The 60,948-nt window shown below is 35.7% G+C and overlaps 5 protein-coding genes, 2 non-coding genes and 2 pseudogenes across 8 annotated transcripts; 4 read left to right on the plus strand and 5 right to left on the minus strand.

Annotated features, from left to right (window-relative positions):
- Nucleotides 1-8,449: 8,449 nt before the first annotated feature.
- LOC145605988 (ABC transporter G family member 23 pseudogene) lies at nt 8,450-10,414 on the plus strand (annotated as a pseudogene).
- Nucleotides 10,415-10,548: 134 nt separating this feature from the next.
- Nucleotides 10,549-10,620, plus strand: TRNAW-CCA (transfer RNA tryptophan (anticodon CCA)). The gene has a single exon. It is a non-coding gene; the product is annotated as a tRNA-Trp (tRNA).
- A 1,706-nt stretch (nt 10,621-12,326) lies between these two features.
- On the plus strand, nt 12,327-15,421 carry LOC145605537 (hydroxyproline O-arabinosyltransferase NOD3-like). Its single transcript, XM_081661608.1, has 7 exons — nt 12,327-12,767; nt 13,693-13,760; nt 14,050-14,245; nt 14,346-14,443; nt 14,554-14,695; nt 14,770-14,883; nt 15,093-15,421. Exons 1-7 carry the CDS (start codon nt 12,357-12,359, stop codon nt 15,144-15,146), a joined length of 1,083 nt encoding a protein of 360 aa, XP_081517734.1. The 5' UTR covers nt 12,327-12,356; the 3' UTR covers nt 15,147-15,421.
- Nucleotides 15,422-28,700: 13,279 nt separating this feature from the next.
- Nucleotides 28,701-30,967, plus strand: LOC145606206 (hydroxyproline O-arabinosyltransferase NOD3-like; annotated as a pseudogene).
- A 99-nt stretch (nt 30,968-31,066) lies between these two features.
- On the minus strand, nt 31,067-34,460 carry LOC145603443 (non-specific phospholipase C2-like). Its single transcript, XM_081659352.1, has 4 exons — nt 33,702-34,460; nt 32,815-33,318; nt 31,754-31,930; nt 31,067-31,641 (listed from the first exon to the last, which is right to left on the minus strand). Exons 1-4 carry the CDS (start codon nt 34,306-34,308, stop codon nt 31,328-31,330), a joined length of 1,602 nt encoding a protein of 533 aa, XP_081515478.1. The 5' UTR covers nt 34,309-34,460; the 3' UTR covers nt 31,067-31,327.
- On the minus strand, nt 32,033-32,119 carry TRNAY-GUA (transfer RNA tyrosine (anticodon GUA)). Its single transcript is given in 2 exon segments — nt 32,033-32,068; nt 32,083-32,119. It is a non-coding gene; the product is annotated as a tRNA-Tyr (tRNA).
- Nucleotides 34,461-35,492: 1,032 nt separating the features above from the next.
- Nucleotides 35,493-41,511, minus strand: LOC145603441 (nonsense-mediated mRNA decay factor SMG7-like). The gene is made up of 8 exons (XM_081659351.1): nt 41,349-41,511; nt 40,209-40,313; nt 39,392-39,997; nt 39,134-39,256; nt 38,506-38,639; nt 36,514-38,430; nt 36,282-36,421; nt 35,493-36,036 (listed from the first exon to the last, which is right to left on the minus strand). Exons 2-6 carry the CDS (start codon nt 40,275-40,277, stop codon nt 36,546-36,548), a joined length of 2,817 nt encoding a protein of 938 aa, XP_081515477.1. The 5' UTR covers nt 40,278-40,313; nt 41,349-41,511; the 3' UTR covers nt 35,493-36,036; nt 36,282-36,421; nt 36,514-36,545.
- Nucleotides 41,512-42,926: 1,415 nt separating this feature from the next.
- On the minus strand, nt 42,927-45,165 carry LOC145604901 (uncharacterized). 2 transcript variants are annotated; one of them, XM_081660890.1, is made up of 3 exons: nt 44,896-45,165; nt 43,436-44,026; nt 42,927-43,344 (listed from the first exon to the last, which is right to left on the minus strand). In XM_081660890.1, the coding sequence occupies exons 2-3, from the start codon at nt 44,022-44,024 to the stop codon at nt 43,208-43,210; spliced, it is 726 nt and encodes a 241-aa protein (XP_081517016.1). In that variant the 5' UTR covers nt 44,025-44,026; nt 44,896-45,165; the 3' UTR covers nt 42,927-43,207. The 2 variants fall into 2 exon arrangements, with proteins under 2 accessions (XP_081517016.1, XP_081517015.1); XM_081660889.1 differs by having other exon boundaries at nt 43,436-44,091; nt 44,896-45,163.
- A 763-nt stretch (nt 45,166-45,928) lies between these two features.
- Nucleotides 45,929-60,102, minus strand: LOC145603455 (rho GTPase-activating protein 7-like). The gene is made up of 23 exons (XM_081659368.1): nt 59,941-60,102; nt 59,780-59,850; nt 57,745-57,781; nt 57,365-57,441; nt 55,944-56,014; nt 55,778-55,856; nt 55,486-55,630; nt 55,207-55,326; nt 54,642-54,719; nt 54,482-54,537; nt 54,320-54,389; nt 53,350-53,437; nt 51,980-52,223; nt 50,967-51,188; nt 50,182-50,523; nt 49,464-49,513; nt 49,187-49,247; nt 49,015-49,098; nt 48,590-48,703; nt 48,339-48,475; nt 47,551-47,620; nt 46,855-47,058; nt 45,929-46,606 (listed from the first exon to the last, which is right to left on the minus strand). Exons 2-23 carry the CDS (start codon nt 59,831-59,833, stop codon nt 46,421-46,423), a joined length of 2,589 nt encoding a protein of 862 aa, XP_081515494.1. The 5' UTR covers nt 59,834-59,850; nt 59,941-60,102; the 3' UTR covers nt 45,929-46,420.
- Nucleotides 60,103-60,948: the final 846 nt, after the last annotated feature.

Here is a 60,948-nt window from a genome sequence, read left to right on the forward strand (position 1 = left end):
GAATGTATATAACAAGATGAGAAAGCCTTATTTACTTTTGAAATGTTGCCATCATAATAATTAATCAAGTTGATATAGTGTCTAGTCAAGTTTTAACACAAAATTTAGACATAAAAGTTGTAGTCAAACTTAGCTTGTCTTGAATCTCTCTGATCTTGTAATGATTCCAAGGCGCAAAATTTGATGCTTTTAAAAAGTGGTAATAAGAAAATATCAAGTACAAGCAAATCATATTAACATTATGATTTTGTTTGCTACATGCTAGACCTCATAAGAGTCATAACTATATCGTCCATATGTCATGAACTTTAAATTGTTTGAGTATAATTTTTAAGGTTAAAGCTAATGAGCGTCCCTGAGGCGTTAGATAAGAGTATTAAAAGTGGAAATATTAGGGTAAAATTAACATTAATTACACTGAACGACGCATGATTTGTCATGCATTTCTAACTTAATACTCTTTCAACCAATAAAATTATTCCTTAACTAACGCCCCGGGGTGCTCGTTAGCAAGATCTTTTTTTTTTTTAATGATGCTTTAATTGTGACCTTAAATACCTATTAAAAGTACATTAATTCTTTTTACTTTGACTTTTGTAGTCAAATTCTAAAATAATTTAATTTTGTATGTATTTAATGCTATGAAGTGTTGTCCTTGTTTCTTATAACTTATCTGCTTGCAATTATGCAAGTTTAAATGTGTATATTTGATCATTAATATTTCTCCATCAATATCTTTTCTATTATTATTACATTTTGACCGCAGTTATCAATGTTTAAAAACTTTGACTATGATTAAAAAAAAAAAAATTTAAATATCAATACTATAGTCATGTGAGATGATGTTGATAAAATATTCGTCTTAAAATGAATATGTTTATAAAATGTCAATTTTCTTAGAATTATTACTCAAATTATATTGAATATATACATGGTTACAAATGTGTATAGAGACCGTGAAAATAAAAATGTAAACATGAAGAAAATTAGAAGGAATATTGGTCAAGTGGTCACTATTAATCAATAAATTACTTCAATTCATAAGTTTCAGAGTGTAGAAAAATTCACCAAATGAATCTAAAAAGATGGACTTCACATAAAAATGTTTTACTCTATTATCATTATTGTTCAATTGCCTTGAAAAAATACTTCAATTCATAAATGTAATTTTTACAAAATTTATGCTAATAAGTGGCCGATCGACCTTGAAATTGAGTTTTTGATAAAATAGTGGTCAATCACAAAATGAGAAGTTAATGTAGCTCTTATCATAAAATTTTGGCCAAGAAATTAATTTTCTTTTTAAATAAATGGATGAACAATTATAATTTATTAAATCATCCCACTTCAACAAAAAAAACCAAATTAATCTTCTTCAAAAAAAAAAAAAAACCAAATTAATCATCTTAAATTAAAAAAAAAAATTGATATTAAAAACTAACAACAATGAAAAATAAATGAATATAATAACAAAATTAAAAGGAAGCAACAAAATCAAAATTATTTTCAAAGGATAAAATTCATCAACTTTCTATTTCATCATCCTCCCTCATATACTACATAAGATTGAGCATTACAACCAAACCACTAAAATTGAACCCAAAAAAAAAAAAAAAAAAAAAAAAAAAAAAAAGGAGAGAGAAATTATTATTATTATTGGGCCAATTTTAATTCTAAATTTTAAGCCGTTGATTTAGCAGGAGTCTTCCCATCGGACGGTGGAGCACCACCAACATTCTGTGGTCCCACATTTTGCTGATGATCAGTAGTAGCAGCAACAGCAGTAGCAGTTGATTGACGGTTAGGATTCTTCTGATTATTACCATCAACGGCTGTGATCTGATCAATCAGAAAGCAAGGATCAGACGGTGGAGAATCAAATGACATGATTTCCGGCAGAATTACTCTCGACGCTTGACGACGGTGTCGAGACATTTTCCGACGGTTTTTGCGGTGGAGAGAGAAAATGAAGAGAGAGAAATTAAGTGTGTGTGTGTGTGTTTTTTTTTTTTTTTTTTTTTTTTTTTTTATAACACTAGTATAGTGTGAGTAGTTTGTACGAAAGAGTTGGTTTAAATAAGAGGTGGAAAATCAATGTGGATGCTTTTTACGCGCTTATAAAATCCGTTGGATTACAGTTTTACATTTTTTGATATGGATATATAGTATCATGTTTGGTACTTTCTCTATGACTCTATAGGAGTGTTACCTTATTCGCTCACAATCTCGTTCTATTTACCTGATTTTTACTTAATACTCGACTGAAATAGGTTTACTGTGAGTGGTGTTGGTTATCGACGCGTAGTAGTGAAAGATTGATGGGGTTAGTTTGCTATTTTGTCACGTGCGTAGTTGTTGAATAGAGTTGGTTTTATTTACTGATTCATTGTTATTTTCATACACGTTTAAATATTAATTAATGCAGCGCAGTTGATTGAATTGTTAATGTGAGATATTTTCATTTTTTGGGTTTCTAGAAGGTGAACAAGTAGATGTGAAGGTTTTTAATGGTTAGAAACAAATAGCAAGGAATTTTCTTTGATATCTTTCTATCTCTATTGTAAATCGTTTCAGATTTTAGGCTTAAGTTAACTTTAGAGAAAAAGGCATGTAATCTCATACTTTCAATATTTAGACTTAACTGCGACATTGATAAGAGAGTAAAACTTCAATTACAAGATTACGCGCTATTGGATGATAATTAATCAATTAAAGACATCCAATTTTAGCATGTGTCAAGAACAATTTTGTTAGCATAACTTATAAGAGCATGAGCTATTGGATGACACTTTTGAAAGAGGAGAATTAACACGCAATGGTTGCATGCATTCGTGAGAGCGAGTGAAATGACAGTTGTAAGATCCTTTATAGTGTTATATTAATTGAACTGATATTTCTATTAAAGAAAAAGTTATAGTATATAGAGTCTGAGAGCGAGTGAAATGACAGTTGTAAGATCCTGTACAGTGTTATAATTAATTAAACTGATATTTCCATTAAAGAAAAAGTCATAGTATATATCATTCGTCAGCTGAAAGCCTGAGAGCGAGTGAAATGACAGTTGTAAGATCCTGTATAGTGTTATAATTAATTGAACTGATATTTCCATTTAAGAAAAATTCATGGTATATATCATTCGACAGCTGAGAGCGAGTGAAATGACAGTTGTAAGATCTTGTATAGTGTTATAATTAATTGAAATGATATTTCCTTCACGTGTTTGCATTAAGAGATCCTACGTGGTTTTTTGAGCTCGATTCTTTTAATCCTTATTATCCCATAGGCATCAAAACTAAAAATAATTAATACTCTTTGAGATTTAAATAGATTTGTAGATAGAAACACAATCGGGATCATGTAACTTTTTTTTGACGAGAATAACTATGATTAAGATGAAATGGACTATTTTGATGTTTAGCTTATTCTAGGAAATAATTCCTTTATTTATTCCCTTTTTGATATTACAGGTTCTATTATACCATACGCTCTAATAATATCGAAATATCATTGATCATATTGATATTAATAATTAGTGTGGCCCCTTCTTCCAATCATATTTGATGTAGCCATTTATCTAACCCTAGCTCTATGTTGCAAGACTTGCAACTTAATTATACCATGGACATGCATCGTACGTATGTCCTACATCATGATAAGTAGTTAAGTACGAGTATTATATTAATAGTACTCCCCTTAGTTCACTTATTAAAGGTCAACAAAGATCATTTTATTTATAAAATTGACTTCGATTCTAACGATGCATAAAAGTCGGGAATTTGTAAGCAAAATTAGTAGTATAATCTTGGTTACTGTCAAGAACATAACATTGGAGATCTTAATCAAATTATAATAATTAGTACTTTATTCTAATTGAACTTATCAAGGTTTATTGCACACCCCTCTATGTTTACGTAGAATCTTATCTTTTTGATATGTATCTCATATTCTTGGCACTACCATCGCAATTACTTTGGAATAGATTTTAGAATCAAGATGTGAAAGGGTGCTAAACCCTATAATATTTCATTTTTCTCTCACAACGACCATAAAAAACAAGTTTGCAGTGAAATACGTTAGTTTAATTAGTTGATACTCGTCAAATTATACCTACACGTCAAAATAAGAGTCAATTGATGAAAACCACATTTCTGTCATCATTAAAATAAAATTGTATAATATATACGAGTATTTCGTATCCAATAAACTTTCGATTTTCACCCTTAATTTCCGACAAATTCATTCAATTTAAACAATATTTATATTTCTATTCAAAAAAAAAATATTTATATTTATCTCGTACTTTGTATAAATATAAATATAAATATTGTATTTTTAATAAAGGAAAACTTGAATCAACTATTTTTCGAATTAACTATTACAACGACTCTAATTATATTTATCTCGTACTTTAATTTATATACATATAAATATTGTATTTTTAATAAAGGAAAAGTTGAATCATCTATTTTTCGAATTAATTATTACAATGACTCTAAGACAGTATTCACGGTGAAACCAAACACTACTCTGTATAAATAAAATCAGTTCATAGTTTCACAGTAAACTCTCAATTCTAATTCCAAGTAAACTCATGATAAAACTTTATGAAAAAAGACGATTATACGATGCATCGATGTCATGTTGAAAACAAACCCAAATCCCAACCCATGAAAACCTAATCCAAAACTGAAACAAAAATAAAGATCACCAATATATCTCTTGAAAACAAACAAAAAAGTTACTAGAACTTGTTCAACAAATGATTTAGCTTCTATAAATAGGTTTGACCATGGTAGATAAAACTTAATTAAATTAGTGGTAATGAAATTGTACATAGACATTGAACATTGATCATCAAATCGTCCTAGTCTTGAATCAACGCATATAATGGCCTTGTTTGACAATTGGCTGTTGGCTGTTGGCTGTCGGCTGGTTTGATTGGCTGTTTGTATTGACTTTTTTGTTGGCTGTTTGACTTTTTATTAGTCTAAAAACATGTTTGGTAAAATTAGTTGTTTGATGTTATTAGTAACTTAGGTAGCCAAAAGCCAAAAGCTACTCCAAATAGCTTTTTCATTTTGGCTTAAAAGCCAGCTTTTCAGCTGGCTGAAAAAACCATTTACCAAACACAAATTTTGGATGTTTGACCAAATGAAAAAGCCAAAAGCCAAAAGCCAACCAAAAAGCCAATGAAAAGCCATTTACCAAACAAGCCTAATGTCAGAAGTACCCTTGGCTTTATATGTGAAGTGTCGTATTCAACTGTATCTTTTTAAGCTATCACATGCCACTAGGTTGGAGATATGTCTATGACAACTCTGAGTTTTTTGCTCCCTATTTTTTTTTATTTGTTAAAAATAATTATAATTAATTTCAGTTGAATTATTTGGATAAACCATTGCTTTCCAATTTTGAGATTTCCTCCTTGACGACTACATTTAATTTTAGCAAACGTGTAAAGGAGGGAACATATCAAAAAAAAAAAAAAAAAAGGCTTTGGTAAGGTTTAGTTGCTATTTTCAACTTAAAACAAAATTTTTGGCAAGTGAATTATGGAAAAATATAGTCCATAAATAGTATGTTTAATTTATATGAAGTATGTGTAAAAAATATATATATATTATATGAAATATATATGGTTCTACCGAAATTTAGTTGAATATACTACCTCCGTTACATATTAGTTGCAACTTTTGCCATTTAGGGGTGCTACACATTAGTTGCAACTTTCCATTTTTTTCCTTTTGTAGTAAGTTTTTTTCAATGAAAGTACAACAATACCCTTACTAAAGAGTTCATAAACACAATTAGCTACCTAAATCAGATTTCATTATATTCCTAATCTAACTTATTTAACATAATAATATCACCCAATTAATTCAACCATCATCAAAAATCATCATCTCCCACGAAAAATCAGACCCATCTTTGCCGTCGCCGTCTCTAGATCAACCACCTTCAACGTCGTCGTTTCCAAAACAACCACTACCTTCAACGTCGTTGATGCTCATCACCACCATCAAAGTCGCCTCCTTCCTCCTCTTGTGTTCCTTTTTCTCTCTTCTTTTTTTTTAGGAAAAAAAAATTCGTTTAGATCTGAAGGTTTAAGGGGTGGGTGGGCTAGTTTGGGGTGGCTCGAGGCGGTTTCTGGGCGAATTAGGGTGAGTGAGGGTGGTTTAGGGCTAGTTCAGGGTGAGTTTTGGGGCGATTTAGGTTGAATGTGGGTGGTTTTGGGGGTGATTGAGGGTGGTTGTTTTGTGGTGGTTTGCTCTAAGAGAGTACGGTTTCGAGATGGTTGAGGGTAGTTATTAGAGTTGGAGCTAAAATTGGAGTGGTTTCGGGGTGATTTCGGGGTTGTTCAGGTGGAGAGGGAGTGGTTTTACGGCGGTTCGGGTTGAGATTGGGTGGTTTCAGGGTGTGAGGTGGGTGGTTTCGGTGTGGTTGCTGGTCACGGTGGTGGGATGGCTGCTGTGGCCGACGGTGGTGGGATGGCTGCTGTGGCCGACGGTGATGGGGTGGGTGTTGTTGATTGTAGTGGGTAATTTATTAATTACTTTCACTTTCTCTCTCCTACCTTGCTTAATTACTTAGTCTTTAATTCATTAATCCACTATTATGAAATTTTGTCTTAGAATCCGTGTCAAGCTGAAAGTTGCAACTAATATGTAACGGAGGTAGTAATAAGTATTGATTATGGACTAATATGTTGAGCAACAAGTTTTGTGTGTAACCAATCATATTATTATGGACCACATTTGTTTATAAGAGTATCCGTTATTCAATTCATTAAGATAAATCCACTTACCCCGTGTCCTCATTAGAGAAAACCCCTATATGAACATTGCCGTAACCCTCATTACTTAATTTATTCCTTACATACATGCGAATTTGCCACACCAACAACTAGTGGTGTGGTTGACCACAATAGGAATTTGTGCATGTATGTTGATGAAATAGTTTTAGTTTAGAGATTAAAAAGTTATTTGAAATTCTTAATGATTTTAAACATTGTTTATAACAAATCTACATATATATGTTCTGTTTGAGCTAATTGATGATTTACTTTGGGACTAAAAGATAGTGACAATTAAGGAATATTATGTAAACTAATTAACTTGCATCGGTATGATTTATGAATATCTATTGACACGGATGTGTAAAATCTATTTGAGCTTGATGTACTCCATCCCACGGTCATTCCGATTAAAGTTCTATCCACATTTCATTTTGGTCGAAACTGAATTATTTTGTACTAGTTGTTTAAAGTTTTAATCCTCTTTTTTTTTTTTTAAAAAAAAAAATAAAAAAAAAATCATATATATTATTGTAATTATTTATGGCAATTTAGCATAAATTAATGCAGAAACAAGACATTCAATAAATTTTTTTCAGACATTATTAGCTAACATGTAATAATGTTCTAGATGAGGAAGTTTCCTAGCTTATCCGGTTCGGTCACCTATTCTTGAAATAAAAAATTATGGTCTTCGGTCCTATCTGGTAAACAACCCTAATTTAGAAAGTGATTTGTCATAACCAAAAAAAAAAAAAAAAAAAAAGAGTAAAAGAAGTAAGGAAATGAATTGAGGAATGTGATCATTTCAAATAAGGAATATAACAAATGAATTAATGAAAGTGATCCAATAAAGAAAAAAAAAACCAATTAAGAAGAGTGATGATTTCAATAAATGAAAATATTAACGTAATAAGGAAAGTAATTATTTCAAAAAAAAAAAAAGAAGTGATCATTTAAAAAAAAAAAATGTAAAGAATAAACGAACTGAAAAAAAATGATCATTTCAAAGAAAGAAAATAGAACAAAAGAGGACGAAAACGTAATAAGGAAAGTGATCATTAGAAAGACAAGGAAAAATGAAAACCTAAGTGATCATTGCAAGAAATAAAAAATGATGAAAAAGATCATTTAATTTTTTTTGGAGAGTAACAATTAAAAAATAAAAAAAAAAAAAAACAAAGAAGATTTTTTTTTTTTTAATTCTTAAAATTGATAGTTAAAAAACAAAAACAAATCAATTAAGAGGTGATTAATGAAAAAGGTTGTATTAAATCAAGGAAAGTAATCAAATGTCCATACGTTACCATTACCATAAGAAATACAGGGGAAAGTAATCTCCAAAATAGGGAAACTACATTACTTTCAAACCTAATTTAACCTAAGTTTATGTTGGAATAAGTTGGATTGTTGGTTAACCAAAATAAACTAAAAGAACCATTATCCCATTTTTTCCATTCATACCCAAGTCATTAGTTTAGAGTCAACTTTCGTACATAACATTTCTTAGATAACCAAACACAAGAAATTCCACACCATCAAGCAAACTTTGGTAGTTACAACTTCCAACCTCCAAAATACATTAATTCCCTTACTATAAAATACTTTGCCATATATTAGTTCCAAACCAAAGCATATAACCCCCAAACAAAAACCATGGCAAAATGCTTTAAACAACCCGCCACGGAAGATGACGCGATAATTCTTTTTTCGACCTCAGACTCGAACGAAGAATTATCCGGTTGCTCCTCCTCTTCGTCCTCCTCGCGCCACCACTCGCCACCACCATCCACAACCACTTCCACCACACCTTACAAGTTAAGTGTCCAAAACCTTTCCTACACCCTCAAACAAAATGGGGGCCCATTTCAGAAGCCCAAGCCCAACATTGAGATCCTCAAATCAGTTTCTTTCACAGCCCAAAGTTCACAAATGCTAGCTATTGTGGGCCCAAGTGGGACAGGAAAGTCCACCCTTTTAAGGGTCATTTCAGGGAGAGTAAAAGAGAAAGAATTTGACCCGAATTCAATCTCCTTAAATGGATACCCAATAAAAAGCCCGGCCCAATTAAGAACTTTATGTGGGTTTGTGGCCCAAGAAGATGATTTACTTCCTTTGTTAACTGTTAAAGAAACTTTAATGTTTCGCGCCAAATTTCGGTTAAGGCAGTTAACCTCAGAGGAGAGAAAAAACAGAGTTGAGAGTTTGTTGCAAGAACTTGGACTCCTCCAAGTTGCAAATAGCTTTGTGGGTGATGAAGAAAACAGGGGAATTTCCGGGGGAGAGCGAAAACGTGTATCTATTGGTGTCGAATTGATCCATGACCCTCCAATCTTGCTCCTAGATGAGCCAACTTCAGGGCTAGATAGCTCCTCAGCACTGCAAGTGATTGAATTGCTTTCATCGTTGATGTCGAAATCCACACAAAAGAGTGTTATTTTCTCGATACACCAACCGAGTTATCGAATGTTTAAGCATATTTCTCACTTCTTGATCTTATCCCATGGGTGGGTGGCTCACAATGGAAGCCTCGAATCGCTTGAGGGAAGGATCTCCCATCTTGGTTACCAAATTCCCTTACAATTAAATGCCTTAGAGTTTGCTATGGAGATTATTTCCAAACTCGAAGATAAAAAATCGACAATTTCACAAATCGAACAACCTAATACCTCTCCTAGCATAACAATTTGGAACAAGGATGAGAAATTCGACTTCCACGAATCAAGCTCATCAACAATTGATGAAGGAATTAAAGGGTATTTCTACAATTGGGGTCTTGAAATAATGATCCTTTGTTCAAGATTTTGGAAAGTGATTTATAGAACAAAGCAACTATTTCTTGCAAGAACAATGCAAGCTCTTGTAGGAGGATTAGGCCTAGGAAGTGTGTATGTGAAACTAGGAAAAAACGAAACCGGTGTTGGAGAAAGATTAGGCCTATTTGCATTCAGTCTAAGCTTCCTCCTTTCGTCGACAGTTGAAGCATTACCTATATACCTCCAAGAAAGAAAGGTAATCATGAAAGAATCCTCAAGAAAAGCATATAGAATGTCTTCTTATATGATAGCCAATACCCTAATTTTCCTCCCATTTTTACTTGTAATAGCCCTTCTTTTCTCTGTTCCTGTGTATTGGATTGTAGGGTTAAACCCTTCAATCCAAGCATTCTCCTTCTTTGTGTTCGCGGTGTGGCTAATTATTTCCATGGCTAGCTCATTAGTCATGTTCCTAAGCTCAATATCCCCGGATTTTATAGCCGGAAACTCGCTCATTTGCACCGTTCTTGGAGCATTCTTCTTGTTCTCTGGCTATTTCATACCAAAAGAAATCATCCCAAAGTATTGGATTTTTATGTACTATGTTTCATTATATAGGTACCCTTTGGACTCATTGATTGTTAATGAATATTGGGGTATGAGAAATGATTGTTTTGCTTGGGCAAATAATAATAACCATACTACTAGTAATTGTTTGATGAATGGAGGTGATGTTTTGAGAAATAGAGGGCTTGATAGAGATATTAGGTGGGAAAATGTAGGGATTATGATCGGGTTTTTCATCATGTATCGCGTTGTTTGTTGGATTATATTGGCCCGAAGAGCTGCAACAACAATCTTGTAGTTCAATTTCATGTTGAGTAAAAGAAGATTTCTTGTAAAACTTATTGATTTCATATTTTCATGTAATGTATTTGCTTAATTGCCTACTTTGTTGATTTATAACTAATATAATTTTGCACAAAAATGTTCAACAATGGATCCGTGGCGCAATGGTAGCGCGTCTGACTCCAGATCAGAAGGTTGCTTGTTCGATTCACGTCGGGTTCAAAACCCCCGATCCAATATCACGGATATATTTTTTGGCTATTTACAATTCACTTTAAATTTTTGATTAACTTATAATCCATGGTTTTATTTACAATGAATTCTTAAACAAAGATTTTTCTACAGAAATAAAGACAGCACACTCTAAAGTCTAAACAAAGTATTCATATTACGTAGTATTTAAGTTATGCATAATCAATTTATCTGAACTTCTAATCATTTATTACAAAATGTTACTTACATTTGAGTTTATCTCAAAGAAGGTATGATACGTCAAAAACGCAAAGTTTGTATAATTTTTTTGGCTAAATTTTGTTTTTGGAATGAGCAAAGTGTATCAGAAGTCAGAACTTTGTTTGAGGTTGGGAAGTCTATAAATGGGGAGCCATTGTAGTATTTTTATTTCATGCTTTGATTACAAAAATGTGATCATTGATTACGCTTATATAAAGATAAATGACCTCACAAAACTTTCTATTGTTTGATAAAACATTAAAAAATTGTGATTGCGTTATTTGGAAAAAAAAAAAAAAAACCTTCTTGGCGGTAATAGTTGAAAGTATAATGTTTTGTACTATAGAGTATGGAATTATTGAGATGTGATGAAGGTTATTAGAAATCTAGTAAAGTAGTTCGCCAACACAAACATTAATTTTCTATTTGCAACAAACCCTATAAGTGTATAAGACTAATCTGATTAGAGATAAGCATAGGTTGATAAGGCATAACACGAAAAAGGCTCGACTCAAAACAAGTCCGCCACGGTAAAAGAGATACATCGGTGGGTCAATAATTTTCAAAATGTCATGAACTCAAGCGCTCAGCAAGTTAATCCACGTGTCAGCCCACTTATTAATTTTTTATTTATTACAATGAAATATTAGAATTATTTAGATAATTCGCTGACACAACACGAGTTAGCACAACATGACGCTAGGGCCTGTTCACATTTATAGAATTGAGTTGAACTGAATTAAACTAATTGGTGCTAAACTGAATTGAATAAAGTTGAAATGAATATTTTATGAGAGAAGGAAATTAGAAGCTGAACTGAACTGAACTGAAGTGAACTGATTAGAGCTAAGTGAACTGATTTAAAATTAAGCTAAAGTGAACAAGCCCTTAGGCTAAATTATACATAAGCTCTTATATACAGAGTAATAAAATCATCACAAGTCCAGCATAGCAAAAGTTTTTATTACTCCATTAGTTTAAGTACGATACACGCTGACATGACACTTAAGCTTAAACGACCCGGCCTAGACCCATAGACCGTGGCCGAGTGTAATTCCTAGCATATGCGTGACAAAACAAAGTCAACTGTTTATTTCTGCAACCTTAATGAATAGCGAGTCAGTCAGTCCGTCAAATAAAACCCCAGTTGTCAAGTTGTGTAACGTTTTGAGACGGCCAGAATTTTCTTCTTCCCTCTCACATTCTTCTTCCATCAATAGTGTCCCACTTCTCACTTTCCATGTGATTTTTACTCCCCTTCTTTTATTTCCTCCTCTGTTTTCTCTCTCCTCCAATTTCCCAAATTTCATCATCATTTTCAGAATTCCAGGTAATACCCTCTTTTACTCTACCATTATTACACACATTTATTTCATTTCAATTTCACTAAAAATTGAGTATTTCATCTGGGGTTTCAATTTTTTTTCAAAATTTATTCATACCCATTTGATTAAAATCATTTTTATGTGCAGAATTTGTTGAATAATCGAGGGGAAATTACAGAAATGAAAAATATTTTGAATGGGAGGAAAAGCATAGTAAACAGGGGAACTCTGTTTTTATGGGTGGCATTAACAATTGGGGTTTGTTTTGTCACTTTAATGTTATTAAAAAATCAACCTAAAAGATTGGGTTATAATGATCCGGGCCGGGTTGACCCGGTTATTGGGATGCCCAAGGAACTGAAACAAGCCGAAGGCCCGAACCCGAGGTTTCATGTAGCAGTCACGGCTACAGACACACCTTATAGCAAATGGCAATGTAGGATCATGTACTATTGGTATAAGAGGGTTAAGGATTTGCCCGGGTCGGATATGGGCGGGTTTACTCGGGTTTTGCATTCGGGCCGGCCCGATAATTTGATGGGGGAGATCCCTTCTTTTGTTGTGGATCCTCTCCCTCATGGCCTTGACCAGGTGAGTTTTAGTTTTTTGTTTGAATGATTGTGCTTTTAGATTAGTTTAGTTTGCTTTGCTTTGGTTTTAAGTTTGTCTTTTGGTTTATTTTTTTGTTTGGATTGGTGTTTTGTGTCATTTCACTTTATGTACATGAAAACATGTAGCAACCAACCAAACTAAACTTTTGGTATTTATAAAAAAAAAAAAAAGCTTTTAGTATAGGGTGATTGTGGTGTGAGGATCCTCTCGAGTTACTAGAACGACAAAGAAATAATTTCAAGATGTAAGAGGATTGGTACTTTCAAAAACTTCAATGTAATTCTTGTTAAACTAGATAGTTCAATAGAAAATTCCGTTCTTTAGCAGATTACGTGGTTGTTTGGTTGACATCTAAATTTATGAAATGTGTAAATTCATATGAAACAAAAATCCGAAAAGTGGTTTAGTTGGCATATGCAAAAAAGCATAGAAAGTGGAACTTTCTAATTTTACTTAAGTACCACAAAATAGGGGAAGTTGCTTACATAACTCACTTGGGTAAGTAGAACTTTTGGTTATTATATGCGTACATACAAGTAATTATATTGGTACTTATTTATTTATTATTGTATGGTGATGTGGTTATCTAGTCTAGCAGAATATTGTATAGTTTACTTTGCTTTTAGTTCATGTTTGATGAAATCAAGGTCAAATAATTATATGATTAGGTGCATAATTGCTTCTCTGGTACCTGTTACTGGTCAAGGTTTCAAAATCAGATATACATGATACATCTTTCATCATTGATAATATTCATTGCAGATAATTGGTCTAAAAAATAGGTTACTTGTTTGATTTGAGAACTACTTTCTACTATTCTATTAACATATTTAAATGTATGTAATCTGACTCAAAATTTTCTAATATTTGCTTGTTCTAAAGTGGATATTTTTATATTATTTAGGGATATGTTGTGCTGAATAGACCTTGGGCATTTGTGCAATGGTTGGAAAAGGCAACAATTGAAGAAGAGTGAGTGATTGCATACTTAGACTTCTCCAAATCTTTGATACTTGCTCCGTCTGTAAAAGTTGTCGCCTTTATGAATAATTAGTTGTGGTTTGTGATTGAATTTCTTACGTGCCCTTACATTTACAAACACTCCGTACAAAAAGTAATCTGCTTTTTGTACTAGCATCACGTATCCTTAATAATGAGGAGTTGATATAGACAACTGATTCGAGATTCAGTAAGTATGGAGTGTAAATTTCCTTCATTCATATATGTTGTGATAAGTGACATTTTACCAATGTTAATGTAGATATGTCTTGATGGCTGAACCAGACCATATATTTCTTAAACCCTTGCCTAACCTAGCACACGATAAATACCCGGCAGCATACCCATTTTTCTACATCAGACCATCTGAAAACGAGAAGCTTATCCGGAAGTTCTATCCGAAAGGCTCCATATCAAATGTGGATCCTATCGGAAATTCTCCTGTCATAATAACCAAGGTATATCAGCAATGAAAATTTCTAAGTTAGCCATGAATTGTCTCGCTTTCTCAAAGCTTACTAATTTCCTAAATTTGGTATAAATTTTTTCCTGTCATAGTCCTTGCTGAAGAAAATCGCGCCTACTTGGTTGAATGTATCATTGCAAATTAAGTACAACCCTGAAGCAGACCGCACTTTTGGTTGGGTGCAAGAAATGTGAGTTAGCTGATACAACTGTTTTTTATCATCTTGATCAACTAGACAACTATATTCAGCTCGAGCTTGCTTGAGACTAATGTTAAGATTGTTAATGTGGTTGTGTGAAGGTACGCGTATGCCATAGCTTCTGCATTGCACGGCGTGAAGCATATACTTCACAAGAATTTCATGGTACAGCCTCCATGGGACGCGAATCTTGGGAAAAGTTGCATCATCCATTTTACTTACGGCTGTGATTATACCATGAAGGTACTAATAATCATGCCTACATTAGTACATTATTTCCAGTCACTCTGCCCTGAATTTCAAATTTATATATGCAGGGAATCCTAACTTATGGAAAAATTGGTGAATGGCGCTTTGACAAGAGATTGTATTTAAACAGTCCTCCACCGAAAAATCTTACACTGCCTCCTCCTGGCGTTCCTGAGACCGTGGTATGTCTCTGACTTTGATAGCCACTAACATGGTTACGACATCTACATCTATATGGCCCGATGCTTCTAAAGATACAAACAATATGACGAGTTGTTCTAATGTTCATTATAATTGAAAACTACCACATGACACAACCATTTTTTGTTCACTAAAATTGCAGCACTTTAAATCATTTTTGTAATGATGTGTATGCTGATTTTTGGTGCAGGTAAGACTAGTAAAGATGGTAAATGAAGCTACAGCCAATATTCCTGGTTGGTAAACCCTGTAATCGAACGCCTGTGTTATGAACATAGCATACATAGAAATCCTTATACAAAGCACAGGTCTTTTTGGTTTTTGTTGGGATGAAATAGATGTACTTCTTGAAAACCAATACAGAAAATGTAACGAAATACTCCATATTTTGACAAACAGAGAAGAAAACTACAGTATATTTTGTAGAGAGGGTAGTCTCCTTCCTAATGACATACAAATTATGTTATACTTTTTAACAGTTTTACCTCAACAAAGATGTAGATGCTTGAATACAATTACAGAAGGTTATAAAAAGATTTACGCCGCTCCCCTTGGTTTCAATGTGAGCATTAGGTACTGCACGTATGATCACGGTACATGAAAGTCTTATCGTTGCATTGGCTGGTTTTCAATTTCAGGTTGATACTACCACCGCCATTTTAGTTTCGAATCAATTATTATTTTGAATCTTGGTTGGTTGGTTTATCATTTCAGGTAATAGCCTTCAATTTTGGGATTTTTTGACCTTTTTTCGTCCGGAAATAAAAATTGCCGATATGTTAACCATGGTCCCTTATACAATCGGGGAGTGCAATTGGGTGGGTGGAACCATCCAATTTGCCTTAAAACGCTCAATTTACCCGTTTTCGTACTTGCACCGATTTTGTGAAATCAACCCTACCACCGACATTTTTGACAACATATAATGGTCATATATGGTTCCAAACGTCATTATATGACCCTAAGATGTATCCCCAAAGATCTCAAGACTTTTCGTCACCGAGCCCCGTAACATTAAAAATTTCTCAAAAAGCGTGGATAAACCTTCAATTTTAGAATTTTTTGACCTTTTTTCGCCCGAAAATAAAAATTTCCGAGATGTTAACCATGGTCTCGAATACCTTCCGGGAGTCCAATTGGGTGGGCGGAACCATCCAATTTGCCTTATAATGATCAATTTACCCGTTTTCGCGATTTCGTGAACTCAAGCATACCACATATATTTTAGACAACATATAATGGTCATATATGGTTCCAAACATCATTATATGATCCCAAGATGTATCCCCTAGGATCTCAAGACTTTTCGCCACCGAGTCCCATGACATAAAAAAATTCTCAAAAAGTGTTGATAATTGCCTTCAATTTTGGAATTTTCTGACCATATTTTGCCCGGAAATAAAAATTGCCGATATGTTAACCATGATCCTTAATACCCTCCGGGAGTTCAATTGGGTGGGTGGAACCATCCAATTTGCCTTTAAACAGTCAATTTACCCATTTTTTTACTTGCACCGATTTCGTGAAATCAAGCTTACCACGGACATTTTTGACAACATACAATGGTCACATATGGTTCCAAACGTCATTATATGACCCTAAGATGTATCCCGTAGGATCTCAAGACTTTTCGCTACCGAGACCCGTAACATCAAAAATTCCTCAAAAAACGTGGATAATGCCTTCAATTTTGAGTTTTTTTGACATTTTTTCGCCTGGAAATAAAAATTGCCAAGATTTTAACCATGGTCCCTAATACCCTCCAGGAGTCCACTTGGGTGGGTGGAACCATCCAATTTGCCTTAAAACGGTCAATTTACCGGTTTTCGTATTTGAACCGATTTCGTGATATCAAGCCTACCGCGAATATTTTAGACAACATATAATGGTCATATATGGTTCCAAACGTCATTATATGGCCCTAAGATGTATCCCCAAGGATCTCAAGACTTTTTGCCACCGAGCCCCGTAACATAAAAAATTTCTCAAAAAGCGTTGATAATAGCCTTCAATTTTGGAATTTCTTGACCTTTTTTCGCCTGAAAATAAAAATTGGCGTGATGTTAACCATGGTCCTTAATATCCTCTGGGAGTCCAATTGGGTGGGTGTAACCATCCAAATTGCCTTAAAATGGTCAGTTTACCCGTTTTCGTACTTTCACCAATTTCGTGAACTCAAGCCTACCACGAACATTTTTGACAACTTATAATGGTCATATATGGTTCCACATAGGGGTGTATATTCGGTTTTCGGTTTGGATTTAGCCCAAATCCAATCCGATCCGAAATGGATTTTGGTTTTTAATTTTCAAATCCAATCCGATCCGAATTACCTACCAAATACAATCCGATCCAATCCAAATTATAATTCAGTTATTTGAATCAAATCCGAAAATCCGAATTAAAATATGTTGCTAATTATTTTGGGTCTAATATGATTATAAAAATAAAATTGCAATAATAAAATTTCAATTCTTGAAAGTGTACTAGTACATGATTTATACAAGTGTTGAAAACATAGGTTCACATGATTAATATTATTATAATAATAAACAAAGTTTAACATGATTAAAATTAACAATAATTTTTTTTTTTAATATAACAATTTCATAATTCGGTTATTTCGGTTTTTTGGATCCGAACAAGGGGTCAATCTGATCCATTAAGAAAATCCGAATTTTAAAAAAAATTCAATCCGATCCGATCCGATCCGATTTAAAGCTTGGATCCGATCCGAATTGATAATTCGGTTTGGATTGGATTGGATTTCGGTTTCTATCCGATTAATGGACACAACTAGTTCCAAACGAAATTATATTAATATGACCCTAATATGTATCCCCTTGGATCTTTAGACTTTTCAACACCGAGCCCCGTAACATAAAAAATTCCTCAAAAAGCGCGGGTAAAAGCCTTCAATTTCGGAATTTTTAAACCTTATTTCGCCCGGTAAAAAATTTGCCGAGATGTTAACCATGGTCCTTAATATCCTCTGGGAGTCAATTGCGTGGGTTAAACCATCCAATTTGCCTTAAAACGGTCAATTTACGCATTTTTTGTACTTGCAACGATTTCGTGAACTCAAGCCTACCACGGACATTTTTGACAACTTATAATGGTCATATATGGTTCTAAACGAAATTATATGACCCCAAGATGTATCCCCTTGGATCTCTAGGCTTTTCACCACCGAGCCCCGTAACATCAAAAATTCCTCAAAAAGCGTGGATAATAACCTTCAATTTTGGAATTTTTTGACCATTTTTCGCCCAGAAATAAAAATTGCCGAGATGTTAACCATGGTCCCTAATACCCTCCGGGAGTCCAATTGGATGGGTGGAACCATCCAATTTGCCTTATAATGGTCAATTTACCCATTTTCGCGATTTCGTGAACTCAAGCCTACCACGGATATTTTAGAACACATATAATGGTCATATATGGTTCCAAATGTCATTATATGACCCTAAGATGTGTCCCCAAAGATCTCAAGACTTTTCATCACCGAACCCCGTAACATAAAAAATTCCTTAAAAAGCTTGGATACTACCTTCAATTTTGGAATTTTTTGACCTTTTTTCGTCCAGAAAAAAAAATTACCGAGGTGTTAAACATGGTCTCTTATGTTCTCTGGGAGTCCAATTGGGTGGGTGGAACCATCCAATTTTCCTTGAAACGGTCAATTTACCCGTTTTTTGTACTTGCACCGATTTCGTGAACTAAAGCCTACCACGGACATTTTTCACAACATATAATGGTCATATATGGTTCCAAACATTATTAAATAACCCTAAGATGTATCCCGTAGGATCTCTAGACTTTTCACCACCGAGCCCCGTAACAAAAAAAATTCCTCAAAAAGCGTGGATAATAAGCCTTTAATTTTCGAATTTTTTTTTGACTTTTTTACCCGGAAATAAAAACTGCCGAGATGTTAACCATGGTCCCTAATATCCTATGGGAGTCCAATTGGGTGGGTGGAACCATCCAATTTGCCTTGAAACGGTAAATATACCCGTTTTCGTAGTTGCACTGATTTCGTGAACTCAAGCCTATCACGGACATTTTTGACAACATATAATGGTCATATATGGTTCCAAACGTCATTATATGACCCTAAGATGTATTCCCTAGGATCTCAAGACTTTTCCCCACCGAGCCCCGTAACATCAAAAATTCCTAAAAAAGCGTTGTTAATAGCCTTCAATTTTGAGTGTTTTTGACATTTTTTCCCCCGAAAATAAAAATTGACGAGATGTTGACCATGGTCCCTATTATCCTATGGGATCCCAATTGGGTGGGTGGAACCATCCAATTTGGCTTAAAACAGTCAATTTACCCGTTTTCGTATTTGAACCGATTTCGTGAACTCAAGCCTACCACGGACATTTTAGAAATCATATAATGATCATATATGGTTCAAAACGTCGTTATATGACCCTAAGATTTCGTGAACCATCCAATTTGCCTTAAAACGCTTAATTTACCCGTTTTTGTAGTTGCACTAATTTCGTGAGCTCAACTATAACATGAACATTTTTGACAACATGTAACGGTCATATATGGTTCCAAACGTTATTATATGGCCCTAAGATTTATTCCCTAGGATCTCAATACTTTTCGCCACCGAGCCTCGTAACATAAAAAATTCGTTAAAAACCGTGGATAATAGCCTTCAATTTTGGGATTTTTTGACCTTTTTTCGCCAGGAAATAAAATGCCGAGATGCTAAACATGGTCCCTAATACCTTCTGGGAGTCCAATTGGGTGGGTGGAACCATCCAATTTACCTTAAAACGGTCAATTTACCCGTTTTCGTATTTGCACCTATTTCGTGTACTCAAGCCTACCACAGACATGTTACACAATATATAATGGTCATATATGGTTCCAAATGTCATTATATGACCCTAAGTTGTATCCTGAAGAGTTTCAAGACTTCTCGCCACCGAGCCCCATAACATAAAAATTTTCTCAAAAAGCGTTATAATAGCCTTCAATTTTGGAATTTTTTGACCTTTTTAGGCCCGAAAATAAAAATTGCCGAGATGTTAACCATGGTCCTTAATACCATCCGGGAGTCCAATTGGGTGGGTGGAACCATCCAATTTGCTTTAAAACGCTCAATTTACCCGTTTTCGTATTTGCACCGATTTCATGAAATCAAGCCTACCACGGACATTTTTGGCGACATACAATGGTCATATATTGTTCCAAACGTCATTATATGACCCTAAGATGTATCACAAAGGATATTAAGAGTTTTCGCCACCGAGCCCCGTAACATCAAAAATTGCTCAAAAAGCGTGAATTAGCCTTCAATTCTAGAATTTTTTGGCCTTTTTTCGCCCGAAAATAAAAATTGCCGAGATGTTAACCATGGTTCCTTATTCCCTCTGGGAGTCCAATTGGGTGGGTGGAACCATCAAATTTGCCTTAAAACGGTCCATTTATCCGTTTTCGTAATTACACCGATTTCGTGAACTCAAGCCTACCACTGACATTTTAGACAACATATAATGGTCATATATGGTTCCAAACGTCATTATATATATGACCCTAATATGTATCCCCCAGGATATCAAGACTTTTCGCCACCGAGTCCCGTAACATCCAAAATTCCTCAAAAAGCATGGATAATAGCCTTCAATTTTTGGATTTTTTGACATTTTTTCGCCCGGAAATAGAAATTGCGAAAATAGTAACCATGGTCAGTAATACCTTCCGGTAGTCCATTTGGTGGCCGAACTATACAATTTGCCTTAAAACGCTCAATTTACCGGTTTTCGTAATAACACTGATTTCGTGAACTCAAGCTTACCATGGACATTTTTGACAACAAATAATGGTCATATATGGTTCCAAACGTCATTATATGGCCCTAAGATGTATCCCCTAGGATCTCAATACTTTTTTCTCAGCCGAGCCCCATAACATCAAAAATTCCTCAAAAAGCGTAGATAATAGCTTTCAATTTTGGAAGTTTTTTTGACATTTTTTCGTCCGGAAAAAAATTTGCCAAGATGTTAACCATGGTCCCTAATACCCTCCGGGAATCCAATTGGGTGGGTGGCACTATCCAATTTGCCTTAAAACGGTCAATTTACTCGTTTTTTTATTTGTACCGATTTCGTGAACTCAAGCCTACCACGGACATTTTTGACAACATATAATGGTCATACATAGTTCCAAATGTAATTATGTGACCCTAAGATGTATCCCCTGTGATCTCAAGACTTTTCTCCACCGAGCCCCGTAACATCAAAAATTTCTCAAAAAGCGTGGATAATAGCCTTCAATTTTGGTATTTTTGTCCATTTTTCGCCCGGAAAAAAATTGCCGAGATGTAAACCATGGTCCCTAATACCCTCCGGGAGTCCAATTGGGTGGGTGGAACCATCCAATTTGCCTTAAAACAGTCAATTTAACCGTTTTTATACTTGCACCTATTTCGTGAACTCAAGCCTACCACGGAATTTTTAGACAAAATATAATGGTCATATATGGTTCCAAACGACATTATATGACCCTAAGATGTATCACCAAGGATCTCAAGACTTTTCGCCACCAAGTCTCGTAACATAAAAAATTTCTCAAAAAGCCTTGATAATAACCTTCAATTTTGGAACTTTTTTACCTTTTTTCGCCTGCAAGAAAAAATTTCCAAGATGTTAACCATGGTCCCTAATATCCTCTGGGAGTCTAATTGGGTGGGTGGAAGCATCCAATTTGCCTTAAAACGGTCAATTTACCCGTTTTATACTTGCACCAATTTCGTGAACTGAAGCCTACCACGGACATTTTAGATAACATATAATGGTCATATATGTTTCCAAACGTCATTACATGACCCTAAGATGTTTCCCCTAGCTAGGATATCGAGACTTTTTGCCACCAAGCCCTGTAACATAAAAAATTTCTCAAAAAGCATGGATAATAGCCTTCAATTTTGGTATTTTTATACCTTTTTTCGCTTGGAAATAAAATTGCCAAAATGTTAACCATGGTCCCTGATACCCTCCAGTAGTCCAATTGGGTGGGTGGAACCATCTTATATGCCTTAAAACGCTCAATTTACCCATTTTCGTATTTGCACCGATTTCGTGAACTCAAGCCCACCATGGACATTTTTTGACGTCATATAATGGTCATATATGGTTCCAAACGTCATTATATGGCCCTAAGATGTTTCCTCTAGGATCTCAATACTTTTCGCCACCGAGCCCCATAACATCAAAAATTCCTTAAAAAGCGTGGATAATAGCCTTCAATTTTGGAACCTTTTGACCTTTTTTCGCCCGAAAATAAAAATTGCCAAAATGTTAAACATGGTCCCTAATACCCTCCGGTAGTCCAATTTGGTGGGTGGAACCATCCAATTTGCCTTAAAACGCTCAAATTACCCGTTTTCATACTTGCACCGATTTCGTGAACTTAAGCCTACCACGGACATTTTAGACAACATATAATGGTCATATATGGTTCCAAACTTCATTATATGACCCTAAGATGTATCCCCTAGGATATTAAGACTTTTCGCCACCGAGCCCTGTAACATAAAAAATTTCTCAAAAAACGTGGATAATAACCTTCAATTTTGGTATTTTTTGACATTTTTTCAAACGGAAATATAAATTGCCAAAATGTTAACCATGGTCCCTAATATCCTCCGGTAGTCCAATTTGGTGGGTGGAACCATCCAATTTGCCTTAAAACGCTCAATTTACCCGATTTCGTATTTGCACCGATTTCGTGAAATCAAGCCTACCACGGACATTTTTGACAACATATAATGATCATATATGGTTCCGAACGTCATTATATGACCCTAAGATGTATCCCCTAGGATCTCAAGACTTTTTGCCACCGAGCCCCGTAACATCAAAAATTCCTCAAAAAGTGTTGATAAATAACCTTCAATTTTGGAATTTTTTTTACCTTTTTTCGCCCGGAAATAAAAATTGCCGAGATGTAAACCATGTTCCCTAATACTCCCCGGGAGTCCAATTGGGTGGGTGGAACCATCCAATTTGCCTTAAAACGGTCAATTTACCCATTTTCGTAGTTGCACTGATTTCGTGAACTCAAGACTATCACGGACATTTTTGACAACCTATAATGGTCATATATGGTTCCAAACGTCATTATATGACCCTACGATGTATCCCCTGGAATCTCAAGACTTTTCGCCACCGAGCCCCGTAACATCAGAAATTTCTCAAAAAGCGTGGATAATAGCCTTCAATTTTGGTATTTTTTTGAACTTTTTTCGCCCGAAAATAAAAATTGCCGAAATGTTAACCATGGTCTCTAATATCCTCCAGGAGTCCAATTGGGGGATGGAACCATCGCATTTGCCTTAAAACTATCAATTTACCCGTTTTCGTACTTGTACCGATTTTATGAATTCAAGCCTACCACGGACATTTTTGACAACATGTAATGGTCATGTATGGTTCTAAACGTCATGGAAGTCTTATCGTTGCATTGGTTGGTTTTCAGTTTCAGGTCGATACTACCACCGCCATTTTAGTTTCGAATCAATTATTATTTTGAATCTTGGTTGGTTGGTTGATCATTTCAGGTAATAAAAGATGGGCTAGTGTTCATTTATCCATATACAATACACCAATTAGAATATATAGTCAACCATATTTTGCAACTACTACTGTTGTCTCTCTTTATTTTATGAACTACTTGTATAATACAAACAATTTCAATTGTTAAGCTTTGTATTTATATCTAACATCTTTTAATTTCTCTTCTACAATTCTATATTTTTATTTGGTTTACATTCATTTTTCTTATAAAATCTTTTTGAAGTTTCACTATTTTTTTCAAGTTGATAGATATTATATTTAGGATAATATTTGTCGCAGATTAGGATATATTAAATGTATATTTTGTATGTTTATCGTATCTAGGATTCGTAACGTGTTTAGGCCTAGCGTTGTAAACTCTATATATTTGATCAATGGTACACACTCCAGATTGAGGAGTTTTCCCGAAATCTAACATGGTATCACAGCCTAGGTTTTAGATCTCAAATTATTTATTTTTTTTCCAATCCTTTTGGTTTTTACTGTTTTATTGGGACCTTGACCTTCACCTTCCGCATCTTTTCCCCTGTTTTTCCAGATTTCGGCTTCGAAATTTAATTTCCTGATTCTTTGCTCGCTGCTGCATTAAACAACATATGGCGAAGGATGATGACACCCCTCCTCCGCCACCTCCTCCGCCCTCTAATGGGTTCCATTCGGCACTCACTGTCACGAACATCAAGAATGCCATCCCTCTCACTTTAGACTTTGAAAAGGTCCAATATGCAAATTGGGTGGAATTGTTTGAAAATCACATGTGTGCATACAACGTTTTGGATCATATTGATCCCAAAACACCTCGTCCTTCTGATGTCTCGGCTGCCTCGTGGACTCGTTTGGACGCAATCGTAAAACAATGGATTTACGGCACAATTTCTACTGATCTTCTTGAAACAATCTTGGTTCGTAAGTCTACTGCTTTGCAAACTTGGGAACGTCTCAAGGATATCTTCCAAGACAACAAAAGCACGAGAGCGGTCTTTCTTGAAACAAAATTGAACGCAATCCATCTGGATGGTTTCCCCAACGCCACTGCTTACTGTCAGCATCTCAAGAGTATTGCTGACCAACTTGCCAACGTCGATCAGCCCATCTCCGATCAAAAATTGGTACTTCGTATGGTTGCCGGCCTCAACAAAACCGATTATGATACGGTGGCAACGATGATCGCACAGACTGACCCCTTGCCCTCCTTTAATAATGCACGATCACGGCTTCTATTGGAGGAATCTCGCCGGAATAACGACATCTCCACTCCACCGACCTCTTTTGTCGCACAACAACAACAAGGTGCTGCAGATTCGGTGCAACAACAGCAGCAACCCGCTAGTGGCGGCGGGCGTGGCGGCGCTTCAGGCCGCGGTAGAGGCGGTGGCAAGGGCGGCCGTGGTGGCCAAAGTCGTGGAGCACATCAGTCCCAGCCTTCTCAACAAGCTTCTCCGCAACAGACTTCTACTCAAACGTCTGGGCCGATTGGTCAACCTTGGGCCCAAGGACAGCAGCTTGCTTGGCCTCAATGGGCTATTCTGCCAGCTCCTTTTCCTACCATGGGCCAGTATCAGCAGCGGCCCAACTCACAAGGACCACAACAACAAGCATATTACATTGGGCCACCTATGTATGGACCACCTATGTCACCAACGGATTTTGCTAGTGCTTACTCTTCACCGGGGCTTTCTACACCGGATAACGGATGGTATATGGATTCGGGAGCTACCACCCACATGACTCATAATTCCGGTAATCTCCTTCTCTTGTTTAATTTAAGCACAAATAATCATATTTTAGTTGGTAACGGTCATCGCATTCCAATTATTGGTTATGGTCATACTAATCTCCCAAACAAACTTGCTCTTAGAGATGTCCTACTCGCCCCTCAAATTATTAAAAATCTTATTTCAGTTCGTAAATTTACCTTTGATGATTCGGTTTCTATTGAATTTGACCCTAATGGTTTTTCTGTGAAGGACCTTCGAACGGGGAGGGTAGTCACCAGATGCAATAGTTCCGGAGATCTCTATCCCATCACCACCAATGATCCAAGCACTTGTCTTGCCACATCTCTCACCACTGTCGCACCTACTAAATGGCACGACCGCTTAGGACACCCGGGAGCACCTTCTTTAAGCTTTCTTAGGAGTAATAATTTTATTAATTGTAATAAGGAGCTTGACTCTAATTTTTGCAATTCATGTCAATTAGGGAAACATGTTAGACTTCCTTTTTATCATTCGAATAGTAATACTTATTGTGCTTTTGATATTGTTCATGCCAATTTGTGGACATCTCCTATACGTAGTAGCAATGGTCACAAATATTATTTGGTTCTCTTAGATGATTTTACACATTATGTTTGGGCAATTCCTTTAGCTTCTAAATCTCAAGCCTACCAAACTTTTCTTACTTTTCGACAATATGTTTTAACTCAATTTGAAAGACCCATTAAATCCTTTCAAAGTGACCATGGTCGTGAATTCGACAATGACCCGTTTAAACAGTTTTGTCTAGATAATGGTATGGTGTTTAGATTCTCATGCCCTCACACTTCTTCCCAAAATGGCAAAGCCGAACGTATGATTCGGACTATAAACAATGTCAAGCGCACTTTACTATTCCATGCTTCTCTACCCCCCACCCCTTTTGGGCACAAGCTTTGGAGACCGCTACATATTTATTAAATATTTTGCCAACCAAGTCTTTAAAGAACTTGACCCCGGCTCAAGCCCTCTTTCGCACTTACCCATCTTATGATCACCTTCGGGTTTTTGGGTGTCTTTGTTTCCCAAATTTGACCGCCATTACTCCTCACAAGCTAGCTCCAAAATCTACTCCTTGTGCTTTCTTAGGGTACCCTTCTAATCACCGTGGATATAAATGTCTTGATATTTCTACTAATAAAATTATTATCTCTCGACATGTTGTGTTTGATGAGTCTACCTTCCCATACAAAAATTTAGCTCAATTCAAGCTAAAAGACTATGATTTTCTAGGATTTGATGATCAATCTCCCTTGATCACCCATCCATACCTACGAAGCCAACTCACAAACACAAGCCCAATTCCACTAAATCAGCAGGCCCCTAATAATTTCACTCGTGGCCCAACCCAGCAGCACTCCTCTCACGCTGCACCTACAGTGGGCCGCACGCACCACACTCCACTTGTGCAGCCCACTTCCTTTTCTCCTCCAATACAGCCCACACCGCAACACAGTTGCGGCACTTCTTCACCAGCCGCAACTTCCCCGTGTACCCCACTGCCACACCAGCCGAGCAGCCACCCTGTCCCACCTTACTCCCCGCCACCAATGCGTGGCCTACCTCCTTTGCAGCCCACTCGGCCACCACCACCATCTCCTCGTATTACACGTAGCCAACGTGGTATTTTTAAGCCTAACCCGAAATATTGCAACCTCATTGTTCAAAACTCGGGTCCCCCTCACCACAAATCTCCCCTTCCAAAATCATATAAACAAGCTTTAAATGACCAAAATTGGAATGCGGCGATGAATGATGAGTATAGTGCTTTAATTAAAACAGGGACATGGGAATTGGTGCCTAGGCCTGCGGGGGTGAATATTGTTAATTGTATGTGGCTCTTTAAGCATAAATACAAGTCTAATGGTGACCTTGAAAGGCACAAAGCTCGTCTTGTATGTGATGGCAGGTCGCAGGAAATAGGTGTGGATTGCGATGAGACTTTCAGTCCGGTAGTTAAACCGGCCACTATTCGCACTGTTCTTAGTTTAGCTTTGGCTAAAAAGTGGTCGATACATCAATTAGATGTCAAAAATGCCTTTTTACATGGTGATTTGCAGGAAACTGTTTATATGCATCAACCTCCGAGTTTTGTTGATCGGAGGGCTCCCAATCATGTTTGTCGGCTCCGCAAGGCTCTCTATGGTTTGAAACAAGCTCCTAGAGCTTGGTACCAACGCTTTGCGAATTTTCTCATCAAATTGGGTTTTGTCATTACCAAGAGTGACAACTCTCTTTTTACTTTCCGGCAGGGTGATGATATGGCATATTTGCTCTTATATGTTGATGATATTATTTTGACTACCTCATCTGACAGGTTGCGTACAACAATTATTTCTCAGTTGCAAACTGAGTTCCCTATGACTGACTTGGGTCCTTTGAGCTATTTTTTGGGGATTGCGGTGACCCGCAAACCCTCCTTTATGCTACTTTCACAGGAAAAGTATGCACAGGAGATTTTAGAGCGTGCAGGTATGGCCTCTTGTAAACCTGCAACTACTCCAGTTGACACTAAGTCCAAACTTAGTGCAGATGGAGGACCACCTTTTTGGGATCCTACTTTGTATCGCATTTTAGCAGGTGCTCTTCAGTATCTCACATTTACCAGGCCAGATATTTCTTATGCGGTACAACATGTGTGTCTATTTATGCATGATCCCCGAGAACCTCATTATGAGGCTTTGAAACGCATTATGCGTTATGTTCAGGGTACCATTGATCACGGCTTACATTTATATCCTACTGTTTCTCATCGATTGGTTACTTACACTGACGCTGACTGGGGAGGTTGTCCCGATACCCGGCGTTCTACTTCGGGCTATTGTTGTTTCCTTGGGGACAACCTCGTGTCTTGGTCATCTAAGCGTCAACATACTTTGTCTAAATCGAGTGCAGAAGCAGAATATCGAGGCGTCGCAAATGTTGTCTCTGAGGCGTGTTGGCTTCGTAATTTATTACTAGAGTTACATTGTCCTCTACGGCAGGCTACTATAGTTTATTGTGATAATGTCAGTGCTATCTACCTTTCTGGAAACCCGGTACAACACCAACGCACCAAACATGTGGAGATGGATATTCATTTTGTTCGAGAAAAGGTTGTTTGGGGGAAGTACGGGTTCTACATGTTCCAACTAGATATCAGTTTGCGGACATTTTCACTAAAGGCCTACCACGAGAATTATTTCTGGAATTTAGGTCCAGTCTTAGCGTACGACCTCCTCCCGCTACGACTGCGGGGTGTGATAGATATTATATTTAGGATAATATTTGTCGCAGATTAGGATATATTAAATGCATATTTTGTATGTTTATCGTATCTAGGATTCCTAACGTGTTTAGGCCTAGCGTTGTAAACTCTATATATTTGATCAATGGTACACACTCCAGATTGAGGAGTTTTCCCGAAATCTAACACAAGTGATAAACCATACTTGTACAATAATGAATAGAAGAATTAGAATGAGCAGGGGGGCTATGTTTTTGTTTGTGGCACTAACTATTGGGTTTTGTATAGCCATATGTAACTTCTCTACTCTATTGTTGATAAGAAGTCAACCAAGAGTGGTAAGTAGTTACGGGCCGGATCGACGTGTTGAACCGGTTATAAACATGCCCACGGATCCTGATCAGGGCACGGGCCTAAACCGGCTGAAGTTTCATGTGGCGGTAACAGCCACGGATTCACTCTATAGCAAATGGCAGTGCAGGATAATGTACTATTGGTACAAGAGAGTTAAAAATTTGCCCGGGGCCGATATGGGTGGGTTTACCCGGGTTTTGCATTCGGGTCAACCCGATAGTTTGATGGAGGAGATCCCTTCCTTTGTGGTGGATCCTCTTCCTGAGGGTGTTGATCAGGTGAGTACCATTGTGATACATTTATCTTTAAAATAGGATTAAAAAAACTCCAAATAATAATCTCTTCTAATTTTCCTCTTATAATTGAAATAATAAAGCCATTTTATTTGTCTTCCAAAAAAATAAAAACGTCTACTATGAAAAGTGCAACCTTAGTTGGTGGACCCGATTGCATAGTGCTCATGGTGCATCCAATCAAGATAACACCATTTGCTCATTAGTTTTGAGCTATATGAAAATATGTTTTACATTGACATAAAATTCTCTAAAATTGAAAGCTATAATTCGCAATTCAAGATTGGGAAATTTCTCAAAAATTAATAAAGGCTTGTTCTAAATTTGCTAAGTTTTTGTATAGGGATACATTGTGTTAAACAGACCATGGGCTTTTGTTCAATGGTTGGAAAAGGCAACAATTGAGGAAGAGTAAGTGATTTCCTTGCTTAATTCCTTTATGATGAAGTATTTTGTAACAAGCTAAGTAACATTATCAAACAAATTACACAAAAAAATCTTGATGTAGATATATTTTGATGGGTGAACCAGACCATCTATTTGTGAACCCCTTGCCTAACTTGGCACAAGGAAGAAACCCGGCAGCATATCCGTTTTTCTACATCAAACCCGAAGAAAACGAGAAGATCATTCGGAAGTTTTACCCGGTAGGATCCATGTCGAATGTGGATCCTATTGGAAGTTCTCCAGTTATAATAGCAAAGGTACAAGCAAATGAGCAATGAACTTTTGTCCTAGTTACCTCATTTTTTTAAGGTCTAATAATGGTACATTTTTCGATTTGCTAGTCATTGCTAAAAGAAATCGCGCCTACATGGATGAATATATCTTTGCAAATAAAGAGTGATCCAGAGGCGGATAGTACCTTTGATTGGGTGCAAGAAATGTGAGTCAAATTTTACTATGTACTTATGGATTCAGTTGTCACATTACTAATTCAAATAACATTAAAGATGTACGTGATCAACTATATTTGTCTTGAGATTAATGTCGAAATGTGCTTGTTTGAAGGTATGCATATGCCATAGCTTCAGCATTACATGGTGTGAAGCACAATCTTCATGAACATTTCATGGTGCAGGTATAAAAAATATGGCTAGATTTGAGTATATTTTAGCATAATTTGTGTTTTACCAATAATATATACTTGTACATATTTACTTTGATGATAATTAATGTTAATTACTCTGTATTTCAGCCTCCAAGGGACTGGAATATTGGTAGTAGTTACATCATCCATTATACTTATGGTTGTGATTATAACAAAAAGGTACACATTAACCATTGTTTCGACCCAAATTAACACCTTATAAATTGAAGAGCTAAAAACACAAGCCAATACTATTGGCATATACCGCAATTTCATTCTCTAGGAACCAACTGCATGCTAGTACATCCTCAACTATAAACAGAATGAACCATGCTAGAACATCCGGTGCAATTTTCGTTGTAATAATGGTACATCTAGCTATTTCTTTGGTCTGATAATCACAACTATGCAGGGAGAGCTTACTTATGGAAAGATCACTGATTGGCATTTCGACAAGAGATCGTTCAAGAAGGTCCTCCACCCAAGGATCTTACTCTGCCTCCTCCTGGAGCTCCTGAGACTGCGGTAAGCCTCTAATTTAATTAGATGACTTTGTCTTTCAAGTCTAAACAATGCTGCAAATTTACATTAATAGTCATAATCGACATTGTACACTTCATTGAGCATTTTTAAGTTTCTCGAAATCAAATTTGAGTGTTGTGGATGGCTACTCTTGCTGCAGGTAAGATTAATAGAAATGGTGAATGAAGCAGCAGCCGATATACCTGGTTGGGAAAATCTGTAATAACACATTCTCCGGGCATAACATAAATGCACAGAAACTCTTATACAAAGCATAAGACTACTATTGGGATTTTGTTGAGGTGCAAAGTTGCATATGAAGTAGTACTGCAGAAGATGTATGTATGAATAGAGAAGCTAAAACGAGATACAGGTGTGCATAGGTGCATTTTTACAGAAATATGTATGGGTTCTGAAATTTGTGATCAGTATTATTTATATAATCTTAGCACAAAACATGTTTCCCATATTTATAATAATGTTACACTCAAAATTACACCAAAACTACCTGAAACTTTGGTATTACAATTTTCGGTTTAGATGATTTAATCTACCTATACTGATACACACACTATAAAAGGCCTTAAGGGTGTTGTTGAGTGTCAGACTTCAAAGGCCTTGAAGTGAGAGAAGGCCTCATTTTGACAATCTGTTCTTCATGAACTCCCAACTTCTTGGCAAGTCTTGCTGCCTCGAAGAATCGCTTTACTGCATCCTCCATGTACTCCTTCACTTGCTTTACTGTCATCCCTTTAGCTATACTCTCAGGATAACTTGACAGTATGTCGTCTCCTTTCATCACCGCTGCAAGATGCATCAGCTCTTGCTGAAACTCGCTCAGCTGCCTGTTTTCATCTGCCTCCCCCTGCCTCATCCTCACCGGCATTGGCAGTTGCACTATAACCATATACACAAACATAAATGTTTATATGATCAACAAGTTTTCAAGAAATACACGAAGACATACATTATGTTCAACTGGTGTAGTTTAAGAAAAGTTTGAACTAACCAGGACAGTCTGTTCTTGGTTCAGTTCGGGTTTGTACAACGCCCTCAAAGGTGCCAGCCCAAGCATCTCTTTTAGTTAGGAAAGGGCTAGACAGGTTGAAGAGTTTCTTGACAGTAGCTGCAATCGACGAGTGCTCGAACTCTGATGTTGGATATGGTCCTTTAGCCTTATGAACAACTGCAAAATTGTGTCACATATGAACAAGAAGAGCCTTCTGAAACACTTGTACTGTTGTACAATATGAAATTATTTCCCAATAAAATAGGAATAATAAAAAAATCCGACCTGCCGGAATCGAACCAGCGACCTAAGGATGTCTATTTGAACAACTACAGTCCTCCGCTCTACCAACTGAGCTAAGGTCGGATATTAATTTTAAACTCCATATTAACTCAACCATTATATACAAATAATCATCAATTAATTAATGTTTAATTAGTTTTTTTTGGGTGAATAACTATTTATTTTTGTTAGCTAAAATTAATTCATCGAAAAATCGTACAACATCAAAGGCATGTGAATTTGGGAAGTACATAATAAATCGGGACAAAATTTTTTTTTTTCAAAAAAAAAGGTTAACCAAACTACGATTATTGCAAATCGAACATTGTTCGTAACCTCTATAAAGGTAAGTTGTAAAGGGAGTAAACAAGGATGTGGTAGAAGTCAATTTACCTAAGTCTTTGAAAATGTTTATGTACCTTCTAATGTTGGAACTCTTGGATTATTGTACAACTTAGGCCAACAAACCATTCAATTACAACTTTATCTGAAAAATAATAATTATCTGGCCATCTATGTTTTCTAGCAAATTCTATCTTCAACTTTAGTGGGATTTCAATAATATCATTTTGCATTTCTAGCTAATTAAACAAATCTCCAATATCATAAAATTTGACTTTGGACTCCACTTTGCCACAATGAGACCAATAATGCAATTACATAATCCAGCTCTCAACCCATTTTAGTCAAAAGCATTATCTAGAAACTTTCTCTCATCAATTTCTCCAAAGTCAAATAAAAGTTGATTAAATTAAAGACGAGGTTGATTATATACTTACCAGTACCCTTCTCGATCCAAGGTGAAACTGCTATAGTAGGGACCCGAACTCCCAACCTATCAAACTTAAATAAGAAAGGCTCTGGCCCCACAATACCATCGGGGCTAGGTACCCCACTGACCGGGGTAGGGACATGATCGTAAAATCCACCATGCTCGTCGTATGTGATCAAGAGGAGGGTTTCATTCCATTGTGGACTAGCCCTTAGGGTCTCGTACACCTCCTTTACGAACAACTGACCATGGAACACGTCGTGTGATGGGTGATCGTCGTTGGCTGGATTAGCCTTAGTGTCCGTGTAACGTTGTTCCACGACTACATAGCTCGGGAGCTTCCCTTCTTTAGCATGTCTTTTGAAAAACGTACCATAGGGTAAAAATTTTGTGACATACTTGAGTTTTCTTAGATTGCGGTAGAACAATGTGGCAGGAATATTTTGGTAGTAAATTCCAAAGGATTTTCCTTCACTATCCAAGTTCTCGAATATTGTCCTTTGAGGGTACCCTGTGTAACAAATATAATCAAGTATTACTCATTAATCATTATCGTCATGCAATAATTTAATAGCTGCAACACGCACTTCTTTCATTGCACAACGTTTTTACATGTATTAATAATTTTAAGTTATAAACCACATTGTTTTTCCATCAAAATAATGTTTTAATTCTAACAGAAGTTAAAATAGGCCGACTCAAATTTAATAACCGTGGATAAAAGTAATTGTTTCGGAGTAATTGTTTACAAAGTACTAGTGATGAACATGTGGAGCTTAAGTAACTACGAGTAAAAATTTCAATTATTATATGTTGATAATTGTGATAAAAGAAACACATCAACTAAAAAAACAACAGTTAGAAGCCAAAAAAAAAAAACTTCATAGGAGTTACCTTTAGCGAGTAAGGCCGGAATATTACTAGTAGCCCCAGCTGAAGTAGCCGAGTGAATAAAAAGCCGGTTCGGTTGAGTTGATGTCGGAGCCGAAGCAAACCACCGATCGAACACGGCAAATTCTTGAACCAAAGCTTGATAAACCGGAACCATTTCCGGTCTATACCCATTCATAACATGTCTAGCCATTTCCATACTCTTATTAATAGAATACGCTTGCTGAGCAAACCCATTCATTGGGGCCGGTTCAGACCCGGTTTGGTTCGACCCAAATATTTGTTCCCTCATTGCTTGAAATGAGTGACCCGGGTCCGGGTCAACCACATAATGAGCCGTGTCATTGTAATAAATAATGGGAGAACCCGGTTCAGAGAGAGAAACCCGGTTTGACTCGGACCCATTTACGCCGTCGATTTTCGGGTTAAGTTTTTTCATCCAACCCAACATGTGGTCAAAGGACCGGTTTTCCATTACTAAAATAACAACGGTTTTAATAGGTGAACCGTGTGTTAAAAGAATGTGGTTATTTTGAAGGATAATTATTAGGAATAATAGAAATGAATGAATGAAATATGGGATACTATTTTTGTTGTTGTTAAGCTTCATTGTTGCTCAACTTTTTTTTTGGTTAAGTTATGAAAATGGAGAGAGAAAATTGAGTAATATAGGAAAGTTTGGTAGGCAAATATTGGCTTTCTTCTCTAATCATGGTGCATTGGTGCCTTTATTATTTATACACTTTTTTTTGGTGTTTATCTATTTGTCCATTTTCAACTTTTTCTGTGTTGCACTATTAAGCTTAGAATTATGGGTAGTTTTCAATAATCTTCTTCAATACAAGAAAAGTTACTTGTATATTGTATGTACGGGTACTTCGTAGTTGTTTATAACCTTGTTTTTCGAGAAATTTGAAGTTTGATTCCAACCTTTAGTTCAAAAATAGCAATATTTAACTACTATGTCAAAGGGGATGCAAGCCCTACCCGCCCTAACTAAGATCCGACTTAATTTTGGATTAAGTATAAACTAAGTAATCAAAGAAGGAAATTTAATAAAAAATAATAAAAAAAATACTAGAAAAAAAATTGAATGTTGATAGATAATTAAAGTTTTGTTAAGCATAGTGAAGAAGATAGATTAAATAGGGGATCGTTGTGGGTTGTGGGGCATGTGACTAATGCGCAATTGCGGTCGATTGGATAGAGGAAAGGGGGGAAAGGAGACAAAGCAGTAGAGACTAGAGAGGATGTATGTCGTTTTGTCTAGCTTGAGCCTTGTGTTTATGGGGGTCACGTTGTCGTTTTATTTATTACTGTACACTGTTTATTTTCTTGATTTATCTAAATGTCGTATGACTTTTTATTTATGAATCAATCTTCGTCTTAAAACAAAACAAATGATTTAAAATAAACAAAGGTAGTAAAAAGTATGATCATTGCATGGAAGTGTCTAGTGCTAGTATGATGGGAGGGAGTATTCTTCCTCTACTTAAATCATATTATCTAAATTTGATTTCATGTATCAAAAACTGAAAATTATTGACCAGATTTGGTGATTAATGTGTAAGGTGAAACATAATCTTACGATATCCTATTAATGTGATATCTTTCTCAAGTAGAAACTTCTCTGAGAACTCCACTATGCTTTATGTATTTTTCTCTAATCATCAAAATGAAATGAATGAAGCAGACTATTTTACGGCATTAAACAGCAGTCACCCACACCAAACAGCAGACTTGGTTTGGTAAAATCACCTATGGGGCTGGAAGTTGGAAACCGGGAGCCCGAGAGAGAACAAAAGATAACTGTTTTATTGCATATCTTGTAGAAAATTTGAGATAGCTTATCAAACAGGAGGTTTTCAGAATTCAAATACATAAGTTTTTTGGTTCAAACATAACTAAGTTCCAAATAACACAAAACACACATAAAAGCAAGAAATGTCATCAGTTTTCCTGATGATTATTTAGCAACACCCCTAAGATCAGAGGTGATATGGATTCTTCATAAACCCTCCAATGCATGCATCACAACTCCCAACTAAAGCCTCCACAACACAACCATCAGTGTTTCAGAAACTCCATGAAGAGAACACTAGTTCCAGCCATCTTCCGGTAACAGCAGCCAACTGACGAGAAAACTATGACAAGCATCAACACTGGACAACTGTCCGCTTGACCAAACACAGCAGTTTTCTATGTAATTTATCATCCATCAAGTGACCAAATCAACCGGGATATATCATGGTCAAAAGGGGAAAAGATGGCGACAAAAATAATTTAGTTTGCAACAAGCCATTTTAATCACTCCTCCCACCAGAGGAATCAGCAGAATCTGCATGACAAAAATGTGTGGTCAATAGCAATAAAGCTTAGAGAAATAATAAATATTGAAGGCAGTCAAGTATGAAATTCCAAAACAGAAGGCTGGAAGTGAAATGAAGCAAGAGCATATCTATAATTTAGGATAGCTTTAAAGTCAACCTGGTATGAAGTATGAACTGAAGCACTAAAAAAAACAAAACCACAATGTAAGAACATAAAATTATGTTGATGGTAATATTAGAGGAGTTTACTCACAAGTTTGGCAGTTAGTCCTTGCCGGACACCTTACACCACCCATCACCTTGTACACCAAACAGTGAGAACAGTACATAGCTGGGGTGTGCACTTGGCAAAATAATGCAGGACAGGATATTCATCATAATCAATCTCTGGGCCTTGAAAAGAAAAGAAATGACAATCAGCAATTCAGCATGTATAATTTAGGTCAATGCCAAAGAACCATCACTTTGCAATAAATTATACTCACCATCCACATCGCAAAACACCACCAAAGTGATCTCACACACGATACTGACCAGTCCAGGGGGATTGTCCTTGGTACTGCTCTGGCTGAGGAGTGAACTGATGATTCCCAGTCATAGCATGCTGTTGTTCAAGCAACTTGTGTTCATGGTTGTGATTTAGATTTCGGAAAGGCTGGTAATCTGGATAGTTTTTTGGGTTCCCCCCTTGAAACTGAGCAGCAGAAGCTTGCATTCCAGGAAATGGCAAGCCAGTATTTCCATTTGAGCTATTCATATTAGTCAAGAACTGGGAGTTGGCATGTAAAACATTATTACTGGCATGATTGGGCCCTATATTGCTAGCTGAGGGTGGCATGTGATAACCATCCAACCAGCTATAATCATCAACTACTAAAGACCCATTACTCCCAGGGACACCAGACATAGGCATGCTAACATGTTTCGGAGGAACAGGACTAAAACCAGGTGGAGGCCCAAGATGCCTAACAGGACGGCCCACTTGACTTTTAAAAGCTGCTGAAGAAAAAGATGGTGGCTTTACAGACATAGTATCAGTAGAGACTTCAGGAAATGCAGAATAATCCATCTTGGATGAGTTTATAACATCTGGAGCTCTCCTGTAATCTGAGTAGATAGCAGTATCCATAAAACTGGCAGATGGTTGGGGAGGCAAATGTGAACCAGCACCCAGGATACCCAGGCTTCCTTTCATTTCAGAATTCAATACATGGCCATTTTCCATGAACTTCAATCTGTTTATGCCATCTGCAAGGGAAGCTTGCTGTTCAACAAGCCATCGTGAATCAGGCAAATCCCTCAAGGGATAACTTTGTGCAGCAACATTGCCAGATGGCAGAATACGTTCTGACATAACCTGTTGATAGTGCACACTGGATACAAGTGGGGTACTCCTTCCCTGCTTTAATTCCTCATTAAAGGTCCAAGTTGGTCCAGTGGCATCCATCTGCTTCTCAACAACTGCTGGCTTGAATACAATTTCTTCATCGTCATCATCTCCTTCGCCTAATTGTTGAATGTTCTCCTTCATTGTCATAGAATTAGCAGATGACATTGTAACCACTTGCTCAGTTGAAGTTGATTCAGTTAACCCCATATAGGAGCTCGGCATAATATTGTCAGACACTTGCAATTGAACTCCAATAACAAATTGTTTCACCTTAGAATCAAAGGACACAGGCTTGTGATCAACCATTGCTACGCTAACCAAGGCTCTGCCCGCAGCAATGATTCTTTTTACTCGAGTTCGTTTTTCCTTGCTACTACCACCAACACTGATTAACTGCTTTCTTGAAAAATCTAGAATACTATGTGCAGGAAGAATGGGCAAAAACCCCCTCAACTCAAAATCCTCTGACAAAGCAAGTCGACTTTCAGTCTCCCCTTCATCATACCTGGTCATGTTAGTAAAACAAGTTTCATCCCCATCATCATCAGCTGCAACCAGATGACTGGAGAGAAGCTTATTAAGCAAAGCTACGCAATGCTTCCAGAATGACGATCTAGCAGCAGTTGGTTTTTTCTCATTGGTGGTGCAAGCTGCAAATTCAGGGTAACACGCTAACCACTCGAGAAATACCAGAATGCTAGGTAGAAGGAAACTGGATGAAGGATCACGAAGTTGTACAGATCTCTCGACAATAAGACTCATAAGTTCAAAAGTAACAGCACGAGCATTATCACTTAGAAGATTATGCTGTAAAATTTCAGCATAAGAGTGACCTTCATTCTTCTTACTCACATTATAAACTGTGAATATGAGGATAGCCACAAGTCTCAATATGGCAAGCCCATTCTCCATACCATCTCTGCCAAAATTCAATTCTTCCTCTGCTCCAGAAGAAAGAAGCTCATGAAATACTCCTCTAACTGAAGAAAGAACAGCAGCAAATGTCTCCATGCTGAAAGAAGTAATTAAAAATTAGAAGATACTAAAATGATTGCTTGTCGTACCTTATGTATGCAAAATTAAGTACCTAGTACGAGTGAATAAAATGCCATGAAGCCGAACAAACTGGGTACAGAATTCCTTATATTTCTCCTTGATACTAACTTCTCTGTCCCCATTGGTCTTTGTTGTCTCAATCAGCTGATTATAGTTTTGACGATTCTGTAATAATCCCAAAAAACATATCAGAAACAAACTCTATTAGAATCATTCAACCAGCTAACATGGACTAATAAATTTACCCCCGCCCCAATGCATAAAATGAATTTTATTGTGTTCATAGACAATACTTAGCTTATTCCTTATCAAGTAAAAGAAAAACAAAAGAGTAGTAAAAATCTCATCAAAATGAGGAAGTTCGAAGAACATGAAAACTCCTTGGAAGGCATCTCTTATAAACTGTTTTAAACAAACATCCCTGTGAAACCCAGCACATAGCAGAGAAAATAAATCAAGCAAAAGCACTTCACTCCTCAAGATTGACCAAATACATCCAATAAAAAGAATGAGAACTCAAATTAAAGCACCATATGTTTACATGTAGTATGTTAGTGGTTTTATTTTTCATTCCAAATCAAAAGAGCAACAGAGCCTCTAATGTCTTATGTAGTACTTCAGTCGAAGAGAATGAATCTAGTTGATGCATGAATTTGTACCTTATCAAATGCAATAACCAAATTGTCTTTTGCAGTCGGAAAAGGGATCTCAGCAGCCAAACTTCTGAAATATCGGTAAACAGCCACCATTTCATCACTTGAGTACGTAGACAATATTGCAAGCTGACAAGAAAAATCATTGACCCAGGATAAATAATTTTAAAAAAGAAAAATTAAACAAAAATCTACACAATATCAAGCAAAATATCAAAAACAAAACCAACAAACAATCGTATAGATAAGCATAAGATGAAAAACCTGGTGATGTGGATTGCCATTGGATGGCCAAAGAGACGCAGCTTGCAAATAGTAACTTGAAGCTGCAGAAAACTCACGAACTCTAGACTCACCCTCCCCATACACACCTTTGTAACGTGCAAGATCACCTAGATATATGAGACTACGATGACAAGAAACTAGTGCCTTCTTTACATCAGATGACTTAGCAGTGTCAGTTCCCATAACAGTATCACTGTCTGAATCTTCAGTAAAATGCCCTAAAGGGAGACCATACTTCGCTCTAATTTTCAGAATCAAGTCATGATAGAAGCCAGTAGCCTCGGATAGGAAGGCCTTAAACTGAACACGGATTTTTGTTATTCTGTCTTGTACTTGAGGAGCTCTCCCGCTGTTAGTTGCAGATGATCGTACAGAAGCTTGAGCAGCACTGAAGTGTCCTCTGAATTCCTCAATTCGCTTGTAATGAAGTTGCCATAGGGAAAATTCAATATTATGCTGTTCAGAAAAGGCATGATCTTCAAGAATTATTGCCTCATAGTTCTCTCGTATCTGATACCAAGCATTAGGGTCAGATGGAATCTTAGCCTGGAGAGACTTCTGCCGCTTCTTTTCCAATTCAATGTTCTACAGGAAATGAATTTTCAGAGTCCATAAGGTAATGTAATAAAGAGCATTGTGAAAAGTATCTGACATAAGACTTCAAGTCCAATTACAAAAGCATTAACAGACAAGAAAAGGAGCACATGCACAATAATAAGCTCACGGTTAGCAATATCTGACAATGGAGAGAAGCACAACTGCAAAGCACTGAACATGGAAGGATATAACAACATACCTTGTTATATAACTGCAGAGCACGTTCCTTTGATGCTGCATTAGGTGTCTTTTCCATCTGAACAACCATCAATAATGACTATCTCGATTTCACTCTACATTAACCCTGATCATAAAATTTAAACAAAACCATCACAAACATCTCAACAAAGCATTTGAGGGATGGAGGTAGAAGTGCTGAACCTCCACAACAAATAACCAAATTGAAAGCCAATAGAGCATAAAAAGCTTAGAAAACTCCAAACAATTTCTAACAAGTCTAAGTTATTGGACTTTGATTCAGCAAGACATTGAAAAGGGTCCTATTGAACTAACAAACTAACAGTATCAATCCAAGCCGAGATTAAAGCCAACTCTAAATTTACAATTACCTCTCCAAACTCTAAGAAATTTAAGTTTTCAACTTCACAAGTGCTAAAATCATGAAAATGCTGGCAACTCAACATACTTTAAAGCCCTAGAATAAGACAATTACATATTTGCAACCCGAGGCGATTCATCATCATATTCAACACTAATCAACTCGGTTTTCGTCACACGACTTCAATATTAATACCCACAACCTACTAAACCCTATAAGGCTTCAAAAATCCAGATTGCACAACACCTCCATTCAATGATCGCAAGTTCATTCTCATAGCCCAAACCTATATTAGCGACTAATCCAACACCGCAGCAGATGGAACCCCATATACATTAAGCAAACTAAAACAATATTTTAGAACCTCATCAAGCCAAAATTGATGATAATGCTAATTTTAACAAACATGGAACAAAAACCCCAACATAAGCAAGATATTAAAAAATCAAGTCTTGACATAAAGTAAAGGAACCGATCAACCCAAAATTGATTTCAACGCAAAAATCAACACCCTCATCAATATAATGTAAACCCCACATAAGAATTCATAAACCCAGAAAAGGGGTCAATCCAAAAAAACAAGTTAATTTAAAAAAAACCCAAATTTTAGGGAAATTGTACATAATTGACAATTGGGAACCCAACAACTAAAGGGTAATAAAAATCAAATAGCGGAAAAGACTAACAATGTCAATGAAAAACAACAAAGACCCATGAAATAATTAGACAATCAAAAACTAAAAACAAGAAATTGAAGAAGATAAGAGTAGAATAACTTACCCCCCAAGAAGGAGGAAGAGTGGTGAGAGACAGAATGGAAGGTGAAGTAGAGAGAGAAAAGGGTAGAAATTGTATTGGTGGGTCAATCTTAGAGAGAGAAAATAATGTGAGAGATTTGGGGGAAAAAGCCTCAGAGCCTCAGGTCTCACAAAACCTTAAGAGACGGAAGATACTCCCTCCGTCCCTAAATTACATTCCTCTTTGGAAATTTACACGGGAATTAAGGAGGGAAGAATAAGACAAATAACAATAATTGGATAATGCAATGGGAAGTACAAAGATAGAGTAGTTATTACTCATGACATGTCATCAATCCTTTGCAAAAAAAAAGGACCAATCACATGCTCCTAATTGAAAATTTTTAACCAATCATATTCATTGTAATTTGGCACAAGGATTATGAGTGAGATTAGGTAAGGATGAGTGAGAAAGCATTAAATATAAAACAGAAAAAGAGAGTTGATTTACTAAAAAAACTTACTTAAAATAGAAAGGAAGAATGTAATTTTGAAATACCCAAAATAGAAAGGGGGAATGTAATTTAGGGACGGAGGGAGTACCACTTTTTGCAAGAATTTTCCAAATAATTACGAGTATCAAAAAATTACGATTGGTCTTATAAAAATTGACATATTTGACTTTTTTTTTTCATTATACATATATTAACTTTGAATATAATTTTAAATTAACGCAAGATTTGAAAAAAAATTATCATATAAATAGCTTGAAATAGATTTTGATATAAAGTTTTCATAATAACTTTTTATAATTTTTATTAATGTTTAGCTATTTATATTTAAGGTCAAAATAGCACATTGTCTCGTTTACAAGTTACAACTGTGTAAATTAATATTGAACAGGGAGAGTATACCTTCTTCCTTTTGTTTCAAAATAATCGACATTAATCCCTCCATTCCTAAATAATTGACATAGTCAAACTTGGCACACATGTCAATGCACTAGTTTGACCTTAAATATATACTTGTATATGATTAGATATAAGTGTAAAATATTAAAAAGTTTATATTATGAAACTTTATACTCGTTCTTTGTATTATACTTACCTCCGTTTTTTTAGTTGACACATATCTCTTTTTAAGAAGTTTATTTTTTGTTAGCACGTTTAAAGTCTTCACAAAGTAGTGTATTTCAAAAAGGACATTTAAGAGTTAGTCTTTACAAACAAAAAACAAAAACAAAATAGCATCAATAATGAAGAATGGTTTTTTTTTTTTTAAGGGAAGAGATAGATTAATGATTCATTCATAAAATTGGAAAGAAAAAGTCAAATGAATTTCAAACAAAGTCACAGAGAAGCGCCTCACCAATCTAATATAATCTTAAAATTAAAGTGATAACAAATCATTTGGAAAATGAGATACAAAAACTTTCAACCTTAGCAAAATTGCAGACAAAATTTTCAGGAGACTTGAACATAAAGTTGAGCTCCTACAAAACAGAATTATGTTGTCAAACTCTTGCTATTGATTGTGCTGCAGTTGCGTATGCCTTTTGGAGTGATCATAAGCTGGGTTCTGTAAAATTTTGTAGGCAACTAGAATGGAGGGAGTACAGAACTAACATTGAACTTGAAATTAAAATATATATGAATATATTGATAGTGTATTTACAGGACGAGAAATCATTTCCTCGATTAGCTACAAGCCTACAACAAACGATGCAACATCACCTTCAGATGCAGATAACTACCATAATCTATCTAGTGGCACTAGGCTGAGACCTCTCAAACAGTTCAACAAACCAAAACAAAAGTTTGCGATGCTTTAGTATGTACAGAACGTAATGGACAACACCACAATTATAAACAAACTTAACTACGAAATTTGATGTATGATTGTTCATTCCATCTTCACATTTGTCCGCCAACTCCATCCTTTCCACCTTATATTGCTCAGCCATCCGAATTGAAGCAACGGTTGTCCTGATCCAAGCTTCACAAGATATGTTCTGTAAGGTATGAGTATGTTCCTGAGACCTGCCAGCAAAATCAACCAGCAATTATATCAAGGATAGGTCAACAATCAACGATTACAAGAAAAGTTTTAGAAAACATAAACGCGAAGTACCTTGTGTGCACATTGTTCTATAAACATGAGCAACGTGCTTATTCCCCTTAGTGTGCACTTGAGTCTTCTCTAAGCACTCCAAAAAAGCTAGATCAGCTTCCAGCAGCTTTGCTTGGTCATGAGTGTCATATCCTATATCATGACAATAGCAACAATAATCCAACCAATCTATAGGGCGCTTGTCCCAAACATGGGAGCCTCCATCCTTCCCACTCGACCAATTTGGTCCACAGTAATGACCATATCTTGGAAAGAACTGAGACAAGAAAGCCCGAGGTCCAGTATGCCAAGGAACCTTAGACACATAAGGCCTAAACCGTAATTGAGGGGACTGAGAAGTTAATGACATATCACCAGCTCTAGATCTTGCTCGTCTTTTCAACCCTTTATTTATAGTAGTTGGCATAGGCAATTTATCTCTAAGATTGACAGCCCAAGGGATAATCGAAAGAAGAGACCATCCAAAGAAGTTGAAATCAATTGACGGCCAATTCTTAGGCGACTCTGTAACTATAAGTGGAGACTTCAATGTTTGCTCCATCTCGCTGCTATTCTTATTGGGAATTTGATCAGGAAACTTGAAGCTCATCACTACAAAAAACGATAAGCTAACCTTGAGGCGAAAAACGTCCTTAACACAAGATCAAAAAATTCCCCTGTCATTTCATACATAGCAACATACTGTCAATAAAACCTTGTATTCACCCACACTCTTCTGAACACAAGGTCCACTTTTAACTCAGAAACTTCATTCACACCACATTATTTGTATTCTGCTGTATGTTTAGTGTTAACCTTAAACATTCAGCTAAATCATACTACAGTCGATCACACCAAATTAGACCATATTCGAAATGTCGAAAATTACTTGATGAACATGACAAATAACCTCTTACCCCTCTTCAAATTAAACCCAAATTATACAAAATTCATGAGAATATACCTCAAACTATGGACTTTAATAAAGGATGGCAACAAAGATACACTTAATTACTCATATAGTCATATTCTACTCTTATAAGAAGAGTCAATGAAATTTTGCCAAAAATCTCTTAACTTACATCTAAAATTCCATATAGAACAAACATGCATACAGCATACAAATGGATAATTTATAAATTCAACATATTCATCATCTTAAAAATCTCACATAGAAAAACCCACTTCAATTGTTCATCAATTCCCACCCAATTTCTAAAAATTAACTGATGGGTTATTGAAAAAATTGATGGAAAAAAAAAAAAAAAAAAAAAAAAAAAAAAAAAAAAAAAAAAAAACCCAATTAATTCTCTAATTCTTCTATACCAATTTAACAAAACACTTAATTCAAACCCTTAAAGGGATGTAAAACCCAAAATTCAAAATCATGCACCCAAAATTCCCAGAATGTTTATAGCAAAATTAAAATTAAAAAAACACGAAATCATGCAATTCAAATTATAAAAATGGAAGAGACTTACATGGGTAATTGGGAAACTGAAAATAATCATAAGAATCGTACAGCCAAAAAAAAAAAAAACAACCAGAATCAACGAGAATGTTCGAAAGGAGAGAGAAAGCGACAATCAAAGGAAGAAGAAGAAGTAAGTGGTGTTGAGTGGCGTGTTAATTTTCTGGCTTAGAAGAGAGAGAAAAACGGGAAAATATGGAAAATTCGTTTTGAAAAGGATTAAATGGTGGATATTCAATTTCATTCAATCTTCAATTTTCCAATTACAAATTCAATTTGCAGATCATACGCCGCTTTTTATTGGGCACTGCGGTTTGTTTTTTTATGTTGCTCAACATTTTGTACCACTTCAATTTTTGTAATAATAATATATTTATAGGTGTCAATTCAGATGATCAGATCGTGTCTGAGGAGGTCGGGTCAGGTCAGGTCAAAATTTAAAGTTGAGTCATGATAAATTATTCTATTCACGCGAGTTTCCGGGTCAATTTCGGATCAGATCATGTGTGATTTTGCACCTCTAATTATACTCCGTATTGAACGTATATATGTATTGTATTATCATCTTATCGAGTACAAAGTATTTAAGTGGTCCGTGTAGTTACACAAATTCACGTATGAATCCGAGAGGATAATCTTGGTTGTAACATGCACATGGTAAGGTTTAAGTATCGGATATTTATGGATTGCGTTTGGATGGAATGTATTTATGTATGCTTGTAAGTTGAAACCACATTTAGTAGCAATTTTCATAGATGCTCGTCATTGATGCGTCATTCAAGAGGCAAAAAAATTATGTTTCTAAAGTTTAACTGCAATAAGGTTGAAGATGCACCATGTAATAATTGCTTATTAACGCAATTATTATAAAATGAGAATACAAGCTTTTATTTAGCTCAAGTAACAACAAATAAATTCATGCTAACCAGATTTCGCACAAGGCAATAAAACTACCAGAGAATAACAAGTACTCATATATAATTCATATTACTTTGATTACATGAAGATAAAAAACACAACATATTTATATACAGAATAATGGCATACTACTCTCGAGTACTCCGTGATAAACTGCAACATTTCCAAAAGCTTTGTATAAAGAGGCCACACAATGAAGAGTTGCATACAACAAATTGTAAGAGAACCATTCTACTAGTACAATACTCCGTACTTACTAAAAGACTAGATACATCGTTCCAGGTCTTCTATTTTTTTTTCCCCTCTTTTTTGGAGTCATTTTATCATACTTTGATACAAAACAATGATATACATACAATACAAGCTACCATTCTACATAGTTTAGAACAGAAGAAATGGAAGGGGAGAAAAGAGAGAGACACTATCCTTATCTGCGATTCCATGGCCAAAAACTAAAGAACACAAAACTCTCTAAATTAAAGAAAGATCAAAAGCAGAGATCAATTGAGTAGAGCACAAAAAAATTACAGGAGAACTATATGCAATCAGTAAAAGGATGTACAAATAATAAACACCAGGGTTATCTCTTCGATTTTTCAGGCTGAGCATGTGGACAGTCAGCTCCATGACGGCGAAGATGGTCTGTACAAATAGTCTTGGGAGTTTGCCACCCCATAATTCAAATCCAGGTTGTGAAGCTGCTCCATCAGTTGAGATCGCCGCTCCTTGAAAAAGTCAAGCCGGGTTGTTAACTCTACTAATGTTGATGATGCTGCTGATGGATGTCGGGGAAAATCCAATACCTGCAAGTTTAATAAGTGTAATAAAATCAATGTCAGCAAAGTCTAGCTGATAATGGGTCAGGTTAGAAAATGCCATAACCCGCAAAACTTTGGCAAGGCTTAGCTGCCCTAAGACTAAAATATCTTGAAAACAAACTTCGGGCTGAAACTTGCCAAAAAAAAAAAGGTTTAGTTACAGAAGTAGAACATTTCGAAAGTGTGGAATCAACACATATCTGTGCTTTCCAGAGGTACAACAGAAGCCTTACCTCCGGTAATCTTGAAGTGGATGGCATAGAAGCAGAATCAACACCACCAAATTCATCAAAAGACATGTTGGCAGATGTTTCGGTGCTCTTTGAGTCACTTAAACTAGTCGGTTCTAGAAACTGCTTGCGAGGCTGCCGGCTACTGCTCCCAGCAGCTGATACTTGTCCCTTGACGTGATTCCACTCTGGCGGCAGCGATCCCTCCTGAAGCATAACATTGCAAGACACTTGTTAACAAGGTGGAAATAAGTTCTCGGCCAACAGTGGTGGAATCAAAACCGAACAAATACTGGGATTGTCCCATGGGATATTTGTGTTCACTCTTTAAGGAGGGACAGAAGCTACAGAGCAGAGAAAATACAATTTACAAGCTTTGAGAGTTTTTTTTTCCACATTTATTCAAAAGCACTATACCAAACATATGTTGTAAGAGAAAAAGGCTAGTACAATTAATTTAATCCATTTCAATTCTACCATATATGACCTAGATCCAACTATCTGTCTGCTTTCCCAGCCATCACTGAAGGTAAGGCCAATATTGTAAAGGAAGAAGTGTTACCAAGGGCGAAAAAATCAAGAAAAAAAAAAAGAAGATTTAAGAAGCATAAAAGAGAAAGAAACGAACAAAACAAAGAAGGAATAAGATCTTTTAAGGTTCCAAAAAACTAGCAAAGGATCATGTCAGGGAGAATATACCTCACTTCGTTGTTTCCTTTCATGATTACAGAAAGCAAGGGTACTATCAAAGTCTTGCTGAAGAAATCTCCTGCACATAACATGATTACAGTAAGGCTTTCCACTTTAGATCAGGAAAGAATTGACAGTAAGTCATATTACACAGCATCCAAGTAATTTATAAATCAGACTCCCAAACAATGGGGTAATTAGTTTAACAGACCTTCACAATACTCACTAGATATAAATATGCTCCATCGTTTTCTTTTGTGCCCCCCAACCCTACACCCCTAACCCCAGAATTTAGAAACACAAATGTTGACAAAGTTGTAATTTGACCATAAACGCAAACTTAGAGGTGAACCCAGCCTCCAGAATGACCATTCTCTCTGATGGAAGAAATGGAACTAGAAGGAAAGCAGCAAGCAGTCTAGTCGACACATCATACAAATTCATACAGCTTTGGTTGGAATCAAATCGTATGGTTCTCCAGCAGAAACCTTGAAGTTTGTCATACTATCATTGAGTATGACTAATCAAAATTCATTGCCTGTTGCAACTAACCGATTGCTTAAGCTTTGAGACCAGAACCCTAATGTTTGGCATATGGGACTCAACCAGCTTCATCAATTATATTTACTAAACCCAGCTTATATATGAGTGATAAATCCATTTCACTGTTAAACCATATTATCATGAGCATAGAATCAACTGAATGTTAACTAAAACACAATTAACACTGCATATGCTCAAAGCAAAATTGAACAATAAGCAATCAATGAAGCAAAAACAAAGATATACTCTAATACCTGTCACATGCATCAGATAATGAACCAAACTGATGTTGCCGTTGCTGATTGAGTTGATGGTGCAATTCTGCCACCTTTTGCTTTAACCGGGCCACATCTGCCTCAGCAAGAGCAATCTCCTCAAGCTCAGCCTTTGTCTTCACATTCAGGAGAGCAAAATTAAGTAATATTATGTCCAAGATAGAATGGCAAAGAAAGCAGGTGAAATTGTGAAGAAAGATGAACATGACAGACTGATCTAATGTACACACCTTGGAATCCATACCACGTGAACTCGAAAGTTGCCCAGAGGACATGCTTAAACCAACCTCTAATGCAGCTCTAAGATCTCTTTCAGCTTGCAGCTGCTCTTGTAGTCTTTGTACCTGGCATTGAAAAGCTTGTGTGAAGAAGTAACCAATACATTCTCTAAAAAACACTAAGAGACTACATAAAAATCACATCAAGACTGTTCCAAGGATACAGATGAACATAATTACTTCAGAAGGACCAATCAAACAATTTAATTAAATAACCAAATAGCAGAAGCAGGTGAGCTTGCTTTAACAAAAAAGATTCCAATTTACAAGTTGCCAAGTCATTAGAGATTTTACAGCATACAAATTTGAGATGTATCTATTTAGCTCAATATTATAGACTTAAAAAGATTAAAGAGTGTGAATAGAGATGAGCATACATCTTGTTCAAGCGCTAAACGCCGCTCATGCAGAGCTTGTTTCCTTCTCTCCAAGCTTGCTTGTAATATCGCATTTCCCCTTGCCTGTCAGACATGAACATAAAATTGTTTCAGCAACCACTAATTATATTCATCAGGCAAAACTATTTCAACAAATTATCTTTCAATAAACCTCTTTTGCAATTCTGTGTCGCAGGTCATTCTTTGTAATTTCAAGCCTCTGGATGGCAAGTCTGGAAAAAAAAAAGAAAAAAAAAAGTCAATATAAAGGGGGGAAAATAATTTTTAGCAACAATGATAGTAAAATCTAATAGAAGAGCAGCAGGATCAGGATAATGACAACACAATTACAAAGAAAAAAGTTCCTACAAAAAGCTAGAGCACCTAATACTACAGAAAGTCAGAAAGACGAAAGAGCAAAAAGGAGTTTAGATAAAAAGAGCTCTTACTCTTCCTCTCCCGAGGAATCAACTGACTCCATAGATGGTGTTTTACGAACCTGAAAAGGAAAACAAAAATATCATCAGATTCAAACGTCTAAACTAGATGGCACCAATTCATCACAATTTAACAGATAATTTCCCTTTTCAAGATTATAAACAAAATAATATGCATCAGCTAATAACATACTCAAATCCAGCACATACAAACAATTAAGAGAGGCAAGATAGCAGAAGAAAAACCTAGTCGATTCACTAGCAGCAAATGTTATTGTTCTAGGCGTAACACAAACAACAAATAAATCATATTTTTTGTTTTAACCACAACTGGAATCTTAGCTTTCGACTACTCAATGCCAGCTTTTATGCAAGAGTTATAGGTGTTTGCCAGTTAAAACTAATTAAATAATCCCACATCAAACAAGCCAATATCAAAATGCTTCACAACCTCAGTAAAGAAAAAAAACAACAAACAAAGCTTCAGATCAACTTCATAAAGTAAATTGATTGAAAAAAACAAAACTAACCTATATCAGTCCACTAGTTTTAAAAAACAATCCATAAAGAAAAGAAATTATACAAGCCAACATCAGAAATTATTGCCACAATGGCTGGAAAAAAAAAAAGAAAAAAAAACACTAAAGTTAAAAGTTTGAGAGCATCATTTCAGATTTTAGGCATACTAGCAACAAAAATGGTTAGTAGAAAGCAAGTAACGTGAGCTTACAGCGCCTCTGTTCCAAAAATTTGAACGCTTAGCACCAGATCCAGTGAGTTTACTTGTAGGTTTTTCAGCACTTGATTCAGGACCTGCAACAGGTAGCGGAGGTCCCGGATCCATTGATGACAGTATCTCCCCCATTGAACGATAAGATTCCCCAGCAGATACCTTAGGACTGCTCGTGCCATTTGTCAAGCTTTCAGTCATCTTTACTGGTTTATTTTGTTCACTCAACTCTCCATTAGAATCCCTCATTGTTTGAGTATCGCTACGAGGTTTAGAATTGACAGATGATGCATTATTTGTTCTGGGCGATCCATCAGAATCATCACCTCCAAAAGGCTGAACCTGAATGTCAGAACAGAAACCAAAGTAAGTGAACAGACATAGCCTTTTATTAATGGAACTCCAGATTTTAAAACCAGATCCGTTTCAGGTATTTAAGCAGCAGCTCCAGTACAGAAAAGTAATAGTTATTACCACTAAAAATTTCACCCCATCAGAATTTATAGACTGGCATGCACACAGCCACCTTATATGGTGCACTGTAGTTGCTGTGCATGTGTACACTTACGCTTGCATGCATAAAAGCAGGTAAAACAAGATATAGAGTAAAGTATTCTGAGCTAGAGTATACATCATGGCCAAGTGACACATAAATCATAAATTTAAAAATTTCAATAATTAAGAACTGGCTGCAGATCTTATTAATTATGTTGCCCTTTTCTAGTATGTCTGCTTGCTCATTCAAAGGTTCAAACAGGTTGATAGGAAAATAAATTGAGAGAAACCTTATAGTCGTAAAGGTCACTGCCTCCATATCCACTGCTCTCACTAAGTTTACCACTCAATACACGTTCCTGGTCATCATCTGTTTCTTGATCTGCTCCATTATCAGCATTATGATACCCATTTTCTTTAACCTCCAAATTTTCATCATCGGTAGAATCATCGCTCCCACTATTTTCAATCCGAGAGTCTGCTGAAATAGAACATCTCTGTAAACTATCATCCTGAAAGAGACATAGATGAATACAATAAGATAAGTAAATAGATAAGCAAGAGAAGATATAAGATAAGTAGATAAGTAAATAGATAAGCAAGAGAAAATATAAGATAAGTAGATAAGTAATAGATAAGCAAGAGAATAAATATGAGAATATATAAATAAGACGAAAAATGTATGAATATCTTATCTTGATTAAAGCCACAACAAGTAAGACACAGCACAAGTTTATGCCCAAGACAGACATGTAGGAGCAATTAATAATTTAGCTCATTTATTATAGAAGCATTCACTATATGAATATCAAGAAATAATCAAACCGTGATGAACAATTCATAATCGGAGAGAAATTCATATTAGAGGGATGCTCTTCCTTCCAGGGAAGAGATTAGCTTGTGGTAAAACATGAGTCCAAATTCATGGGGTGAAAACGGTTCGTACGCCCATTGTTCATTTAAGCATGGGGATTGCAAATAGGTTTTCCGTTAACAACAGAAAGTTGCCAGAATGATTATTAAACCTCTAATATCGTGGCACAAATTTTCAAGAGATTGTTATTTCACATTTTTGTAACGTAAGAATGCACGTCCAAGAATGGAAAAGAATAAATAATAAAGGAAACAGATAAACCAACAAATGAACTATGGTATGATTGTGTAAAGGAAGGGAGAAGAAGCATGAGACTAACAAAAGCCTATAAACCACAATTAACAAGAGCTGCCCACGAGTCTTGGTCAGAAAATACTTCTCATTGCTTAGACAAGCATCAAAGCAGATAACAAACTCAAAATAACTTACATCAAAGATATTCTCATACTCCTCCAGAAGAGTTGCAATAATTGCCTGAGCATTATTAGCAGCATTTGCTGCGGCCAGGAGCTGGGCTGAATTATCACCATTCATATCAAAGTCATCATCCAGCTCACACTCGCCTGCTAAAAGAGGGCGTAGAAGCAAAGGTGCCATGCAAGCAGCAACAGCAGAAGGAGTCATCCGATTCTCAGAAGAATAAGAAGCAACTGTGTGCATCATTTTCAAAATTCTGCAAAAAGAGATGCAAAAAAATAACAAATTTGATCAGAAGCAATGAAATGACAACTTTAACAAGATTTTTAAATAATGCAAAATGCTTTATAAAGCATGCAACTTGATCAATATGAATTATAAGCTATGCTCTAGACATAAATCCAGAAAGACAACTAATATTACAGATTACAGAGATGTCGATGTCTCTAATCTCTTAAAAGATACTGAACACCTTAACTCTTAAGAAAAGCACGCTTAAGAGACACACACCTCAAATAAACTCTCTAATCTAATGTAGTCCATAGTCCGTTTCACTTATGTCCAATTTCAATGGACACTCAAAAACATCAACCTCAACCAGCATGCAGCTGTATAAAGTTCATGCAATTTGCTTCCATCTCTCCCAAATTTAGTGTCCCTCAAAATTTTGAATCACTATCAACCAAATGACAGAAGAATGGAAAATAATCAATAATGATGTACTTAAAGGTTGGTTTGGACCTCAATGCATAATTTAAGACAAGAATTTAGTATTCTAGCCTTCAGATAAGATTGTCACATAAGATGAAAACAATAGCAAAATCTTTCACTCAGCCAACAACCAGTCGACCACAGCCCAGGTTGTGAAACTCAACAAGCAAAATTACAATCCCCCATTTTAGTACTAAAGTTGTTCAAACAACAAATCTCTGCAAATCAATAAATGACATTATTCTTTCTTGGCCAGTCAATTTGTTTCTGCCACTGCTACTATGACCATACAAATGACAAAACCATTTATTCTACTAATCATGGAGACATTTACAATAGACAACATGCTTTAGAAGCTAAGAAAAAAGAGGACGGACAGCAGCAAGCAACAATCTTAAGTGGTTTTCTTTTTGCAGCATTCAATCCTGACATGTTACATATTATTCATATTTCCATAATGCCAATGAGAAAGAGGGAAGCTGTACCAAAAATGATATTCAGGCAAGGTACTCCAAAAGTCAAAGTAAACCAAAAGGTCATACAGATGTTTACAGAAGTATAGAGATTTAAAAAATATTTTTAAAAAAAATTAAAAAAGAAAGTAGAAAGAAGTCCCATAAATAAAACAAATTACAAGCATAAGAATAAGAAATAATAGATGGAGAAAACACCTTTGCAACAATCGCCTATTAGGTTCTGGAAATGTCTCCAGTATCGCCGATCGCATAGCATTCACCCGTGATTCCTTGCGATCTATTTCTGAAAAAGTTATCAAACAACAAATATTACCATCCTAAGCAAATAAAGCTGAAAAGATGAATATGTGAGATATTGGCCATGATTTTTACTAATCAATAACAAATGCGAGGAAAACAAAGGGCAAGAACTCCTTCAATTTAAAGCTGAAATGGTGTTGAAAAGTCAAAACAGCTAAGCATGAATGTAAAAGATAAGTCAACTGGTAACATAAATCAAGTTTCCCCAACAACAATCACTTTGAATGAAACTGGTCAGTGAAGAAGAAAGAAGAAAGACACGTGTCCCAACAGTTGTAGCTAAAATAAGTAAACGATAATTTATAAAAGAAAACAGTCCATGTAGCTGATATAAAGCACTAACTAGCAGAGATGACAGGGTTCTAATATTCACTTTAAGATTCAGTAAGTTGCGTTCAGGAATGATAAATTTAGTTCGGCATAGTTCAGGTTAAAAAAAAAAAAAAAAAAATTGTCGAAAACATCACCACAAATAAACTCAGCTAAGTTGTAAAGGGGGGTAGGGCTCCACCTTTCCTTTCAAATATTTTTTGGTATTTTAAAAAAAAAAATACTTACCGAAAATAAAGTTCGGGTATGTTCAGTTCAGCAAAGAACTAACATGCTTTATCCATACAACTAAGTTTAGCCAAGTTCAGGGGTTTAAAGGATACTAAGGTACAACAGAAGCCTGAAAACATGTAAAATGACTAAAAAATTCAGTAGACTTCACATTATAGTCCAAAGCAACAAACTAAGATGAAGTAACATAACAATCTTACTAGCAAACCAGCTGAAAATTTGAATTAAGCCCAAGGAACTTAAACAGAGCAGATGTTCAAAAAAAGATATATTTCTACATTAATATACTGTAAGACAAACTTACTGTAAGCCTCAAGCAATGCAGTGCAGCAAGACGCTGGAACAGGAGAAGATGGAAGCTCGCGAAGGACATGCTGAATATTCGATGTTCCAAGAGAAAAATATCAGCCATAATACATAACTAAGGTACTAGAATCAATAAACTGATAAAGAAACTCAAAATCACCTTCACACAGTCACCAACAACATGAGCATCCTCGTTGGGATCAAATTCATTATTGCCTGAAAATGTACATATAGAAACCCAAGTTTGAATTGAGTACAGAATACTAATATATATATAAGAATAAAATATTCAGAAGTGATAAAATAGACCAAAAATGGACCTTGTTCATAATCCTGGACTCTGCGCTCCACCTCTTCAACATCTGCAGACTGACGTAAAATTCCTTCCACTTTATTACCTGCCACAAAATAGGACACCATGAGATAAAGCATTCACCGCGGACACAACTACTAATACATACCATTAATATCTCAACCAAATGATAATATGTGCCTTCAATCAAGCAATAATGAACATTAGTATAGCCTCAAAAGTATAGGAGTCTGTCCACTGATGTAGTGTTTGGCTGTAAAACAGCAGCCAGAAGTTCTAAATTGGAGTTTGAAAAACATTATAAAATCTAAACTACAACAGAAAGGAGGGAGGGGGGATTAGAAATAAAAATGGTATACTTCAACAAAAAGAAGCAAATCGCACTGAGCTAGAACATGTTGCAACACTGTTCATATTATGAAGACGAATTTTAAAATAGAAAAGAATTTAAATTTGGAAGATGATGGGAGATGAAAATGCAATGTTAACAAAATCAAACAAAAAAGTGCCATTATATCTCCCGCATGGAATGAGCAGTCTTATTTTTTAATATATACAAGTATATAACTCACCATAAGTTTCAAGGAATCGAAGAGCTTTCTCCAAAAAAGAGGGTCCACCATCTATATCTTCCAACGCAAGCAAGATTGGTCGTCCAACGACCAAAGACTTTACTGGGCGCTTGTCCCTCCCTGAAAGAAATTGAAAGAATCCATAGATAAATGACATCCATCATTTAAAAAAAGAAGGATAACTCCCCTCTTAGAGGAAATACCTCAAAATAAATAGACAGAAATAAAGAAAACAAATTGATTTTCCAATTGCACTAAACAGAAGTAACAAATACACACATTGATTAAATGATCCATCAATCGCATCACTTGTGTCATTTCGAAATATGCCATTATGACCCATCACAAGGGCAGCACTAGGTGCCTGCGCAAGAGCTTGCTCCAAGGCTATCTTCCATTCATATAAATCCTCTGAAGTCTCAGCCTAAAAAATAATCAGAAAAAAATAAAATAAAATAAAATAAAAAATTAAAAAATAAAAAGGATTACTAGCAGGAATAAAAAGAATTCTAACAATGATCACAAAATATCATACAGAACACATGGTAACTTGGTGACTGCCAAAAGGTACCTTAAGCGTAAATGCCCGACCATCACGTCCATCAGGGAAAAGTACTGTCAGTAACTTTTTGTCTTCTCGTACAACAACGCTGCAAAACAAGAAAAGAAGCTCAGACTGAGACAAGGCAAGACGATGTGAATAATAGACAAAAGTCCCGAGAGAAAAAACCACATACCTTCCCGAATTGTTTAAGTCAATACCACCCAACGTCAAATTCACTTCTCCGCCTCTTTGAGGTAGAGCACTCTAATAAAAGCCACAAAAAGTAACTATCAATTCACAAACAATGGAAAAAATAAAAGAGAGAGGAAGACTGAGTAAAGTACAGATTGAACTCTGTTGGAATTTAGCAATTCAGATACTGTATCAAGAACCAAAAAACTGGCATTCATTGAAAATTACTTAGTCTCTATCACAGTTCATAGAAAGATAGTTAGATACTTCATCTCCATCACAGTTCGTATCATAGCATAGATAGACCATATGATAAGGGAAAGAATGCTAAGTTAAAGAGAGGTCTAATAAAATGGCAAGGTAGAATAGAATAGCAGCACTTTGTGTTAAAGGAGGGGGGTGGCTTCAGCCAAAATCAGGGAAAGGAGAGAAATTACACTCCAAGATCCAAAATGAAGCATGACGCAGCGTCATAGCATGATGAATAGTTAAAAGATTAGATAGCTGTATTTCCAGGGTATAAAGGTTATCCCTTCAAAGGTCCATCAAACAACACATGCATCATGAACTATAATTGACAGGTATCAAAATTCATACAAACAAGAAAAGCAAAAGAAAAAGAAAAAAAAAAAAAAAAAAGCATTCAATTCTTTAAGGAGTGTAGGATAATCCTTAAGCCACTCAGACAGACTCCCCATGAAATAGAACCAGTATCTTTTAGCCACCCCTTCCCAAACAAAAAAAGGCTAAGCAGCAAATAACATCCTCTTATGATGTTCAGAAAGGGAACCTCTAAGAAATTTTCCAGTTAGTGGGATTGAATAAGGCAAGTTTCTCCTAAATTGGATCTTAAATAAACAAAACAACCTGTATATCCATATGTAAGTACACATTACATTCAGTATACTTAAATCACCACTTTTTATCATTCAAAGGTCAGGGGCCAGAACCAAACCTACACAATATGTATAAAAAAAAAAGGAAGCAACAAGGTCTAATCGAAAAATTGTCAATCTATCATAATACATCTTCCATTAAGGGACCATTATCATTAAATCTTACTGCAACATTGAAAGTGAATAAAGAGGGAAACAATCAAAACAGGAACTCAAAATAATTGCCCAAGACGTAACTATATGTTGAGAAGCACAATGTCTCTTCATCTAGCATCATAGTAGTACACTACTTTCAAAGGTATATTGAGATATCGCACAGTCAACCAACCAAAGGCAAAGCCTTAATTTTTTTTTTTTTTTTTTTTTTTTTGATGACTCTCAAAGACTTAAATTCTAATATATCCAAATAAAGTTTATCGTAACAAAAGAAAACAAACTTAGAAAGACCAACAATATAATATGTTATACTAAATACCAAATGCAGAAGAGGTAACAACCAAACATTAATAAGCTAGATGAGACTTACAGGATCATTTTTAAAGAACACTAAAGATGTGCGTGTCAGTATAAACCAACGCTTCTTCCAAGATTTCCAACCCAAACCTGCAGCAAAACAAGATAATGATCACAGTTGCTCCAGGAATCAGAATCTAACAGAATTGTATCAAGAGGATCAAAGATCAACAAAATTCTAATCGTCAATAACTGGACCAGTCAGCAGGGGCCATAAATAGTGGTTCAGTTTATCATGGAGCCAAATTTGGAAAATATTTAGTTTTCCAGTTCAGATATAAGATTTCTCATAGGCTGTAAGATATTCCAAATACGCACACAAAGTTTGAACCAAATGGGATCAAAATTCACTACCTAGAAAGAATAAAAAAGGAAAGGAAATAATAAACCAACCTTTGGATGAGATGAAAAGTGGTCCACTCTTAAAAACCTGTAAAAAAATTATGCACATCAGAACCTGTTATAAATACAGCCAAAAAAAACAGTGCAAAAGAACAAAAAGAAACCCACGTCTTCAATTAAGTAGATAGAGAAAGGGAGAAGAGGTAGAGAGAGAGAGGTCCAACCACCCTCATATAACTATATAAGGTGTGTTTCTGGAAGATAATTTTTGCATCGTGCCCAATCACAAAGTTCATAGGTATAGACAGACAGTATGAAGTATTCCTTTGAACTTAGGAAAAAATTCATAAAATAGAAATAGCATTAGAGGATCTTTACCCTGTAGCGTGACCGATTCTCCCACTTTCATAATAAGTATCACACTTCACTAGATACACCCACAGCTCTAAGAAATTTTCCACCCATTTATATGGTATATATGATCCTGCCTAAGGAGATATTTGACAAGAGTCTCCCAGTTTAGAGAGGAGGCAACAATTCTAGCACTTGCAGATCCAGAACTAGGAATCCTATGCCCAACAAGAAAACTGTTGGCAGGCAATGGCAGCTAAAGGAAATATTTACAGCATGAATGATCTAAAGAACTTAGGCAGGATGAGATCATCCTGCACATATTTGAATTACATACAGCGACACAAGCAATCATTTCAACTATACATTTCCCCTAGAATGCTAGAGGTATATTAATCATAAATCTTTTCATTTCTTATATCTATTGTAGAAATTAGACGACATAACTCTCTTCAGTTTTAAAGTATCTGTTCTAAAAGCAATCAACTAATCATATGTGCAAGGATTGGCATGAAGCAATTATGTTTAAAGACCATATGAAACTCTATCACAATTCTCAAATTTTGAGTCACAAAATCTTAAGCCGACATTACCAATAATAATGAACACTACGTTAACCAAGTAATAAATATAATAAAAAAAATTTTAAAAAAAAAAAAAAAAATGCAAGGTCTGATGTCGATAGCATGTATAGCTGCACTGATCATTAATGGATGTTATCCAACATTTGGGATCCTCCTTAAAATCTTAAATGTCCTTTGCCATGCTTTCCTAGTCTAAAATCATAGGTTGTGTGTAACCATACCCCGCCTCCCTCCTCTCGTTCACCTCCTTCAACAGTCCTTACCCATGTGATATTTCATATTTGCATACCACTCCCCTTTGAAATCTCTTTGCTGCTTATTTTCCTGGGAAAGAATATTTTCTTCACAAATATTCTGAAACAAATCTGGAAAAAGTCTCTACTAGCCTCAGTTAGTTGGACTCCACATTCAAGATAACCAATTCACTATGACAATTGGACTTCCCCAGACCCTCCATACAGATTCACACTGACTGATGGTGGTAATCTGAATTATGTCATCATATTTACCATCGTCAAGATTAAAAAGTCAGGCCATCACTAATCCAGTAGCTACTCAGGTTTCCAGTAATGAAGGTATTCTTCACGCAATCACACGTAAATGGTAACAATCCTTGTCTGAACTTGGAGTGAATTCTTCTACACCCAAAAACCCTCCACCCTGGTAAAATAAACTCATCCAATTCCATTTTCACTCGATTTGCTCAGAGAGCAATGCGATTTCAAACGTGAACAACAACAAATGTCGCTGACGATTTGCAGCATACAAAGTACATTATTAATTAATCAACTAATTACAGCAAGACACACTCATTTAAAATTAATTAATTCGAACTCGACAATCATACGAAAAAAATCCAGAAATTCCCTTCTTAGGTCTCAACTACCGCAAAGATCACTCAATCGTGACAATTACTATATTAAAACAAATCATAAGTTTCCATTTCCAACAAACTAAAAAAAAAACAATAATTAACATACCTAAAATCATACCATTGCATCAATGTAGCATGCAATAAACACCGAATCAATCATTTCATACCAAATCAAACCCTAATTATTTAAATTCAAACACAAATTAACAAGTACAACCCAAAACAAAGAGAAAGTCATAGTTCAATTAAAAAACTAAAAAAAAGCAGAAAACAGTACCGTATTAGAAGGACCAAGTCTAGGACGTTCAAATGCAGCAATAGAAGCCGCCATTAATGGCACATCGAGAACTACAACAACAACAACTACTTCAACAACAGTCGAAGAACACTAGTTTTTACAGTGAGAGTGAATCGAGCGAGTGAGTCATTGAGTCGAACCAGTACAAATCGGGGACGAATCGGAAGATCGGAGGAGAGAGAAAATTGAAAAGGGGGAAAAATTGGAATTTAGGGTTTTGATTTTTTTGAAGGGTGAAAGAATGGAGGAGAGAGAAAATGAAGAGATGATGATGGTGGTGGTGGTGAAGAGGAAGCCAAAACAAAAAAGCACCCAACTGTACAACTAAAGTTTAGCAGCATACAAAAACAAAAACCCAAAATTATTATTTTTAATTAATTAATTAATATACTACCCAATAAAATTAATTTATTTTTTTTTACTTTTTTTAAAAATAAAAAACTATATAATAAAAAAATTAAATAAATAAATGAAAAATTGATAATGGAGTGTTATTTTTGCAAGATTAGGTAGAGTGTAAAAGGGTAAGTGTATTGTTCACATTATTTTTAGACAACTTTTTTGGCATAAATTACGGAATGTGGGGAGAAGAGAGAGAGGTTATGTTAATGTTTGTGGGTATTTTGTTGTGTGTAGAGTCTTTGTCAAGTATGGTCAACAGACCACTACTACTCAACTAAACAAATGGATTAGTAGTCAAGATGTTCTTAATTACATACTTCGCTTTTAACTTGATCGATGAGGTTTTGGCCTAGTGGCAAAGATTGGGGATGTGTGTACAATAATTAAGTTATATGTTTGAATCTGTTTTTTTGTTCCGCTTATAATTCATCGTTTATGAACATGTCTATACATCAAATGCCAAACATTTTTATTTTTGTTTCGAAAGTGACCTGACCAATGGCCAAATTTCCCTTTAATAATCATCACATGTGGCTACTTGAAAATTTATAATAAATAAATAAATAAAAAATTTATAACAAGTAAATGGTTTGTGTTTTTTTTTTTTTTTGGGCAAATCATAAAATTAAAAGTTTACGTTATTTATTTATCAAGGTAGTAATTTATAAAGAATTAAAATTTTATGATAATATTATTTCTTTGGTAAAATAATTTGTTTTTTTTTAAAATATATATATATATATATA

The sequence above is a fragment of the Chenopodium album genome, chromosome 22, assembly GCF_948465745.1.
Source record: "Chenopodium album chromosome 22, dcCheAlbu1.1, whole genome shotgun sequence".
NCBI lineage: Eukaryota > Viridiplantae > Streptophyta > Magnoliopsida > Caryophyllales > Amaranthaceae > Chenopodium > Chenopodium album.

Bases quoted from the DNA above. Each gene is read 5' to 3' on its own strand.
- LOC145603441 (XM_081659351.1), bottom strand. From the start codon at position 40,277: ATGGTTGTTCAGATGGAAAAGACACCTAATGCAGCATCAAAGGAACGT. The intron at 39,257-39,391 runs GTTTTTCATCTT...TTTTCTTGTCAG, and splicing joins ATGGCAATCCACATCACCAG to CTTGCAATATTGTCTACGTA. The intron at 38,640-39,133 runs GTACAAATTCAT...GGATTATTACAG, and splicing joins TGGTTATTGCATTTGATAAG to AATCGTCAAAACTATAATCA.
- LOC145605537 (XM_081661608.1), top strand. From the start codon at position 12,357: ATGAAAAATATTTTGAATGGGAGGAAAAGCATAGTAAACAGGGGAACT. The intron at 13,761-14,049 runs GTGAGTGATTGC...ATGTTAATGTAG, and splicing joins AAGGCAACAATTGAAGAAGA to ATATGTCTTGATGGCTGAAC. The intron at 14,696-14,769 runs GTACTAATAATC...TTATATATGCAG, and splicing joins GCTGTGATTATACCATGAAG to GGAATCCTAACTTATGGAAA.
- LOC145604901 (XM_081660890.1), bottom strand. From the start codon at position 44,024: ATGAGCTTCAAGTTTCCTGATCAAATTCCCAATAAGAATAGCAGCGAG. The intron at 43,345-43,435 runs GTACTTCGCGTT...TTTTGCTGGCAG, and splicing joins TAGAACAATGTGCACACAAG to GTCTCAGGAACATACTCATA.
- LOC145603443 (XM_081659352.1), bottom strand. From the start codon at position 34,308: ATGAAGCTTAACAACAACAAAAATAGTATCCCATATTTCATTCATTCA. The intron at 33,319-33,701 runs GTAACTCCTATG...TTTGTTACACAG, and splicing joins TCCGGCCTTACTCGCTAAAG to GGTACCCTCAAAGGACAATA. The intron at 31,642-31,753 runs GTTAGTTCAAAC...ATATGGTTATAG, and splicing joins ACCAAGAACAGACTGTCCTG to TGCAACTGCCAATGCCGGTG.
- LOC145603455 (XM_081659368.1), bottom strand. From the start codon at position 59,833: ATGGCGGCTTCTATTGCTGCATTTGAACGTCCTAGACTTGGTCCTTCT. The intron at 48,704-49,014 runs GTATGCTCATCT...TTTCAATGCCAG, and splicing joins GTTTAGCGCTTGAACAAGAT to GTACAAAGACTACAAGAGCA. The intron at 46,607-46,854 runs GTAAGGCTTCTG...TTAAACTTGCAG, and splicing joins CCACTTCAAGATTACCGGAG to GTATTGGATTTTCCCCGACA.